The sequence below is a fragment of the Alexandromys fortis genome, unplaced genomic scaffold, assembly GCF_014885135.2.
Source record: "Alexandromys fortis isolate MF-2015 unplaced genomic scaffold, M_Fortis_MF-2015_v1.1 scaffold_67, whole genome shotgun sequence".
In the NCBI taxonomy this organism is placed as follows: domain Eukaryota; kingdom Metazoa; phylum Chordata; class Mammalia; order Rodentia; family Cricetidae; genus Alexandromys; species Alexandromys fortis.
In genome coordinates, this window is record NW_026067945.1 from 1 (window position 1) to 54,517 (window position 54,517).

A 54,517-nucleotide genomic window follows, 5' to 3' on the forward strand; every position below is an offset into this window, starting at 1 on the left:
CTGCTGGCATCGGAGCGGCTGTAGTCGCTGAGCGAGCCCGTCCGCGAGCCCCCACCGCGCCGCTGCAGCATGCCCGGGTGGAAGTTGGCATGGCGACGCGCGTGTTTCGTCAGGTGATCGCTCCGCATGAAGCGCTTCTCGCAGATGGGGCAGCTGAACTTCTTCTCGCCCGTGTGCGTGCGGTAGTGCCGCGCCAGCTCGTCCGAGCGTGCGAACTTCTTGTTGCACTCCTGCCAGCTGCAGGCGAAGGGCCTCTCACCTGTGGGAGACAGGGGCAGAGGTTTTAAGTCTCGGCCACGCCCCACCATCTAGTCAAGCCACTGCCTCTCACCACCCTCGAGGCCCGTTTTCTCATCCCGTGGACAAGCTCTCAGCCCACACCTGAGATGCAAGCAGATGACAGGGCTGAGGAAGACACACAACATGGCCGACTCGGCAGTGGAGCTCAGACACAAGGGAAAGCCTTCCATCAACACTCCCCAGGCAGGACCAGAGTAGGAAGGGGGATGCATCTTGTCTAGCAAGAGGGGGTCGGAGAGACCATTACCCAGAGTCTGCCAGCCCACTGTACCTGCCCTGACAGGGGTCCTAATGCGGGCCTGGCGTGCAGCAGACTTCAAAAGGCTCCTGCTGACTCAGGCAGGATGACACACAAAGGTAATGGCTGGGGGGGGGGGGGGGGGGGGGGGGGGGGGGGGGGGGGGGGGGGGGGGAGACGCGGAGGCACCGAGCTAGGCAAGTGTGGAGAAGGCAGAGCACAGTGCAACTCAGGGGGTAGTGTGGACTCAACTCACTCTGGACCCCAATCTACTCTCTGCTCAGATCAAGGGACACGCTAGCATTTACCCAAACTCTACAGATGAGAGAGAAAGGGTGGGGGGGGAAGACCAGCTACTCTGAGAGAAGCATTTGGTGGCACCCCAGAATGAACCCTGTCTGTATTGGGGAAGCCACAGGGCTGCCTTTCCTGCTTCCTTGTCCTACAGAGCCTCTAAGGAAGAGTTTCAGCCTTTCAAGTCTAGCAAAGGAAATCCACAGGGCCCAACCATCCACCTTAAATATAAACAGATACTTGGGGCCACCTGACAGCCAATGAAAATCACCAGCATGAACAGGAGACAGCAACAAAGCTACCAGCTCCAGAGGAAAAGGAGAGAAGACAGGAAACAAAAGAACAGTAACCTAATTTTTTTTTTTTTTTGGTTTTTCGAGACAGGGTTTCTCTGTGGCTTTGGAGCCTGTCCTGAAACTAGCTCTGTAGACCAGGCTGGTCTCGAACTCACAGAGATCCGCCTGCCTCTGCTTCCTGGGTTTAAAGGCGTGTGCCAACATCACCCGGCTAACCTAAAATTTTTGATTAGTATTCAATACAATCTGAGATACAATGGGATGCCCAGAGCAAACAATATCATAGGAAGCAAGTTCAGAAAACAAAACAAAAAAAAAAAACACTGAGAAATTAAGAAATACTCTTGATTAAATAATAATTCCAAAAAGCTAAAAATATACTCAAGGAACTATCCTGAAAAACAAAAACAAAACCCCAATTCTAGAGAATTCGTGAACGTGGCAGTGTTCCATCCCCTGGCACTTTGGAGACAAGGCTTTTTCCTCAGCCATTTTCACAGCGTGGGGAAAGACACTGAGAGGTGATGCAAAACCAAGCAGCCTGGGGCATGGCCACGACGGCCGCCCTTACGTTCTGGTTCGGTTTTCCAGAACTGTTCTGTGAGCAGACTGCTAGGTTTGCATACAATTCTTGTTTCTGACAGACAGTGGAGGACAAGAAGTTGGAAGCTCCAGCAATCAGTACAGGGGCTTTTATCTAAGAAGAGGTACAGACAGTGGAAGGAAGGACAGTGTGCAGCCAGGGTGTGTGGTAGGGGTAGGGGGCAGGGAGAACGACAGGAGAGCATGCTGGGAAGATCAGGCGGAGGTGTGAGGGAAGTGCTAGGAGAATTTCTGCATAATTACAACAGTGAGTAGAAAACCTGAGATCTCAATACTTAGTAAGTGGTATGCGAGAAACAGGCATCAGACTTCCACGCCAGAGCAAGGCACTACATGTCGGGCATACTGGACACACTGGAGGGCAGGGGATGGAGAGTTTACATCTCATATACTCCATCCAAGAAACCAGGAGTCAAGGGCAAGGGGGAGGCTTGGGGAGACAGGGCCCCAAGGCCTTCAGGGGATAATCCTAGAAGAAAGCAATTCTTTGCAGAGAGCATGGCCAAGATATTAGATAAAAATAAGGGCACGGACAAGGCACATTTCTTTCTTTTCTTTTTTTAAAATGACGATGAACTCCAGGAAATACAGGAGCAATCTGGACACACGACAACAACGACCATATTCCAAACACACTAAAATACCAGATGATCTTGTGCGACCAGTGAAGAGCTCAAAGGCCCTAGCTGCTTTTCGTAGGTAATGACTTATCTTTCCCAATGACCCCATGGGAAGGCAGAAATAAATATAACTCCAGCACAGGCCTCAGTGGGTCAGAATCACAGTACAGGCACATAGAGCACAGGGCAGAGACAGGCGTCACAAACAAAACGTGGCTTTCGAGGAAAGGTAGAGAGATACACAGTGGGATTTAAACAATATATATAATTTTATCAGTTCAGGAGGAGGTGGGTAAAAGGGTAGGAGTGAGGTGAATTCTTAAAATAGCATGAAAACAGATTAATTTGAGAAATAAAGAAACAAATATATATTATATAACACAGACATACATGATATTTATTATTATTATTATTATTATTATTATTAACAGTACCCATCGGGACAATTAAAATCAGATCAGGGAACAGTGCTGAACTGAACACAGTCCAATAAGCCCTTCTGTGTTGCAGGCTGCCAGAGATGACTCTAAAGGTGAAGGTGTTTGCTTGATCAAACATAATGAATAGCCTATGTTCTATCCCCAGGACCCAGACACTGCAGGGAGAGAACCAGTTCCCAAAAGTTATCTTCTGCTCTTTACACATGCCATGCCATTCACATGTGCCACCACACCCCAAATTTAAAAAAATGTCTAAGTACAATTTTAACAACAGCTAACCCAACCACAGTCAAAGAGATGGCAATGCTGAATATGCCAACTGGTTCCGGGAAGAGGGGCTTGTCAACAAGAAAGTGGGAAGTGGGTCACATGCTATTTCTATTCCTGGATATTCACAGGGCCTATTAACCAGCAGCACCTTGGGAAAGTCTAGAGTCACCTGTATCAAGTCAAACTGCTTGCAGTGGGAGGAACTCTAGAGTCACCTGTATCAAGTCAAACTGCTTGCAGTGGGAGGAGCAATGAAAAGATACAGCCAGCCACTAATCCCCAGAATCTGAGAAGCAGCCTAATTTGGAAGGGGGAAAAGGGGTCTTTGTAGATATAATTAGGCTAAGAATCTTTTTTTTTTTTTTTTTTTTTTTTTTTTTGATTTTCGAGACAGGGTTTCTCTGTAGTTTTTGGTGCCTGTCCTGGAACTAGCTCTTGTAGACCAGGCTGGCCTCGAACTCACAAAGATCCTCCTGCCTCTGCCTCCCGAGTGCTGGGATAGGGTAAGAATCTTGAGATGAAGCCACAAGTTCCAAGAGGGAAGTAAAGGAGGAAATGGTGGTAAGGGACCAGGACCATCCCTCTACAAACTCCCAGTTGCCAGTTCCAGCACTGGAAGAGAGGAGAGAGGCAAGAAAGAAGATGCTGTCTTGGAGCCTCCAGGAAGAGCCACCCCTGCCAGCATCTTGCTCTGAGATGCCTGGTTTCGTTTAGAAACTGAGAAGTAAATTTCAGCTGCTTTTAGCTATCCACTCGATGGATACAGGAAGCAAACATGCTGTCCTGTTCTCAGAGTCGGGCCCACACGGTGATGCTATAGGCTATGTGCCACCAGCTCTGGTACCAGGCCTGGCGTGTTCCAGTGTCTGTTCTTATTTGCTATCCCCACCCACGGGGTCTTCTTAGACTGGAGCAGAGGTGGGAGCTGGGTTCAGGGTGGAGACAGAATCCACTGAACTCAGCTTCACTTGGTTTCCTAAGAGGCCCCGATCTTTGTCTTTTTCGGGATCTTTCTGCTTGCGTTCCTGGAAGCATACAAGATGGGTACTATTACGGATGGGCCAGGCAATGGCGGGGCTGCAGAGAAGGGCAGCGAGTGTCTCACTGGGGAGGAAAGTGGGAAGGGTTTCCACACTTTCACTGGTACATGCTCAAAGCAGGACCTGAATTCAGGATGTAATCCTCACCCCAAGGGACGCCAGCCTCCCACCTGCTCTCTATGCCTCCATCAGCCTATTTAAAAAAAAAAAAAAAAGTCTATGGGGCAGAAGCTCACGCTACATGCCCACCTCCAGTGGTGATATCCAAGGCTGCCAAAGATACATGCGGGTACTAGAATGTATAATGGAGGATGAGTGAATGGAGGTGGGGGTCACATGACACTCCACACTGCAGGACACATCCCTTGCACTATCCCTGTGAGCTCTCTGAAGAGCTTCTACGTGTGTGTGTGTGTGTGTGTGCCCCTGATACTCATTGCATTAGGAAAAACACAACACAAACAAGACCCAAGCACACGTTCCAGCAGCTGTCCGGAGAAGGATGCCATCAATTATCACACAGCCTCTGGAATTTTCCACGGCACTCTAGGAAGAGCAAAGGTGGGTAATGTCACTGCAGTCACACAGTTTTAGCTCACGGTGCCATGAGAGGGTCTCAGGTGCCTACAGGTGCCCTTCGGCATCGCTCTGAAAGCGCCGCTCTGGACACTGGACTCAGGGTAGAGTGGCTGGCCTAAAATATCACAGGACACACCATACAGACAATCCCAGCACACAGCTGGAGACCCCACCTCCCATCACAGCAGAGGGAGTGGGGGATGGGCTAAAACAGCCCCAACATCCCCACTGTCCTGCATCTGCTCTCCTGTGTACAACCAGTCCCCAAGGATAAGGTGTAGTCTAACTCAGAAAAGTACTGGCCCTCTCAAGAAGGTAGCCGGAATAGAGGAAGCTGGTCCCTATAGAAAGACAGTCTTTTTGAGGAATCCCAAAGCTGAGGGGACCCCATTCTCAGAAGCTAAAAGGGACCAGGGGACCAGATGTTGTTGGATGACCAATAAAGGTGCATGGGGAGGTGACTGGAGCCACAGGGCAAGACGAGGGATCAGGCTTTGTGAAGGAAAAGCCGGTGGGAGGAAGGGGGCTGGCTGCTGAATCTGAGGCGCTGTGACTGGGTGGGCAGGGAAGTAAGGGACAGAAAAGTGAAAGAAAACCACCCATTGAAGGGGACTGGGTCAGGGCTAGGCTGTGTTGGTGTCACAGGGTTGGGGAAATGCCTGGGGAGGCACAGGAGCCAGAAGCTATAGGCCAAGTGAAAGTCCTAGGGGGGCTATGGAATAGGAATCCCGCATAGAGGGTGCGGGGGCTTAAGCCTTATGGGGGGACTTCAGAACAAAGCTGAGGCTGTGGGGGTGCAGTGTGTCTTGGGGATTTAGCCGGAGGTGAGACTGGCCAGGGGTACTTGGCTCGTCAGGATCACAGTTACATAAATGTTCCCTGGCGCCGCCGCGAGGCCGCTACTAGCAGCAAGCAGCACAGGGCACAGGCTGAGCGTGATTGCCTCATCTTATCAGGGAACACAACGTCCCACACGCTCTTGCCCAAGCCGCAGGCCTGGGCGGGAACAGCGTGTTCTCTCTCTGTGAGGCTGGCCGGAGGAGGGGGAAGCGAAGACAGCCCAGCCGAGGCTCTCCTCCCGCCAAAGCCCTTACTGGGTTTGGGCGCGCGCTGTCCCGCAGCAGAGGCGCACAAGTGCTACTGGTTTCTCAAAATGCTCCAGCTCCGAGCCTGAGCGCAGCTGTGCTGGATCCTCCGGTCCAACGGGCATGCTCCAACCAAGCACCAATCAGAGAGCTAAGTCTCACTGCCACTCACTCCTCCCCACCAGCTGAGGGGACGACTCCAGGTTCCAGCAGCACCTGCACAAACCACAATGCCTTTCTGCTTTGTGTGGACCTCTCAGGAGTAGCAGCATGCATTTTTAGAGACTTTTCTGTTGCCCTCCCTAGCCCCATCCTACATGTGCTGAGGACGGGCAGAACAACCTACTGCTTGATCTTGGTTTAGGGTTACTGCCCAAGCCAGCATCCAACTCTTATTGCAGAGGGAGAAGGGAGGGCCTGGGAGTGATGCCCCTCTGACCAGGAGACCCTGCAAAAGCAGATCATCAATATTACGCAGTATCCTGGATTACATGAAGAGCCCTCTGCAGGCTTAAGGAATCTATGTGGGGGTTAGGGAGGCGGGGCAGAACAATCAGAAGCCTTTAAAGAGATCAGACACCTACACCTCGCAGCATCTCACAGTCTTGGCTACTCCATACCAGAGTGGGCTGTCATTCAGCAGTAGACAACTTTGATCTGTGGTCACAGGCGTGGGGCCACTTCTAGCTTTCAACCTCAAAAATGCCTTGAGATAGTCTTCGCTCCAAGAAGGCCTGCTTGTTCTCCTAGCAAAGCTCAACACACAGCTAAATATTTGGGATGAACAACTGGAGACCTCAAAGAAAAATTCTGGTACACAGCCTCACTGGGTATGAAGGATTGACTCTGCCTGGTGGGAGGACTTCCCTAATCCCTTAAGGGTACCATGTGGTTGCTAGACAGCTAATCTGCAAATGATTTGCCTCCTTCACCCACAGAACAGGTGAGATATATATATACCCGCGGGAGGAGAGCTGGCTAGTGGCAGAGCCAGTCACAGCCAGGACCCAGGACTCAGTCTGCATCAGGAGAGATGCACGAAGCAAGGAAACTGTCTTCCTTGCCCACATACAGACTGCCACTGATGCCCTGAGTTGCCATCTTACCTCTTTCTCAGTCACTGTGTGGGGTAGAGAAAGACTGGAGGACCCACGCCTGCTTGTAAGAGATATGTTTTTGTCGCCTGTGGACTTGTATGCCTGGGCAAATGGGTGGCATGCAACAGAGAGAGGAACCACTGGCTATGGATGCTGCTCTTGCCCCTGACCCTACTTCAGAGCACTCTGGCCTGCCGCTACTGTTGTGGGAACCAATGCCACGGATCACATCATCTCCCTACACCTGATCTTAGCCGAGAGGCTGAAAAGCAGTAAGTGCAGGAACGCACGCCATCCGGATGCTGAAGGGGGGCTGCTACTCAACCTCAGACTCCACTATGGGCCAATATGTGTCTTGACTGACCGTTTCTGCAGTGGATGCAGGGATATTTCTTAAAGTTGGTGTTTTAGTTGTTGCAATTTGGCGTGGGATAATTTGTGTATAAATAAATAAAATGTATACAGAAAACAAAGTCAGAAAAGCTCTGCAAAGGAACTGCCATGTCTGAAGATGTAGCTGCTGGAGTGGGGCAGGAGGGCAGAGCCAGACTCAAACGAAGTGGCAACTCCACCAGACATATCAAGTGAGAGGGGGAGTGTCACAAGAAGGATTAAAACAATCAGTGTCTGTAAGGGTTAGCCCCCATCCTTCATCCATTATGCTACAATCACAATACATCACACAGCCCTCCATAAATACATTCAACATTTATATACTAGTTCAAATGTCGAAAGTTAAAAGAAAGCCTAAAGTTAAAAGACTTGTCAAAGATTTGACTGTGAAAGATGAAACCATGAATGTTCTATGAGCAAACTATTTTATAATACTTGGGCCGAAGTTCTTTATATAAGTCAAGGTCCAGAAGCCATGAAAGTAAGGACCGCTAACTGGACTACACAGAACTTGGCGGACGATGTCATTCTAGACAAGAGTGAAAGGGAAGAGACAAGCAGGAAAGGATACACATGAAGCTCGCCATCTTCAATACTGAGTTCATGAAAACTGGAAGGAAAAAAAAATGGAAAACCACGCAGAAGCAGTTCATGGGGAGATTACAGTGGGTCTCTCAAACAACCCCAAACATCCCTCCATCAGGACTTCAAGGCAGAAAGAGTCCACTGAAATATACCTTTTATTCACCAGATGCTCAGGCTACAGGGACACAGCCACACTGTCCCTCTGCTTACAGAAGGACAATTGCAAAAAGCGCTTCTTGGGGTGACTTGGGAGACTCGGCAACGTTAGTGAGAGTACAATTGTGGTGGCTGAGACTGCAGCTCCGTATCAACCGTCATGCTCAAGGGGCTGGGCCAGCCCCTGCTGTCACATTTTAAAACACTCCAGATCCTCCAGTCCCCTAAACCCAAGGTGCCTAGGCTACACAAGGCCTGCACACTCAGAAAATGGCATTCACACCTGACTGATCAGCATAGCTGCAGCCCAGAAATAAATAGGGTTCTTCAACAGATGTTTAAGCAAACTGTGGAACACACGTACTGAAGAATGACACGAATAAGCCGGTGTTCTTTGCGGACCGTAAGAGTCAGGCTACCAAGTATTACAGCCTCGCGAGGAAAACAAGGCCCAGAACAAAAGCATGAAGCATTTGGACAAACACTATGAAGGTGCACATGCACCTGCCTGTCGTCTGTGCAGAAGTGAGAACAGGTTCTCCTGTGCCGACAGAGGACAGGGAAGGCTGCAACACTACTTAAGCCAAGCCAAGCCCCCCCCCCCCAATTCCATATAGTCAACTAGAAAATGATGCTAGTCATGGGGCCGGCAAGATCGTACAGCGGGTTTAAAAAGCACCTGCCATGCCAGCCTGACAACACGAGTTAGATTCTTGGAGCACACAGTGGAAGGAGACCAGGCTTGTGGTGTTTTCAAAGAAAATGGCCCCAAAGGGAACAGCAGTATAGGTGGCATTGTTGGAGTAAGTGTAGTCTTCTTGGAGGAAGTGTGTGGAGGCGGGCTTTGAGGTCTCATCTAGCATCAAGATACTGCTCAGTATTTTAGTTCACTTCCTGTTGCCTTCTGATTAAGATGTAGCTAGTACCATGTCTGCCTGCAGGACACCATGCTCCCACCATGACGATAATGGACTAAACTTCAAAAACTATAAGCTGCCACCTCGGTTAAATGTTCTCCTTTGTAAGAGTTGCCGTGGTCATGGTGTCTCTTCACAGCAACAGGCACCCTAAGACAAGGCTCCCAAAAGCTGTCCTCTAACTTCCACAAGTGACTAGTGGCGTGCACACACCAGCACGCATCTACACTACACAATAATAAATAAAAACTTAAAAACGGAAAATGCTGCTCATGGTTGCTGTCTATTTAAAAACTAGACAGGAGTGCTAGGCGCACAGCTCAGCGGTGGAACACTTGCCTAGCATACACGGGGCCCTGAGTTGCATTTTTCTTTTCTTTTTTTAAAAGATTTTATTTATTTATTATGTATACAACATTCTGCCTCCATGTATGCCCGCAGGCCAGAAGAGGGCACCAGATCTCATTAAAGATGGTTGTGAGCCACCATGTGGTTGCTGGGAATTGAACTCAGGACCTCTGGAAGAGCAGCCGTGCTCTTAACCACTGAGCCATCTCTCCAGCCCCCCCCCCCGATTTGCATTTCTAACACAACAAAAAAAAATCAGAATCAAAATTACACTTTAAATATCTTTCAGTTGGACACAGTACCTCACGTCTGTAATTCCAGCGCTCTGGAGATGGAGGCTGAGATTGCCCTGAGTTGGAGGCCAGACTAGGCTCCCTGAATACCTACCTGCCTGTAAGGGCAGGTGCTAGCATCCTGGAGGCCAAGTCCTACCTGCAGCCGTAACACACACCCCAATGCCAAGGCAGGAGAGTGGGTCTCTCGGTAGGGGTTAGAGTGGTGGGCATCAGGGATACAGCAGACTTCTGGGAAAGAGTTTACTCTCAGACCACGATGGAAAGGGTAAAGACAGAGAGCAACAGGCACAATGCAGAGAAGCCCAGGCACTTCCCCTGGTAGAGTAGGCCATGCTTTATGTTTTAGGGCAGCTCCAGCAATCAGCAGCCTGTGTAGACTCCCAGATAATCACTGCTGCTCAATACTGACAAGCCCTCTGTCCACCTGGGGGTGGGGCTAGGGGACACACCCCCTCTGCAAAAGAAACTCTGCAGTGGCACCAAGGCCCCAGAGGGTGGCATGACCTTGTGAGCAGCTGAGAAGGCTACCTCTCTGCCCTTCCATAATTACCGTGCCCCCTTCCTCTGTCCTCTTCCTGTGCACCCTCACCCCCAGCCTGGGTGCCTCCTAGATGTACCTAACCAGGGCATGCACCTTGCTCTGCAGATATTACGTTCTACTGGGAGGAGCCAGCCATGGTGGGTCAGCTTCACCCTCACACTATGCCAGCTTACCTGCCTCTACCAACCTTGAGACCCCAAGTGTGGAACCCATCTCAGATGAAGAGTCAGTGCTCCATCAGAGCTGGGCCTCAAAGCCTAGATTTTTGCCTAGAAAGAAATTTGCATGTCCGTCCCCACCACAACAGTGCTGGCGGGAACTGCTATGGCCTGCTGCCTGCACACGCATATCGCAGGTGAAAGGAGAGAAACATAAGAAATCAGTGCCCCCGCCGGGCGGTGGTGGCACACGCCTTTAATCCCAGCACTCAGGAGGCAGAGGCAGGTGGATCTCTGTGAGTTCGAGACCAGCCTGGTCTACAAGAGCTAGTTCCAGGACAGGTTCCAAAGCTACAGAGAAACCCTGTCTTGAAAAACAAAACAAAAAACAAAAACAAAAAAGGAATCAGTGCCCCATCTGACCCACAAACGGGCTGAACACAGGTCACACTGTGAGGCACCTAGCCCTTAGACCCACCAGATCCCATCCTCAGCACCCTGGCACTTCAGGCTCTGCAGAGGAAGGCTAGCCACTACCTCAGAATCAGGCTGTAGCAGTTGTCCAGTTCCTGGTCAGCCAGTCTACAAACTAGGGCAGCACCCCTGTAGGACGATCGCAAGAGACGGCTGGCACTCACTAATGCTCTTGCTGCAGCAGACAACACCTAGCCTGCAGAAGGGGTCAGTTTTCCCAGCCCCAAGGCCGTATCTGTGAGAGGAGAGCTGAATGCTGCCAATCGGTTGCCCATTCCAAGCAGAAGAGTGTCTGGGGGAGCCTGAGAGTGACTACCTCGAGGTCCTGAACCTCCTACCTGGCCTGCCCCCAGTGACACAGAAGGTTCTAACTAATTGGGGGATTGTTCCATGAAAATGCAAGCAGGACATAATGAAACCGTTTCTCCAGAGCTGACTTCATGGAGCAGACACAGCAGAATTGTCATTTTCACTGTGGGTCTCAGCTATTTAGTTTTTTTTATTTAAAAAAGGAAAAGTGGGGAAAGTGACAAGTCTTTCTTAACGACAGCTGCAAAGTGGCCAGAATTCCTGTTCCACACCCTCAAGGCCCACCAGAAAATCTCCTCTACGGGATCCCCAGCCCACTGACCACACGCCTCCAGTTACTGGCAACTTACACCCAGCATGTTCTGGGAAATCCATTGTGTTTCTAGTTTGAGATTGGGCTTTCCTGCAAAATTCCCTTAGCCATAGATATAACCCCTCAGTTCTGCCTGCAGCAGCTCACAAGTTTGGGAACTCTGCTCAGGAAGCCATCTAGGAGACAAAGCCAGCCCATTCCCGTCCCAGCCCTGCCCACGGCTTCCACAGAGCCCCTTCCTCCTTAGACCCTATTTCCTATGACCTCTGATATCCTGGCCTGGAGCAGGACCCCAAGGGAGATGATCCAAGAGGCCCCAACCCAGAAGGAAGGCAAGTGCTACATTCTGTTACACCCGGGATTAGAAAGATCTTTCCCACTGTCACTTTAAAAGGGATTCCACGATCCAGATCCACCTGGGTCTGTTGGTGCCAAGGCAGGTTTGATGACGGCAGGACAATTCCCAGAGTAGGAACCCTGCCCTGAGTCCAGACCCCTCTCCAGCAAGACTCTGGCTGTGGGGGAAGCTCAGTGGCATCCACATTCATCTGGAGGAGGGTGAGATGAGGGTGTGGGGGTGGTATCACATGAAACCATCCAATGTTCTCACAAGCCACAGGCAGGGAGGTTTTACCAATGGCAGACTACATGTTTGGATGCAGGCAAACAGCAAACTCTCCAGAGCCATGGGCACAGGAAAGAAACATGGTATATGACTGTCCTTTCTGAATTTCTTATATTTTCAAATGAACTGGTGGTTCAGGCAATCATAAAGAATACAACAACATTCTACACAAAGCCGTGTGCATATACCTACGCATACACACACAGCTCCAGGACTGCCTGCTTCCACTAAACCAGCATCCCCAACCTCACAAGGAAGCAGCACTAATTTACACACACTTGTATACTTGCCTGGAGAGGTCAAAAGGACCACATGCCAGACATTTCATGATGGTGTTTTCTCTCCTTTTACTAAGGGTTACAAAACACATTTGAAAATTTCCGTTTCTAGGGTCTCCTATAAAACAGCAACCACCACAGACAGGCTCTCCCCTACACAGGCACCCTTCCCTTGTTACTGCTGGAGGTACAAACAAGGAGGTAAATTTTCACTCTAGACACTTTCAGATATGGAAATGCTACATCAACGGTCTCCTGCAGGTGATGGAGGTCAGGAGGGAGGGAGCTGAACCCACAGAACAGACATTTCTATGTCTTTCCTCTAAATTCTCAGATCTCAGTACTCAGACAGCCTAGGAAGGATGTGCTTCCCATTTCTGAGTTTCTGAGCTATCAAACAAAGATGGGACCTAAGTTTAATTATCTGATGAAAATATTCTTTATTTGAGGATGAGCTAAAGAAAAGGGATCTTGGCAATTTAGCAACTTAGTCGGGCGTGGTGGACCACGCCTTTAATCCAGTACTCAGAAGGCAAAGGCAGGAGGAGCTCTGTGAGTTTGAAGCCAGCCTGGTCTACAAATTGTGTTCCAGGACAGCCAGGACTGTTACACAGAGCAACCCTGTGGGGGGGGGGGGGTTGTAGCCATCCAGCATATATAAAGAACTCTGAAATTTCAACAATAAGTACCCAACTTCAACACTGAATGAAGAATCTGAGCATTACAGCGAAGAGGAAGATGGACAGCTAGGAGGGACTCGGCTCTTCCCACCTTATGGAATCCAGAGAACAAGGAGAGCACAGCACTGCAATTCACTCACTCCCTGCGAGGGAGGGAGGGAGAAAGGGCGGGCCACTGTGGAAAGTCACTCACAGATTCTTTCAAATTTACAAAGTCTTATAAGTAACACCCTAATCCCACTCGCAGATCTGAAGCAAGGTGAACCGAAGAGATTCCACAGTAAGACCTGTACATACAATAGCTTACAACAACAGTTACTGACCGCCATCAAAGCTGGAAACAATGACCTTCTACAGACAGAGAAACAAATTTTGGTACATCCACAGTGGAGTATTATTCGATGGTTAACAAAGAAGCTACTGACTTGCAACAAAACGAATACATTATGAATGCATTTTGCTAAGCTGAAGAAGGTAGGCTGCACTTCACATGGCTCTATTTCTATTTCATTCCGCAAAACATAATCTATAGGTAGAAAACCCACAAGGGATGGGAGGGGGCTCGGGGACTGGTTAACTACCACAAAGGAACACACAAGGTGTGTAATACAGTGGTACTAGGATAGTAGAGACTACATCTGTCTGTTCTCATAGAACTTGGGGGAGGGGGAAGGGGACCTGGGTGGAGTCTGGATTTCCACCCAGCACTGTAGCAAAAAAAAAAAAAAAAAAAACCCACAGAACAACAACAACAACAACAAAAACCCCAGCACTTGGAACTGTACTCACAAACAAGGACCTTCAGTCTACACAAATAAACACTGACCAGGAAGTTGGGGAATCCCAGGCTGGAACTCACACTGAGTCACATGCCCTAGTGGAGGGTGGGGAGGACAGCAGCTGACCTGAGTTACTGGGAACACAGTGCTGCCTGGAAAGGCTGAAGAGTAGGCAAAAGGACCTTCACTGTGGTGGGCAAACCACCTCAACTAAGCGCTGTCCAACAATCACAGGTGCACTGTGGAGGGGGCAGAGGGTCAGCAAGGGGGCAGTCCACAGCGAGGTCAGTCCATGAGCTGGCCCCAAGTAAGACCTGGATGTGGACTCCTGCTAGGTCACTGTGCAAATGCAGGGAGAGGATAGATGGTATATTTCACTGATGTCTAAAAGGCAAACTCTCTCCCCTCCCCTCCCCCAGCTCTACCCACTGAGTGGCATTGCAGCAGCCACACCCCAGTCACAAGGAACACATCCAGATTCTGGATTCTGATACCATTTTTGCAAGGAGGGGAAACAGGGTCCTTTGGATTTGATCTGAGAGCTGGGACAGGAAAAGTACATGAGCCTGGGCATCATAAAAATGCCACAAAGTCAGGAAACACAAAATCTCCAAACCAAGGGCTCTGTCGAAAGGACACAGGAACTGAAAGAGTCCCTTGGCCGGGGCTGGGACATCCGAGTATCAACATAAATAGCACTAAATTCACATGAACTGCATCCCCCATGGGCATGAAGCAGAGGGGAAAGCTCTTTCCTTTCTGTTGCATTTACCTCCAAAAGCCCCACACCCAATCCAGAGGTCAGACGGCTACAGGCTGGGAGCAGCCTACAGGACACTTAGCCGCCGTAGTTTCACTATCTTTGTTTCTGTGTCAAAGTACCTGAGCAAAGCAACGTGACGAAGTGTTTATTTTAGGCTCACAGTTCGACGGGATGACGCCCATCATGGCCGCTGCCGCACGAGGCAGCTGGTCACACTGCCTTCTCAGGCAACAGAGAGAGATGAATGAAGGAGCTTGTCTGCTTTTTATACATCTGGGAACCCAGACCATCAGACTGTATCATCTATACTCGGGGTGGGGTTCCCCTCCTCACAACCAGAATGTGTCTCCTGGGCCATTCAAAAATCTAGTTGGGTTGATAACGAAAACTGAACACCTCAGCCAGTATCCTTCACCGTCCGTCTACTGTGAAAATCTGTCCGTCCGACCTGACACGGTTGCTGCACTCATGAACTAACAGTGGCTAAGGTTACCGGCACACGATCAAGCAGTCAGCATCCCAACATGGACTGGGGAGGAGCTCCTGAGGTCCTATCCCTTGCTGACAAGCTACTGGCACATGATGGCTTCTCATGGGGAGGGGCGGTCATTTTTCTTAGGGCTGTGGCCACTAGTGAGTTGTCCATGCTCTGGTGGGTGAAAGGCTCCATACGCACATGCAAGAGGGCAGCACTAACTGGACTCATTGAGTTCTTTTTTTTTTTTTTTAAAGGAACGTTAAGAGTGGGAGAGAAATATGGGGAAGTAAGAGAAATGAGCTGGGGCAGATAATCAAGATACATATACACACATGAAATTGCCAAAGAATAAATAAAAGTATTTATTTTCTTCAAATGCCAAAACTGGGCGTGACGGTGGTGCACACCTTTAATCCCAGCATCTGGGAGGCAGAGGGAGGTGGAGCTTTGTGAGTTCAAGGCCAGTCTACGTAGCAAGTTCCAGACAGCTGGGGCTACATAGAGAGTCCATGTCTCCCAACAAACAATCAAAAACCAAAACCATGAAAAACAAGTAAAAATCTTAGGTGCCAGAAGTGACCAAGGGAAATATGACAACCATCGTCCAGTTACCGATCTTCAGGTGATGCCCCTTGTCATTTGTGATCAGGACAACAAAAGCTGTGTGGATTTATCAGTGCTAACAGTGCTGAGACGGTACAAATGGCCAAATCAGATTCAACAGACGAGAAACTAAGTTCCCATGCTCCTCAACTATGTTGGAAGCAATCTACCGTGGTCACTCTGTCAAGCTGACACGTCCCTTGTCATTTCCCACCTGGAAAGTAAGTGCATGGGATCCACCAGGCAACAGGTACCTACTGGCCCAGCGACTGCCTTGGAAGGGTGGACCAGTTTAAGAGGCAATACCCGAGGAAGCCTGTTCCTTTCAGGCTCCCTTAGACCTAATGGCTCTGCAACCTGCTTCTGACCAACCAACTCGGTACATTTCCTCGAGAAGACGAGGAGCATCTTCCCTCTCTTCACTCCTGGGTTATGTTCCAACGCTACTAATATCATAGGAGCGGTGTCAATCATTTGCCATGGAGTGGCGGTGGCCCAATCTGAACGCTAAAATTTACTCCAGAGGAAAGAGGGAATGAGCCAGGCCCTCTGGTAACCTCCTGTGACTGCTATGTCAAGCCCGGCTTGTCGCAGGATCTGGAACCAAGGGAGACCTGGGACCTCAGGCCTGATAGAAGAGAACAATTCATGCAAGTCCTCTGACTACCAAACAACACTAGTTTTTCCTCATTTCTTTTCTAGTTCTCACCTCTCCCTACACCTCCCATGCCAGCGCTAAGTCCAAGCAGGAACTCAGGGTAAAGCTAGAATTAACTGCAGGCATCAACCACCTTCTGATTTCCACTGACATATAATAAGTTAAGAGACAAAACAAAATATAAAAGGCAAGGGTAACACTTAGAAGCTGGACTCCAGACCACAGAGGCAGAGAAAGGGGGTTCTCCTTACTCTGCACAATGTACCCCACCTAGGGGCTCAGGAGCCTCGGGCAGGTACGGGAGGAAGAACATTATTAGAGGCAGGGCAAACACAGGGTGGCCTCCAATACCTGCTAGGGCAGAGACTATGTGATGGAAGGCTCTGGACAGGTACCCTTCTGGCTCAGAGTGGGGCAGCTTCCTCAATAGCAGCTCACAGGCTAGATAAGGCCACCCTAGTGGACCAATCCCAACTGGTTCTGAATCCCCAGGCAGGGCAGAGGTCTGCTCCCTGAGAAGCCCTGAAGGAAATGACCTAACAGACCACCACTTTCAGAGCAGCAGCAACTGATACCAGAGGTGGCTGAAAAGGCAGCCCCTGGCCCTGTAGGCCAAAGGTCAGCTGATAGCAGGAAGAGACACGTCAGAAGAGAGAGGTCAGGAGCAAGAAGCACACTTCCCAAGTTTACATTATAATCCTCTGAGACAAGGACACTGCAGGGACAGACAAGGATGTGCACCAAAGCAAGAGACCCCAGGTAGAAAACTATGATATAAGAAGAAAATGGGTCACAAATGAAGACCCCAGCAATAGGATTAGAAGGCAATGCTGAAGACACTAGAGAAACCAGCAAAGGGGACAAGGGGGTAAAGATTTCAGTCCCTGACAATGGAACCCCCCCCACACACACACACCAGCCTGGTCAGATGCCACATGGGAAGCAAAGCAGAGAAGCCTACAGCAGACGTGCTCACAAATCTATACCTCTGAGCCCTAAGATAAATGTAGCCCATGGGAAGTTCCATAGAGAGCTGGAGAGAAGGCTCAGCGGTTAAGAGCATATACACCACCCTCATAGAGGACCAGAGTTCAGCTGCCAGCACCCACTCTGGGCAGCTCATTTGCCTGTAACCCCAGCTCTAGGGTATGTCACCCCTGGCCTCTGCAGACACCTGCACCCACGTGTACACACAAGACACATTAGTTTACATAATTAAAAATATGGAAAGAGAGTGGAAAGATGATGCAAAGATGGTACTCATATGTGAAATTCTCAAAACATCAATTGAAAGATAATAAAATCTTTTTTGAAAAGGCATTTGGGCTGGAGAGACGGCTCAGGGTTAAGAGCCTTTTCAGAGGACCTGGATTCAGTTCCCAGCACTCACATCTGGCTCAGTTCCAGGAGATCAAACACCTTCTTCCGGCCTCCACAGGCACCAGGCAATATGTGGTGTACAAGTACACATATGCAGGCAAACATCCATAGATACAAAATAAAAATAAATAAATCTTTCTTAGGGAGGGAGGGACGGAGGGACTTAGGAAGAGAGGAAGGGAAGGAGGGAGGGAGGGAGGGAGGGAGGGAGGGAGGGAGGGAAACGTTCCGGAGTGGAGCGGAGCATGACAGACATTTGAAAATGGTCAGCAAAACGGCTCCAGCCTTAGCAATGTGGGTTTTCATAGATAATCCCTTGAGAAAACTCTCAGTTTTGATCTGAACTGTGAAGATAGAGGCATTTCCCATCATCTGTGTCTAGTCCATGCCCTCTTCTGGAAACAGTGGGGGCATGTATCACTAAGATGCAGAGCAAGCAAGCACCACCTTCCAGGAGCCACACTGTGCAGGCATACCCAGCAGGAACACAGGCCCAGGATGGCATCTGGAAAACCAATGCCTAGAGAAAGCCACGCCAAAGAATCATTCTAAGGGAGGAGAAAAGGGGCATGTGAGGCACGGGTCCCTGTCGCTTGCCTTCAGTCACCTACCAAAGGAAAGTTGCCATGGGTGGGCGGCAGGGGGAACAACATGTCTGCCATCACTGTAAGAAATAAAGCTTCCAAGTCAGACTCCTCTTGGGAGGCAAACTCTGAAAGAAATGGCCATGAAACCGGCAGTGCTGCCTTGAGGGAAGGAACAGTGAGGAGGAGCAAAGAGAGACCCCACTTTTTTAATAATAAAATGTGCATACATGTCGATTTAAAAAAAAATAGTTTATTTCTCATTGCAAAATGGGATGGGTGTGACATTCTCGGCAACCCAGCTGTTCCTTTGAGAACGATCTTTTCAGAAAGCCCTGGGAGAGGCGAGGGACCGTGCTGAAGCAGCGGGCCTCTCCCTGATGCACGTGATTGCTTCCCAGTACCCGTGGTTTCAGAAATACCTGAGCAGCGCAGCACTAGTGCCCTTTCTTACTAGCAGCTGGTCAGAACATGAACCTGAGAGTCAGGACATTTTTAAAAATGCCTTCTTTTCCAGTGTCAGGGCCCCATGTACGCAAACAAAGCACACATTCAAGCACAGGCTGCACCCCAACTTTACAGTTTTCTAGGGGGCTCCGACTTTGAGGTTAGGGGAGCAGGTTTTGGGTATCTTTCGGCGCCACATAGTACTATCCTGCATCAATATTAGACATACTGAACTTGCATGTAAAAATAGCTTGCATTTAAACACTTAGGGTAAAGTAATGGGATGTCCCAGATTTCTTTCACAACAACTGGGAGGGCGGTGCCTGTGGGGTGTTTTTCAACGTGAAAGTTTAGCAATCCCAAGGAGCAGGCCCAACATACCGGCCACACTTCCTTCCTGCCTGGATGTTTCTCTCCCCCAAGGCCTACTCCAGAGCTTTGGGTTGGGTCAGTTGCCCTACTGACCACCCCCTGGGTAGGTGCCATCCTGTAGCCTGAGACCTTGGACCATCTCTATCACTGTCCCTCCACTACAGTCTAGTGTGCTTTCCACGGCCCGGAAGGCAGAGCTGTACAGGGTCTAATGCTGCACTTGGTAAACACAGGACATGCTTGGGTCCTTTAGTCTGAGCCATCTTTTGGGACTGGCTGCAGTCAAGCATAACATCTGACCCCAGACTATAACCTGGGTGCTGCAGACAGCAATTCTCTGGGGGTAAGGCAGGGTTGGGGTGGGGTACTGTTTTCCTGGCTTCAGCCTGGTTTTGATTTAAAAGGAGAGCAGAATGGAGACAGGCACCCCCTCATACTCAAGGCCTGGGAGCACCTTGGTTTTACAGGGCCTGGGGCTCAGTGCAAGGCCTAGTGGGAAGGACTGGTACTCTGAGCTTCTGCCTCCAGACAACCCCTTCTCAAAAGCCAGGCTGCAGGAGCTGCCTCCCACAGGCTGATAGCTCACTGTGGGAACTGGCCACAACCCCTGCAGCCCCCCTTCCCAGCAGCTATTCTTGGTCTGTGTCTCCCTTTGGGGGGAGGATAAGGGTGGAAATGATCAGAAGCTAAAGTTAGCAAACTGCAAACAATCGAGGGCAGGAATCCGAGGTCAGATGAGGACAACAGTTTGTTCTCTGCGGCCCTGAGGTGGTTTAGCAATAAAGGGAATTGAAAATGAAAACAGATCTGGAAGCAGCCCAAACCCTGCTGGGACCAGGCATGCTGAGGTCGGCCCCAGGTGGGCCAGGCCAGATGGCAAGCAAAGGTCCCAGGCAAAGGCCCCACCCATGGTACCCCACTTTGCAGGGAAATCTTCTATATCCTGGCAGACACACTCAAGGGTGCCTAAAATGCTGGCTACAGCACCCTCCCGGCCCTGAGCTAGCGAGGACTTTCTTGTTGGGTGGCCAGCACCATAGCTGTAAAGCCCACAGTAACTGCACCTTACAACCAGGGCAGCGAGTTCCCGTTCTGACCTGTTGGCCATTTTCTTTTTAATACGACCCACTGAAACTGCCTGAGTGACAAAGAAACCAAGCCAAAGGGGAAGCTGAGGGGGTGCCAGGAGACTCACCACTAGCAAATGGTGGGGCAGCTTTGAGCCCAGTTCCCTGGCAGGAAACTGCCTCTCTGTCACCACCCTCTGCAGCGCCCCCTCTTGAAGGCCCACCCAGTGTCTGAGCAGGCCACAGGCTCAGAGGAGGTGCCCACAGCCCAGACCAGCTGTGTCGTGGCTGCAGACGGGCGGGAAGGACAGTCTGGTTTTATCCTGCGTGCTGGAAAGCGTCCCTTCCCAACAACAGCTCCTAGTGACTCCCCAGGAGGACCGACTGTTCGGTGTTTTAGGTTTGAATCTGGTGATACCTACCACTAGTGACTGAGAAATGATGTCCTCCCTGTTCTTCAGGAAATTTAGCTTGGCCGTGTGATACAAGAGTTTGAATACATTTTATTAAGTTTCTTTCAGTCTGTTTACAAATATTGAAAGAAATCACCCAGAAAGCGTTAAGAACCGTGGTCCGCCGGAGCTGTGGTCCACCCCCAGAAGCCTCTAAAGCTTAAGTAGAGATTACAGCCCCAGGACAATGCCCCAGTTTGGGACGGAAGATGCCACAGGCCCTCCCTGGTATGAGGAAGGCCCACAGGTGCACTCTTTTCCTAGAAACAGCCTCATTTCCATTTAAAAGAAGAAACAAACTCAAGAGGGGTTCTTCCCTGCAAGAAATAGTGTCATGGGGGTACATAATGGGGGACAGGGTGATTCCACCTGCAGTGCCCTGGCCCAGAGTCAGACCCACAACACCAAGTGATGCTGCCTACAGGCGCTAATCTCAGTAGTTACTAAGGTCAGGTGGGGCAATACTTTCTTACTGTGGCTACTATTTCCGCACAAGGAGCAGAAGCCAGAATGTTAACAGCCTGTAGAGTACCCTGGCAGAACCCATTCCAAGGTATTTTATCAGTCCCTGGAGCTAATGGAGGCCCCTCCTGCAAACAGATAAGAAGAGGGATGGAAAGCTACGTGTGGCCCACTGTGGGCTAGCCCAGGTCAGGCCTCTGCTGGGAAACACCCTCCCTGAACTGCAAGATCTGAGCATCCAGTCTTTCAAGGCTGGATTGCAAAGCTTTCAGGGTGGGAGGCGGGGCCACAGGGCACACTGTTTTCCTGGAAACAGCCTCACTTCCCTTTAAAAGGAGAGAGACTACAGTTCCTCGGTGAAGAGGGTGAGCCTGGGCCCCTCTTGACACAGCCTACTTAAACAGCGACGACTTCGGTTCACTGGAAAACCCTCTCAGTATCTAACAAAAACATACTTCTCTCTTTGCCGAGGGTATGGACCACAGGGGTCCTCATGCCTTCCTAAAAAAAAAACGCTATGGACCACAGGGGTCCTCATGTCTTCCTAAAAAAAAAAAAAACGCTACTGACCCCTGGCTGAGAGGCACATTCCTTGGCCGGCTCCTAGGAATTCACACTGGAATTACTGAGGATAGCTGCCCCAGGAGAACACATCACTACAGCTGCCAGGCCTATCTGCCCCAGGGCTTGAGTGAGGAGGCAGAGGGATGGACACAAGAGCAGGCACTAAAGGCCAGCCTGGGGGTGCGTGATGTAAACAAGATCCAGGTCAGGCTGAAAGAAGTCACTTGGTACCTTATGAATGCTACCAGAATCAAAGAGTGGCAGAGCGCTCGCTCAGTAGGCGAAGGCTCTGGGTTCAGCTCCTACCATCAAAGACCACAGCAACATTAGCAGTGATGACCATGGAAAAAGGATTCGTGCTCCATTCCTCCTCTAGTCTTTCCCTGACAGCTTCCGGTTTCCCAAATAATTTTTAATGAAAATGTCCAACTTTTGCCATCAGAAATATCAGTGGATACAAAGCAGTCAAGTCAGTGTTTTATTTATTTATTTATTTATTTATTTATTTATTTATTTATTTATTTATTTATTTATTTATTATATACAGTGTTCTGTCTGTATGTATGCCTGCTAGCCAGAAGAGGGCACCAGACATCATTAGAGATGGTTGTGAGCCACCATGTGGTTGCTGGGAATTGAACTCAGGACCTTTGGAAGAGCAGGCAATGCTCTTAACCACTGAGCCATCTCTCCAGCCCAAGTCAGTGTTTCAACAAGGCAATTTGTGTGCTGCAGCAGCACACCTTGACCTGCCCAGGAGCCCCAACCATGAGCCTCAACTGTCAACTCAGGCTTTCCAGGCCTTGAAGTAACTTGGAATCCTTCACCAGGTCCCGGGACGGTGGATTGTGGTGTTCTTGCAAAGTGAGTTGTTCTGGAGACATCAGACTTTTCCAGTTGGGTACCCAGGGCCTACCTTCTAGTGTCTTAAACTGTCAGCACCATGTTCTCACAGGAGGGCCCTGAAAACTACTGGATCCCACAAGGACCCGGAGCAGTGGATGCTAGACCTGGGCTTTTCGCTAAAGCTGTGGGGGGGAATCTAAGGGTTCAGTGGGCATGCTTCACTTGAGGCCCTTCTAGAGCGCAGACCCTAGACCTGAGCTGCCTGGTACCCCTTGAGGTCTACAGGCTGGACAGAGCCCACGCAGGTCACAAGCTCTACCTAGACCTGGTCCAGAAAGCTGAACCCTAGACCTAGACCACATTATGTGTCACACAATTTTGTCTAAACGCTAGGGGAGTGGACCCCTGGTTCAGGTCTTTACCGTGAACCATGGTAAAGGCCACTGTGGGGAAACACGTAGTTTCTCCTAAAAGCACCTGAGGGAGATAGGACCTCAGAAAAGCATCCTCAGGGAGAGACAGATGCCCCTCCTCCTCTGAGGTCCACAATGAGATCTACTCACAGAAGTCCACCTGCCTGGCAATAGACAGCTGTTCTCATTCTGCTCGAGCACAGAATATGGTGGACCTGCTATATCTTGAGTGGGCATCTAGGGGTCCTGTAATTAAGGGGCCTGTTCTATTATTCTCCTACTTTCTCTAGCCTCAAAGGCCTCAGGGATCTGTCCAGGATCCCAGGGTCACAGGTGCTTGATGCCCTCAGACCTCATTCCCTTCCCAGACGATCATGTTTCTATCATAAGTAGCTTTAAAGCAGACGCTGCATGTCTTAGGATGGCTGGAGGTCAGAGCACCTGTCCCCAGGGCACCCCAGGGTAAAGAGTGTATCCAGCAGCTTCGAGAATGCAATTTATTCAGTGATACATGGGCACCGCCCACATTCTACCATCTAACTTCATGTAGAAGTCCAGGGAATATCAACTTAACCTGCTTTTTATGAATTCGTACTAAAGTCCACATTGGCAGGGGAGGCGCTGGTAGCTGTGACCTGCCCCTCCTCCCAATAGGCCATATATGCCCAGGAGAAACAGGCTTCAAGCAGCCCTAAGGACCTGGGTCACAGGCATAAAGGTACAGGCCTGGCCACACCACCTGCAGAGCCCCAGAGGCCCTTCCTCCTACAGCTATTAGCATGTTTCCTCTCTAGTGCTGTGGGGTCCAGAGAGACACAACCCACACACTTAAGTAGCAGATACTCTAGGACTGTGAGGGGTGATAGAGCAGAGGCCAGAACCTGGCTGAGGCCCAGGGCCAGCAGAGCATGAGACACTCTCCAGTTTCCCAGTGCCCATTGCTGACCTACAGGACATAGACTTCCACGTGGGTGGAGGTGACTGTGGGTCCATCTGGAGTTCCAGGAGAAAAAAAAAATCACAGACCAGGCAGGCAATATATTACAAATCCAGTTTCAGCTTCCTCTCCCTAAATGCGTGGCAGGCAGCAGCATTTCCCAAGGGGTCTGGTATCCCCCAAGATGAAGATATCTGTGGTCCTGTAGAGACAGGGTGCAGAATGAAATCCCACAAAGAGGAGCAACAGACCTGCAGAAGACCAGGAATCTAACTGCACCCCATCATATGTGCTATCTGAGTCCACAAACTGCACACACTGAGGTCTAAACATCTAGCTCTGAAACTCTTGTTGGAATCTTCACATGGAATCGTAAGACATCTCTGGCATCAGACAGATGATTAGGGCACGAATTAGTATTTATGGATGGGTTAGGGAGCCCAGACAGAAGAGTGTGCCTCAGGAAACCCTCTGATCCTGACCTTAGCCTTCTAGTCTCTAGAACTACGACAAATTCCTTCTGTTTTCAAGAGTTCCCGTTCGTGGTATATGACAAATGATGAAGACATCAGCCCTTCGGAGACAGTACTTGCTAAAACTAACCCTGGCACAGCTGAGGCTCCTGGATGTAAAGCTGAAGGTCAGAGATGCTGACTGTAGTGGTTTGAATCAGGATGGTTCCCAGAGCTCATGTATCTGTATGCTGACACATCAGGAAGAAGCACAATTTGAAAAGGATTAGGAGGTGTGGCCTTTCAGAAGGAAGTGTGTCACTGGGGGTGGGCTCTGAGGTTTTAGAAGGCCATGTCAGGCCCAGAGTCTGTCTCTGTTTACGGATCAGGATGTAGACTATGTCTACAGGCTTGCGGGCATGCTCCTCACCAAGAGATCATGAACTAACCTCTGAAACTCTAAGTAAGACTCCAGTTAAATGCCTCCCTTAAAAAGAGCTGCCTTGGTCGTGGTGTCTCTTCACAGCAATAGCACAGTGACCAAGACAAAGTCTGAGTCCCAGACCCCTAAAGCATGCAGTTCTCTGTGGCCAGAGCAGGCAGCAAAGGCTCCCTGGGCCATTTATGTCTAAGTCTTCAGTGAGAACAAAGTCAAGCAGCTACCTCTCTAGAGAGCATCTTCAGGTGTTGCTGAGTATCTTCTTTGAGCATTTCTGTATGAGCAAAGTGGTCTGCAGCAACGCATCACTTTCTGTAGGAGCATGTGTACTCACGGGTACCCACACGTGTGTTCGCCATGCGTGCTGCTACTCCTGTCCAGCACGGCCAGTGTACAATCAGGTAAAGAAGGTGTCGCAAGGCACCTGCTGCCGCCATGTGCTTCTGCTGTGAACTTTTTTCCCCTTAACTTTAACCTTTCCAGGTTATTCTGGCAAAAGATGTGTCCATTCCAGCTTCAGACTGACTTGAAGGGAGAAGCAGGGATCGCCCTTCCCTGACCCCTTCTCCACCAGTGAGAAAGCTCTGAGCTGAGTCTTGTTCCCAGCTTTCAGACACGCAGCAGCAGGTGAGGGGGGCCAAGTCCAGGCTGGAGTACCCAGGGCACTATTGAGAAGCATGCTTTTGCCGCCTGCGTTGGGTTCTGCTGCTCTCCTTGGGGGCTGGTAGCCAGAAGCATACACATTCCTACTAAAGCTGTATTGTAACATGGAGGGAAGCCCATTCCACAGCACCCATGCTGTACAGGGTCTCAGACGCCAGGAGGGAGCACAGAGAGACTGGGTCCTTCATGATACCCCAGGGCTCAATGATCACAATCGCCTGAGCCACTGCTTCCCTTGGCCTCCCTGGTCATCTGCCTGAACCACCTCGGCCTTTCACGCTGGTGGGAGTCTCCTGAGGAGCTCTTTCCTTTCTCAGAGGGATCATTTAACCCACACACCAGTGTGTACAGTCGGTCTCCTGAGGGGCCCTGCAGACTGACCACCCTCTCCACACTGTCACCCCCAACTCAAAACGCCAAGGCAGCTCCTTTGACCCTGAACCCTTAGGCTACCTCTGGGGCTGAACCTTGCTTCTAACTCTAGCAAGACTGTCTTCCCTCATTCCCTACCAGAAGATGATGATGACAGCAATTCCCATAGGGCACTGGTCAGGGTCTCACAAAAGAAGTAGGTGGGCCTGGTATACCCAGGTAGTTCCCAGCGTGCATAGAGAAGCCTTTTTCTCATAAGGCTAGTTCTGCTGACAGAGCTCTCTGAGGATACTTGCTGATCCCTAGAGTGTCCAAATATCACATGACCCTCGAGGCTTTCTATCCTCCCACCTGCTGAGCTTGCTGTCTAAGGCCCAGGGATAGGGACCTGGTGGCCCAGCCTGTCCCTGCTGCAGCCTCCCCACTCCCTGTGGCCTACATGGTTCTGCATGCACCTCCCCAGACACTTTCTAAGCTGCTGGCGCACAGAGATGGAATGAAAGTGACCACCAGGATGCCCACTGAGATGTACTGGCCATACAACACAGAACCCTATATCTGGCCCCAGAGTACCCAGGACCGTCTATGTCAAGGTCGGATAGCATATTCATTTCTCCATCCTCAAGAAGGTGATGGAGAAGGCCTTGAAAGGGCCTGTGCCATAGCAAGTTTGCACCAAGAGTGCCCTGAACCTAGCACAGAGGCCAGAATCACAGGTAGGCGGCAGGAGGCATTGAAAGGTGAGAGCAGCAGAGATGGACAGGAGAGAACGGACTTCCCACTGCACGGGAAGCCAGGGTCTAAGCAGAATCCTTAGGAATGGGAAAGGAGCCAAGCTGAGTAAAGTCCAGGATGGGCAAGAATAAGGTGTCCACTATAGAGAGTAACCTTCTGGACTTGTTCCCCGCTTGGTTTTTGGAGACAGGGTTTTTCTGTAGCTTTGGAGCCTGTCCAAACTAGCTCTTGTAGACCGGGCTGACCTTGAACTCACAGAGATCCACCTGCCTCTGCCTCCAGAGTGCTGGGATTAAAGGTGTGCGCCACCACCATCCAACTACCTTCTGGACTCTTGGAGACAGGACTGAACAGGAAGGCCTGTTTATTTCAGAGTGAGCTTTGCTGATCAGCACGGAGGTACATCCCAGTGTCTGTAGAACCATCCTGGGGTCTGGCTAGTATTGGGCACGCAGGCCCACAGGAGGTGCTCTGCTGAACCCCCACTCTCTTCCGTTACAGTAAGAACAGGGCGGACATATCCAACCAGCAGATGCTCAGTATACCCACAAAGCACCTGCTGGTGGGCAGGAGTACGACTGGAGTCCTCTCTTAGGCATTATCCTTTGCTTTTTGTGTAGCCTGGGGAAAATATGACGTCATGTGACTGAGAGTGTATGGCGCTCACACGCCACGGCAGATGCACATGGAGCAAAGGCTACACTGCAGTGCAGGCAGTCCCATGACAGAGTGAGCGCAGTAGGCACAGCTGCCCTGGGCTATACCTCACTCTCAGGCATAGAGCACAGCACTACCAGATGAAGCCTACCCATTTGGGGACATCAGAACCCAGAGGAAAGGAAAGGACCTCACTGTGGGGCCAGGAGGCCCCAGAGCAGCTCATACCCTTGGATTTTCTCCACTATGTCCACACCACATCTTACTGAAAAACTTTCAGTCTCAGGATATGATCTGGTGACACACTTCCCTTGCCCGCCCCCCGACCTGCTGCTTGCCTCCAAGCACAGCACAGTCATTTGGGCCTAGACCTGCCCCACCCCAACACTCCAGGAGGAGGGAGGCCCTAGGAGGCTGGCCAAGAAGGCTGGGGCAGAAACACAAGCTTCCCAAAACTATAAGATCTCAGGGACTCCAGTCCTCAAGAGACAGGGGAACCAGACAAGCCAGGACTCTCACAACATTTGGGGAATAAGGAGAGGAACCCCATGTCACCTGCCCAGCACATCCCACAACACATGTACAAAGTGAGGTTCAACACCCCTTCACCATGGACCCTGCCCCATCACCTCTCTCCCCAAACCCAGGGCTTCTTCCAGGCTGCAGGCAGCCCAAACTCAGAAGGAACAGGAGCTGGTAAGCTCCTGCCTCATGCCTCCACAGCTCATATCAAGCTGAGCCTAGCCCAATGATCACCCTGAACTACCCAGAAGCATCATGGGCAGAACACCTGGGAATGCTGAGCGGTTCCTGACCGGGGTCTCAGCCTCTACTGTTATCAAGAGCTTCTCGTCTCCACTCCACCTAGCTAGCTGCCTTTCCCGATCCTGCATCATCAGCCTTACACAGTCACTAGGCCATGGACTGTGCTTAGTGTGTAAGGAGAGAACCAGACAGGACAACACATGCATACATACATCAGAGCAAAACAAAAACAGGACCAAAAACGAATAATCTATGGAGTCGATTCTGTGTTAGTCAACTACTCCTGAGTATGGGGCCTGCCCTGAAGTGTGGCCGATATATCCACTGGAGAGAACTCATCACTTCCTTTGCCAGTGGGTATCAATTGCAATAGTTTCATCATTAGTGGGTGGGGTTTTGTGTCTACTTCCCCATCTCCGTGCTGGGGTAGCCTCTGATTTGAACCTGTGAAAGCTAATAGTCTCTGTGAGTTCATTGTTTTGATTCTTTCTTGAGACAGAAAGACAGAAGGAGAGAGAGAGAGAGAGAGAGAGAGAGAGAGAGAGAGAGAGAGAGAGAGAGAGAGAGAGAGAGAGAGAGAACGAACAAGAAGTTGGGTGGGCAGAGAGGTGGGGAGGATCTGGGAGAAGTTGGGAAGGAGAAAGACCATCAAAATATATAATAAAAAATTAAATTAAAAACTGATTAACATAAATAATTAGAAAGAGCCAGGCCGAGAACTAAGCCTCGGACCCTAAGTGAATGAGGCCTCATGCCCATGGGCAATAGGGCAAAGGCAAGGCGACTATTTGGAAAACATAAAAACTAACGCTCACGGGAACCAAGTGCTCACGAGGAGCTGGAAAGTGTTATTAGGTGTGTCTCAAGGCTGAAGGCTGACTTCCCAGGTCAAAGGCATCCCTGAAAGCTGGACCTTTTGTACAAAAGCAACACTGGCCAGTCATGGTGGCACATGGCTCACAGGCCTCTGTGGGCAGTGATGATACACCTCACAGAGGAGATGGGAACCAGGCTGAATTGCTGGACAAGAGACCACTCCCAAGCTGGACACTGCTCAGAGTGCTAGCCTCAAGATGCCGAAGTCTTAGCACCTCCTACTCCCCATGGTCTTCGAGACGTCTAAAAGTAGTCAATAAATGGCCTTGCCACCAAAATAAATAAATAAATAAATAAATAAATAAATAAATGGCCTTGTCATTGCTTTGCCCAGGGTGGTGCTGAGCAGACAGACATCTAAGCAGCAGGCCCTGTGCAGGGTACAGGACAGCACCTAAAGAGGCACAGAGCAAGAGGGAAGAGACCATCCCAAAGACCACAGGGACAGGATATGAAGTCTCAAGGCATCATCACCCACTGTCCGAGCAAAGGGTCCTGGACAGTGTAGAGGGCCACGGTCACCCCATGTCCCAGGAAGGGTCCCATCCCCCTCCTCTACCCAGCCAACAGGCTCCACACAGTGGCACATTCTCAGGCATCCTCTGGAGCAATCTGATGGAGGGAGAAAGGCAGGCCATGCTCTTATTTATAGTCATTCAACACGTTTACCTCAGACCACACAGGAAGCGTTTTCATGCCAAATACACTAACACGAAGGTGCCGAGGAGACAGGAAAGAGGTAAGAAAGGGCGGTTCACAGTCCAAGAGCCAACCTCAAAAACACTTCAGGGCTTCCCTTTAGGAAACAATTCTTGCATTTGCAAACAGAGTTACTGCCCCCACAATAACACACACACACACACACACACACACTATACACACACACACACACACATACTGGGGCTGGGGGTGTGGCTAAAGCTCTCCAAAGCAATCTCTCTGGGAAAACGAGAAGAATGTCTGCTGAAACCAGAGCAGCCCAGGAAGGCCCCAGACACAGCTCATGTCCACACACTGCTGCCGAGGCGAGCCTGCTCAAGGGTTCTACAGAAATACTGGGTATGTTTCTACAAACGGAATTTCTGGGTTCTTCAGACTGTGAAGGACTCTCAGGGACAAAACTTGATATGGTACCTGGAGAGTGTTAGTTGCCCTGAAGAACAGACTAATATCCTTGCCCAAGACTCTGCAAAGTCTAGCCCACAGTTCTCCTGGACTTGGGACTGTTTCTCTTTTTTGGGTGGAGTCACTTAGCAAGGCTGACATTGCTGCCTACTGCTGTGAAAATGTCCAAAACTATAGACATGGGGGGGGGGCACTACTAGCCCTCAGACCACAGTGCCTTATCTGAGTCTTTCTCCTTAAGGTTTCCAGCTTACCTGCTTCTGAATACCAATTGAATACAATCTGCTGGGACCTGGGAGGTCTTGGTTACCTAGTAACAAAGGAGACTCACCTGAGAAGGGGCTGTCACTCTCTAGGAGCACAGCTCAGCACCCAGCAACAAGGTCTCCATGGCAATACAAAAATAGATGCTCATGGAAGCTTGCAGTTCTCACCAACGTCGCTAAGTCCTTCAGAGAAGGCCATGAGTATCCAAGGGCACAACAAGAAGCAAAAAGATCTATCTAGGTACCCAAGGGCAAAACTGTGGGGCTAGAGAGATGGCGCAGTGGTTAAGAGCACTTGCTGCTCTTACAGAGGACCAGGTTCAGTTCCCAACACTCACATGGTGGCTCACAACTGTTCAGAACTTCAGTACTATGGGAGCCGAAGCCCTCTTTTGGCCTTTGCAGGTACTGCGTTCACGTGGTAAACAAACTTACAGGCAAACTACTACTTACTTACACATTTAAAACTGCAGGACAGAAATGGGAGGCTGGGAGGAGGCGGAAACTTTTATTTCTTTTCCTTTTCTCAATAAAAAAAAAAAATTAAAAAAAAAAAGAAGTTAAAAAAAATGCAGGACATGAAATTCCGTTTTTCCAGGCTAAACTAACTCTCTCTGTCTCTGTTTCTGTCTCTGTCTCTCTCCTGGGTACAAACCCTTCTTGGATGCCTGGGTCATGTTCTCTTCTGCTCTTAGGAGGTCCTCATGACCAGACTGATGGGAATTAAGGATGAAAACTCAGGATGGTGTTCAGCTCACTCATACCTCGAGGTCAAACCTCCTTATTAATAAGACATATCTTTGTTTACCCAATGGGGCACCACTGCATTCCTCAAAGCAAAGGAGCACAGCGGGTAAGGGCAAGTGTTGCCAAGCCTGAAGATCCGAGTTTGGTTTCAGGAACCCACATAATTGGGGGGGAGGGGAGAAAGAGAAGGAAAGGGAGAGAGAGAGAGAAGCCATTCCCCCAGGCTGCCTCTGACCTTCATGTTTATGCCATGGAATGTATGTGTGTGTGCATGCACATACATGAACAAAATATACAAATGTAAGAGATGAAACACTAAGGCACGCCACCTATGAAGCCTAAGCGCACACAGCTGGTCAGGGATGGAGAGAGCAACACCACCGAGCCTTACACACAGCACATGGAAAGTCTCAAATGTTCCATGCTTTGGGTTCCCTTAACACCCCTCACCACAATGCTAACTACTCTACTGTTTTCTAACAGTATGAAGTAAATCTTAAAATAAAATAAAAACTAACAAAGAACAATTCTGCAAACATGCTTGAAAGGATCCTATTAGGAGGGCCATGCCTAACTTACAAAGAGTTGGGGAAGGGAAAAGCATTCTCAATGGAGGGGACGCCATGCAGCCCAGGAGCTGGGCTGGTTCCCTTGCTGGGGGGCCAGCTGCTGCTCCCTAGTGAAAGCAGGCAGAACTGAGCCGTTTGGACTGTGGAAAGCAATGCCAGCCTTGATTCTGAAATGGGCACAGCAAGTCTGGACAGTCCTTTGGTGCTGGGTTGGGGCCCTGCCATACACGGCAATTCTTAAGAGGCTTCTGCGGAAGTGCTTTCCCGACAGGTTCACACTCAGGGTGGGCCCTTGAGGACAGGGGATAAAGGGTCCATAAAACAGCCCAGCCCCCTTGGAACAGGACCTGTGGCACTCTGCCATGACCATGCTGACCAAAGCCTCATTGAAAAAACTATCCATCAGGTAACCTAGAGCAGCCATTACGGCCAGAAAATGAATGAATCCGCTTCCCTGCACACTCACCTGGCTCCTTGTTGGGCAGGGAACTCTGTATAAGGTGGCTGACAGTGAGACAGAGCAAAGACCCTGGCAAAACAGGAGGCCTGAGAACCTGCTGCTGAATCCACTCCCGGGCTGGCCATTCCCACAGGGACGTTCCCACCAACAGCATGTGGGCAGGACAGCCTGGCCAGGTGCAGATGGCCCAGGCTGCCAAGCTGCCTACAAGAGCAGTTAGAGTTTAACAGTGAACATAATCTTTACTGGCATGGCAAAGGTGTAAAATGAGTTCACACCCTAGCCTCCTCCAGGAGGATTGGCCCTGAACTGGGAAGGTAGGTGGCCCCTGGGCTCTGGAAGCTCCACTTATGGGCATTTGAACACTCCGGGAGAAGAGAACCAGCTCCCCAAAATTTTCCATGGAACTTAATCAGCCTCAAAGCCAATAAATCCTGGTGTGGTGTTTACGTAAGCGCTCCCAGTCTCTGGCCCTCAGCCAGGACTCCGAAGCCTACGCTGTGCCAGCTGTCAACAGTGGGGTGCCCTCTGTGCTGCCCCCACCCTGCCGTACCAACCTAAAAGAAAAAGTCAATGAATCACAGAAATGTTCCTCCTATAAAAAGAATATAAATGTTTATTAAGAAATTACAGGAACCAGGTCAGGCATTTTGCAATCTTAGTCATACTAGCTAATTAAAAAAAAAAAATCAAAATAGAAACCCATCTTAGAAACTTGAGACAATGAAAGCTTCTCAAGCCAGGAGCACTTGGAGCCCAGACTCAGCTTGGTTGTCAAGGCAACTCAGTATTTACCTCCAGTTCTGCTGTGTAGGAGGACCCTGACTGGGACAAGGAACAGCCAACCAAGCCACCTCCTCCCCAACAACACACAGGATGGGTGCCTGGGTGTCCCCAGAGGGCGGAAAGAGGAAGCCACAGCTTCCCCAATGGATACACAGATCTCCCCAGCAGAGACACCTTATAGCACAAAGAAGAGGTGCCTACGTTCTTCCTGTTATGCCCTGTGTCCCTGTTCCTTGGTGATTGGAAACCACTGAAGTCAGGTTAGAACCAGCTCAGGTCTAAAGTACAAGGAGGAAATTAAGGGTTGATGTGCCCAGACTATGCCCTCAGCTGGACAGCTCATGCCCACGCTCAGATCCTATCCAGGCCCCTAGTCTGTGCGGAAGCCCAGAGGAATGAAGAGTAAGTTCCCTCCTGTTCAACTACAGGTCCCTCTCCATACATGGAGGCCAGCTCTATCTGCACAGCCACTGCCAGGCACACTGCTCCCTCTGCCCTGCGCTTGCCGGGCATCAAGCTTGAAGGGCTTCATTCCTGCTACAGCCTGCACAACCGCCAGACATCTTATGCAGGCTTTTATCCAAGGGAGCAACTGTCCTGTGTGCTGGCTGAATGGCTCACACTTGTGTACACATACACACAAAGGCACAAAGGCACGCACGGACATATAGGCACACATCCATACACACCCACGTAAACTCTTTCTTCCAAGCTGAGCTCCACTGGTAACTAAACAAATGAGTTCAAAACATCAGATCCTAACTCAGGCCAAAGTCAGATGTGGGAGTGAAGACCTGTAATTTTAGCTCCTTAGAGGCTTAGGCAGAAGAACCCCAAGTTCAAGTACAGCCTAGGTAGCTTCACGAGATCACTGAGGGAAGAAAGAGACTGGAGCTCAGCAGACAAGGTACTTGCCTAGCATATACAAAAACTGGGGGACAATCTCCAGAAGTGGAAGCCTGGGGTGAGGAAAATAAAGGCTGGTGTTTTTCAAAAGCTAGAATGTGAACTTAGAGCAATACAATTATCCAAAGCAAAATGCCTGTCACCAGGACAGGCCACATCGGAACCTGATCACACAGGCCTGGGAGTTCAGGAAACCCAGCTTTCTGAGTGCTAACACGGCAGAACCACGCCAGCACAGGGAACACTGACTGTTCTCTTTGAGAAAGCCACACCCCTCCACAAAGCCTGCCAGGCACAGCCTTGACATACGGGCATTCTGCACAACCCAGGACTCACACCGAAGATATAGCATATCTCATATAGCCAAGTAGCAAAAGAGAACGCCCTGGAAAAGATGAAGGCCCAAAGCCTCTGTGTGTCCCCGGTGCCGCCACGGGCACTTCTGCCCCACTGCAACCCCACTTGGGCTGGTAGTCAAAAAACAGATCAGAGAAAACTACCGGAGAGTGACACCTCTATGATCTGAGAGACCCAAAGGCCACCTATCTCTTGCAGATGTGAGAGGACCATGGGAGAAACATGTAGGTACCATCACCAATAAGCAAACCAAGGCTGTGGGGGTAGTGTGCTGAGTACAAGGAGAGAGATGCAGACTGGAGAAGCACTGAGCAAGAAGGGCCTGGCTGCAGTCAACTTTACATATCTTCGTGTGACTGGCCACCATGTAATTAATTCACGCTCACCATTCTTGCTCAAACAACATGTCTGGGTACTCACCTTTCCCACAACTCCTGGCCAGTCTTGTGAACAAACTTCTGTGCCCTGCCGACAACACCCAGGAGTTTGGTCTATAGGGGCACAAGTCACCTCTGTCCCCTTCTTCCCAGTGTTTCTTTGCACAACCCTCTTTAGCCAAGCTCTTTAGGTTCTTTCTCTTCCCCATCCCTCATGTGTTTGCATGAGCAGGTGTGTGTATGTGTAGCAGGTACTGGTTAGTGTGAACGTGCATGCGTGGGTGGGGTGCAGGTGGACACGGGCACCTGTCAAGACCCAAGATTAACTTCGGTCTTTTCACTTTTATTTTTTGAGACAGAATCTCTCACTGAACCTAGAGCTCATTAATTAAGTTAGGCTGGCCAGCCAATGAGGTTGAGGGAATCCTCCAGAATTCACTCCCACCCCCCCCACCCCCGACAGGAAGTGTTGGGGTTACACACCCTGGTACCTCCGCAGCTTTTCACACAGGTTCTGGGGATCTGAACTCAGGACCTTTTGCTTACTTGAAAGGCGCTTTATCAAGCGATCCATTTTCCCAGTCCTATTATCTTTAGAGTTAAGAACAAGTAGGGCTCAGAGAAGTTATTTACAGGAGTAGGACATGCTTCTTTTTATGAAAGGCCTTACACATGCTCAGGTGCGGCTGAAAAACTACTCTAAAACTACCTGCACACCGGAAGAACTTCCCAGAAGACTTTTCTTTGCCAAGGCTGAACCCTCTCCCAGCTGGGAACCCAGTCCCCAAGAAGAAAGGCTCATCTGCCCTGGGATCCCACATAGGAAACCCGAAGGGCCGCTCAGTTCCATATACCTGGGGGCTGGGTCTCCTTGCTGTAGGAGCCAGGCCAAGGAAGCACCATGTTCCCACCAAGTTTAACTGCTGCCTCTCCAAAAAGCAAAAAGGAGGTGATGCCTTGGGCCCCAGTTGATCTGTGCTAGCCACTTGGCTGGGGGCAAGGTGAGCCTGTGCTAAATCTTTGGCTGCTTCCAAATTCCATCTACAGGTGACCAACCAGTGCCAAAGCTAACCCTTAAAAGTCCCCTCAAGAAAGGAGCCCAGTGAAGGCACTGAGCCACTGACTCTTTGCCAAGTGGCTTTTTCACTTGGGGATCCAACAGAGCCTCGCTCAAGCCATACAAGTATTCTACACTGAGCCACACCCCGAGCCCTGGTGCGTATCTGTTAGTTTGGGTACCCACATCTTGTAGAGCTCTTCCACAATGTACCCTGGGTCTGCCTCCAAGAAGATAAACATGCCCTGTCCCCCACACCCCAGTGGCAGCAGTACAAGGACATTTAATCTAGGGCTTCAAGCTTCAGGGCTTTTCTAAACAGGTCACCTTGGGACAGACTGGCCAATGGCCACGGAGTGTGGCCAAGTTCCTGGTTAGCAAGTGTTTTTGTGTGATGAAGTTCAAAAAATGAGAACAATAAACAAATGCCCACCCCCACCCACAAGGGAAAAAATTCTCTGGAAGTATGCTCTTGGTTTGGTTTGTTTAAAACAATGCTGGAAAGGAGGGGCTTGCCAAAGATGCATTTCTGGCCTGTGCGTGGTACCATGCTGTGTTCCACCAAATGTGTAAGTGCATCACACACATGCACACGCAGTGACTACAGACAGTAGTAATGAGAACATTGGAATAAACACGCACACACACACAGTGACTATAGACAGTAGTAATGAGAACATTAGAATAAACACACGCGCACACACAGTGACTACAGACAGTAGTAATGAGAACATTAGAATAAACACACGCGCACACACAGTGACTACAGACAGTAGTAATGAGAACATTAGAATAAACACACGCGCACACACAGTGACTACAGACAGTAGTAATGAGAACATTAGAATAAACACACGCGCACACACAGTGACTACAGACAGTAGTAATGAGAACATTGGAATAAACACGCACACACACACACAGTGACTATAGACAGTAGTAATGAGAACATTAGAATAAACACACGCGCACACACAGTGACTACAGACAGTAGTAATGAGAACATTAGAATAAACACACGCGCACACACAGTGACTACAGACAGTAGTAATGAGAACATTAGAATAAACACACGCGCACACACAGTGACTACAGACAGTAGTAATGAGAACATTAGAATAAACACGCACACACACACACAGTGACTATAGACAGTAGTAATGAGAACATTAGAATAAACACACGCGCACACACAGTGACTACAGACAGTAGTAATGAGAACATTAGAATAAACACACGCGCACACACAGTGACTACAGACAGTAGTAATGAGAACATTGGAATAAACACGCACACACACACACAGTGACTATAGACAGTAGTAATGAGAACATTAGAATAAACACACGCACACGTACACATGCATCACTCAGGAGAAGCTTGAGTTCAAGACAAGCCTGGGCTAAATAGCAAGGCTCTATCTCCCAAAAAAAAAAAAAAAAGGTGGGGAGGGGAACTGACTGGTCAGATGAACACTTCTTTACCACAGCCCTACTTCCAAATAAGGGAACCCTGTACCTCCCCCAGGAGGAAGACTCCATAAAAAGCTCATCCACAGTTGTTGGGGGAGTGATGGGCCCTAAATTATAGTGGAAAAGAAGAAAGCACAGTGTCTGTATAGCCACCATAGTCCAGCCCTCGATGTCTGGCTCAGACACAACATTTGCATGTCTTGGGCTTTCTACTGCTGTGATAAAATGCAAAACCAAGGCAACTTTCGGAAGAATGAATTTATCCTGGGTTTACAGTTCCAGAGGACCAGGTTCCGCAATAGTGGGAACCGAAGATGGCAGACACGGTGGCTGAATCTGGAAGTTGAGAGCCAAATCTCAAGCAGAGAGCTAAAAGAGCAGACTCAAAATGGTGCTGGTTTTTAAACTCTCAAGGCCTACCCCTAGTAACAAGCTTCCCTAGAAAGGCCACACCCGCTAAGACTCCCCAAACAACACTAACTGGGAACCAAGTATTCAAATGCTAGAGAATATGGAGGACATGTATGAGTCAAACCTTCACAACACGTGTATATGTATGTATGTTTACAAGCACACACACACACAAACATTCAAGAGATAAAGGCAGGGCTTTTGCTGGAGTGATCATTATTCTGGCTTCCACAAGAACCTCATATTCAATCCATTCCTGCCACTGAGAGTCAACAGCTGGGCGTCAGGCCCCCATTACACTGGCCTATGACAATGGCTGGAGTACACTCTGCACAGAGAGACTGGGTGGCAGCTGCTTTATTGCCCCAGTCCTACTTATAGGGCACAGCTAACTTCTGAACTGCCAAGGTGGAGCCATTTTTATTCCCATTAGATGGGAAACCGATTTCTTGAGAAATCCCCATTTAGAGCTGTAAAATTAAAACAAGCTAACAATCCTACAGACTCAGGTATGTGAGCACAAGAGGCTTCTGTTTTCTTGAAAGCAGGTAGTCTTCACCAGGACCTTACAGGGGCGGGTGACAGCAACCATCTAGACACAGAGCAAGCCAAGTGAGGACACAGGAGGTCTGGCCAAGACTGATACCAGCTCCCCTCTGAGCTGGCTATAAACATACCAGGAAGGACCTTCATCATGACGAATGATCTGCTGCATTTATCTGGGGAGGGTACACCCTAACATTCCCTCAGGATTCCCTTTGACTTGACTTTTACTCATATTTATTCATTTTGTTTGTTTGTTTCTGAGACAGGGTTTCTCTGTGTAGTCCTGGCCATCTTGGAACTCATTCTGTTGGACCAGCCAGGCCTCAAACTCAGAGATCCACCTGCCTCTGCCACCGAAGTGCTAGGATTAAAGGCATGCGCCACCACTGCCTGCTACCCTTTGACTTTAAAAGCCATCAAAAGCAGTGCCCCTAAACCCCTGACACTTGTTCAGTCAAGGATATTAGAATACGAGATAAAGAAACCAACCAGGGGTACACCAGGGGATGAGTACACAGCAGGTGGCCAGTATCGGAGCATCCGCTCACAGGTTGACTAGTATAAAGAGAAACCTGTCCCTGTACACAGTGAGGCTTCAACAAGCACCATCTTAACCATGTGACCCAACGAGCGAACTAGCTAACATACTTTTTCCTGCCCATTCTGGTGACAAAAATACCCAACTTCACTGGTTACATATTGATCAATTTTTTTTTTCTTCGAAACATGGCTTCTCTGTGTAGTCCTAGAATTCACTCCAAACTCAGAGATCCACCTGCCTCTGATTCCTGAGTGCTGGTATCACAGGTGTGATCAACCACAAGGCTTGATCAAACTTCTTAAAGCTATGCTTGTAAGTGTGAGGTATCAATTAAGTCCAGGCTATGAAATACTCTCCAGGACAAATGGGCTCCATTCTTAAAATGTCAGTGTCTTATGTTAAAGAAATGGCTCAGAGGTTAAGAGCACTTGTTGCTCTTGTAGAAGACCTGGGTTCAGTTCCCAAAACATACATGATGACTCACAACCTGTAAGATCTGATGCCCTCTTCTGACCTCCTTGGGCACCAGGAATGCACATGGGACTCAACATACATGCACACAAAATACTCATATACTTAAATAGATCTAAAAAAAATCTTTTAAATGTCAGTTTCTCAAACGGCCAAGAGATACACTGTTCTAGACTCCAGGCAGACAGGACAAAAGTCTGCACGGAAACTTTGGGAACCCTTACAGAACCAGAATACAGACAGTACACATAACAGTTAAAGAGTCTAGGAAAGACAGAGGGAATAAGGGAGCAGAGCATGACATTGTATCAACCGCTCTGTCTGGGGAGATCCCACAGTGCCCACTACCCCACTGCCTAAGCACTTGAGCATACAAATGAGGGTGGGGTGACCACAGCTCTGCAGTACTAGGGTGCCTTGCTTCCCTGTGTCATTCAGAACGGCCGTCCGAGAAGAGTGGCCAAGGGGCACAGGGGAGATATGTCCAAACTCAGAAGCACACAGTCTTGATACACCTGCTTACCTGCTGTGCGGGCATTTCTTAACCCATCTGAATCTTAATTTTCTTACTGAAATGAGTCCTACATGTGGTTGCACATGTCTCAACTCCCAGCTAAGCCCAGGAGGTTTATCAAAAGTTCAATGTCATCATTAGCTACCTGGGAAGATCCTGCTTTGACATAAAGTAAAAAAAATTACTAGGGAAGCAGTTCAGTGATGATAAAAATGCTTGCCTAGTACTCGACATTTGACCCCCAGTACCACAAACAAAAACAAACCATAGGGTCCTACTGAAGAAGTACAAAGAAGCCTTACATCTAACATGTAGTTTGGGAGTCTTTGTCTTAAGAGATGCGGTTGAGAGCTGACCATGTCACTGTAGATCCATGGTTCTCAACCTGTGGGTGACGATATTTACATTACTATTCATAGCAGATACTTGTGTTATTTACCAGATATTTACATTACTATTCATAAGAGTAGCAAAATTACAGTTATAAAGTAGCGGTGAAAATAACTTTATGGTTTTAAGGTTGAGAACCATTAGCTCTAGATGCTCTCAAGGACCATTTAAACTGCCTTATTAAAGTAGAAACTGGATACACTTTAACACACTGGTATCTGAAAAATCTATGAGAACATTGGTTTGTGCAGGTCCCAGGGGTGCTGGCAGCAGGGATGGTGTACCCCCCCTTCGACAGCACCACAGACACACCCCAGCACTGCACTCCTTGGGTTTCTTCAGGTATGTATTTAAATGCACACACATCCACAAGCGTGTACGTGAGAACTTTCTTTTTGCTTCCTCTCTCACCTTTAGCAGCTTTGGGATACAATTTACCTTGTCCCTTTGCTTTGCCACATCTAAGAAGCAAGAAACCACAGGATATAGGTAGCAGGAGCAAGCAGTACCTGGGGGCAGAAAGGCTATCACAAGTTCATTTTGACGACTGCACAGCAGAGGCCCTCTCTGGAGGACTCAAGGACTGTATCCAGCACCGCGTATCCCAGATCCAAGGCCTCTTCTGCAGTGAGCTCTAGCCTATGACTTCCTTTTGCTGGTCAGCACACTCCAGCCCTCTGCCAGGCAAGCAGCCTCTGTGCACGGAGGCTCACGTCACTGCCATAGGAAAGGAACACTGGTGAGCACTTCCAAAGGACTGGAAAAGCCAGAGCCGAGGAAGCCGGGAGAGCAGGCTCAGAGCGTGTGGGAGGGAGCCTGGTCTCAAGAGTTTATTTAATGTGGGTCTGGACTCTAAAGCTCTACCTGAGAAAAGAAGAACTAGAAATAAAAACTCTTCTCAAAGATGGTGGAGGCACAGCCAGTCTCTTCTCCCTCTGCCCAGGGGAGACCAAAGTGCAACAAAGACCTTCTCTTTCAGGCTAGCAGGCCCCACGTGTGCTATAATCAGCTCCGTAGACACTGTGAGTAATGTCACCAGGTCTCTACAGAACCCCCCCTCTCCTCCGCATCAGATCTGTCAGCTACTCTAGAAGACAGCAGAACCAAATCCTGTGCTCTCGATGGGTAACAGGCCCCAAAAGTCATGGCCTGGCCATACCATTGAACACTCACACCATAAAGGACAACACTGTCTCCTGAAGTAGTAGACACGTGGAACAAAACCCTGCCCAGCATCCCATTCATGCCCTTCTTAAATGTTACTGTGGCGTGCACACATGCAAATCCACAGAGGACGACTGGAGAGGCGCACAGTGCAGGATGCCATACACAGCTGGGAGATGGTTCTCTGTGCTACTTGTAAAGGTTCCTAAGAAGCCACTGGCAGTCTGGGGACTAGGGAAGGACCATTGGTATAGGCATGTTCCTGAACAAAGGGCTGCCCACCAAGAGGCTTGGCTCTACCCTGGGTAGAAGAAGTCCTGCCCAAGCCATCCTCTGCTCAGACAAATTGTCTGGGCAGTTATGTCAGGGAGTACCAGTGGGAAGAGGGGCCAGCAACATCTTGGAAAGGAGGCTCTGAGGTCAGAGTGCACTTTGCAGGGAGGAGGCTGAAATACACTGTCCAAGAACTCCATGCAAGATCAAATCCCCACTTCAGTGGGGAAGGATAATTTTGCAGGCTAACCCCTACCAGTGAATTAATTCAGGAAACAGGTGAGATGGATCTTATTCTACTTTTCCATCCCCACTCCAACCACAAACCTTACTCCTGCCTCCAGGGAAGGTCTATGCCCAACACTGTGCTTACCTTCCTCTGGGTGCCCTGGGGGCCGCTAAATAGCCCTGCCAGCTCAGGGAGCATACAAAGACTCTATGTGCTACAAGGATAAAAACATGAAACAATTCTTAATGGGAACAAAGAAGCAGTAGGGATCTATTCGGGGTAGGAGTCTCCAGATGCAGGAGGCTTGCTGCTCAATGGAGTAGATTTTCTGACGTCCTCCATTTCCACCTCAAATTCCTTGGCCTCCAAAACCACCTGCTCCTGGCCTTGCTGCTCCTCCCAAAGTAAGATTAGCAAACCTCCCAAGTAAGGGCTGAGCGGTTCCAATTACATAAACAAGTGGCTTGGATTGTGGCATTTGCCAGAACATCAACTCCTGAGTTGGGAGAAGCAGGGGTCCACAGGACTTAGGGAGCTAAGCAAGAGGGGCAGGCAGCTCTTTGCAAACAACTGTACAGGCGTCCACATCAAAGGAAAGCCCTGGCTAGGGACCCTTGCCCTTCCCAAAGGCACTAAACATACAGCCCCCACACCACCTTTCCGGGTGGTCATGGCACGTGTCACCAAACCACGGCGAGGTTTGGGAACAGCTACATACCACAGAGCGGCTGGCTACCTGTTACCTAAGGTAGCTATAATAATCACTCCTGCCAAAAACTATTATTGGGTATTGGGGCGGAGTTAATGTGGCATGGCCTCAGTCAGCCGCTGCCCGCTGTGACCCAAACCAAACCACAACCACCCCAGAACCAAAGCCTACGTGGAAGGCCCTGGGACCACCTTGCTGGATCCTCCCTTCTGTACCCAACACACTCTGCATTTAAGCACAGTAAGGTAGGCAATGGCTTCCCAGAGGTTGAACCAGACTCCACCCAGAGGCAAGCATTTGAGAGATGCAACTATCCTCATGGACTCACCTGGGTACCAAATAAAACGCAGCCTAGACTTCCAAACCCCCGCTCTCTAGAGGGTCTAGAACCCTACGGTCACCGAAGGTGCGCCTCCCCCTAATCTCAGCACCCAAGGAGAGCGGCCCCGGCTGCCTACCCTTGGTCTATAGCACACTATTGACACTCAAAAGAAGGCCGGCTCTAGCCTCTTCTACCTGCTCTGAGCTTCCTGGCGCTCCGGAGAGAATGGTTCCCTCCCACTAAGGAAGGCGCGGTCCTCAGCGCCCCCAAACGTTTTCTAAACGCCAACTGAGACAGAAAGGATAAGCGAGGCAACCAGGAAAACATCTTGGACCCAACCCGCCCACGACAGCCAGCCCCTCCCTTCAGAAAAGCCCTCTGCATTTCACCAGATCTGCAAGTGGGAAGTCACGGTGAAATATTCTGCACCAAGATTTCTCAATCCGATAGTTGGTGGCCGAACACCCCAAACCCCACCCAGCACTCTTGGTTCATCAGGTTCTGAACCCCGCTCTGCTCCTCCCCCACGGCCACACCCACCCCGGCGGCCGCTTTTCCTAGCACTACTGGGAGCCCTACACAAACCCCACCCACCTCCTGGGCTCGCACACCAGTAATTTTGACTCTGAATGCCTGGAAATGGCCCGGCCTTCATTCAATCCCGTCACCTGCCATGCGGTTTGAGCGGTCAAAGCCTAGAGCTGGGACCAACCATCCCACCCCCGCCTCTGCGGTAAAAGTTCGCCTGGGAACCCCTAGCTTAGAAGTAGGCAGAGCTCGGGCACGCCCCGTTACGGGTGTGTGGCCAAAAAGGCCTTGCGCTCCAGCCCCCACAGCTTCAGTGTTTTCCCGTGCTTTTTGGTCAGCCGCTCAACTGTTTTGACAACAAAAAAAAGTACAGCCCCTGGTAACAAAGCAACGGAACTAAGTGTTTTTGCAGTGAACTTGCCTCAAGGCTGTAAAAATAAAAGCTGTAAAAAAAAGAGTTAAGTGTTACAGAAGAGTTTCCGTGAGCTTAAAGGAAATGCAGTTAAAGGTTTGCACCGCTGTGTTAAAGCCAAACACAAGGGGAAGGGCTTCCATATATATGAATCAACTACCAAGAGTCGGGCCCCAGCGCGGCGAAGCGATGCCCGGGAACCACAGAACCGAGTGACCCTACGCCACCCCAGGTTACAGGCTCTGACCGGCCGCCCTGGTACAGGTGCCACCGTCAGTCCAGGAGCAGGTGAAAGTTGGACCAGAAAGGGCAGTGAAGAGATCGCGTCTTCGTAGAGAAAGCACAGCCCCCCTGCGACCAGGCGCGCCCCCGCCGGCCGGATGGGCTGGGGCGCCTACAAAGAGCCGCGGGTGGGGAGCGAGGACTGGGACCGCCCCCCGCGGCGGCCAGGGCCGCCGCTGGGTCGGGTTGCGACAAATTAAACCTTAGAGCGCTGGAAAAATTACAGGAAGAAGAGAGCGAAGAATGTGCCGAGTGGCTGAAGGGATCCCTGTCCCCGGGTGAACTTCGCCCGCGCGGGCCGGCCCCTCCCTAGCCAGAGAGTACCCGGAGGCTTGGGGAGAGGATGGCGAGGCTCCAGCCCCGGGAGCACCCACGCCCCAATCGTGGCGCGCCGCCCCCCAATCCCCCCACCCCCCGCAACCTCGAGCGCACCTGCCCGCGCCGCCCGCAGCCCGGGATGACGACATACACCCCGCGGCCCCGCCCCAAGAACCCGGGAGGGGGCGTGCCCGATGGGGGCGCGGTCGCCGAGAGGGCGCCGGCTCCGAGCGCCCCAGCCGGCCAGCGTCACGCGAGGCCAGAGCACCAGGGCAGGGGCGCGGCCGCGATCGCCCTCAGCTCACGGCTCCCCGCCCCCGGCCCCTCTCGCGCTGGGCCGAGAGCTCTGGGGGCGTGGCTGTCCCCGAGCAGTCCCTAGTCCGCTCGTTCGCGGCGTTCGTGCTGCCCCACTGACCTGTGTGAGTTCTCAGGTGCGCCTTGAGGTGCGAAGATTTCCCGTAAACTTTCTCGCAGCCCGCGTAGTGGCACTTGTGCTTCCTCTGCGGGGACTCGAGGTCCGCGCGACTCCGGCCCCGCCGACCCCTTTGTCTGAGGCCGGGCTCGCCGCTCCCCGCGGGGCCGGGCTCCGGCTCCAGAGCCGCCTCGGGCTCGCTCCACGCGGGGCTGGGGGGCGCGGCCGGCGCGCCTGCTTGTCCGGGGGAGGCGGGCTCTGGGGCGGGCGGTGGCGCAGGGGGCGCGGGCGGCAGGCGGCAGGGGGTCCTCGCCTTGCGCGCAGCGGCCCCTTCTCGGCGTTCCGCGGGGGCGGGCGCCGGTGCCTGCTGGTTGAGGTCCGCTAGGATCCGCGCCACCACGAAAAGCGAGGCGCTGTCCTTGCCGTCGCAGCGCTCGTCAACGCGGGGCAGTGTGGGGGCGGCGGCGGCCGCGCCCTCGGGCCGGGGCTCAGGCCCTTCCCGCGGCTCGTGCACGACTGCGCGGCTGGACATAGACACGAGGCACTCGGCGGCAAAGTGATCCACATAGGCGGCGGCTGCCATGCTGTGGGCTCGGGCGCGCGGTGCTCTCGCAGGAGTCGTCAGCGGCGCATCCGCACCCACGGCCTCCGGAGAGCGGCGGGGGGCGGGGGCGCGGCGCGCCCTCTTCTCCGGCTGGGCTGGGCTAGGCTGGGCGCGCAGCCGCTTCTGCCGTCACCCGCGCGGCTCCGCGTCCGCCTGGTCGGGTACTGGAGGGTAAGCGCATGGGGGGCTCCGACGAAGAGGGTCCGCGTGCGGCGTCAGGGCCGGCTTGTCTCATGGATGTCGAGCGGCGATGTTAAGCGCGACCCCTGCAAGTTGCGGTTGTAGTTCCACCGTGCATTGTGGCAGGCGGGACAGCCTCCGTGCGCGCCGCGGCTCGGTGTGGGCGGACCGGCCCCGGGGGTGGGCGGGGCCGGGGCCACATCTGGACCCGACGTCAGCCCCCAGCCACATCCTGGCGGCGCAGGTTACAGGCGGCAGCGGCCGCAGGGAGCAGCGCGCACGAAGGGGGCGGGGAGCCTGGAGCGCGCACCAGAGGGACGGTGCGGTCGCGCGCCCGCGCCTTGGGAGGGGCGTGGCCGGCGGCATACGCGATCACCATTGGCTGTTGAGTACTCTATCTCGCCAATCCGGGCCTCCAGAGGGCCCTACTGGCCGCGGACCTGCGCGCGCCAGTGGGCGTGCCCCTGAACCGGCAGGAGGAGGGGCGGAAATCGGAGCCCAGCGCGGGGCACGGTGACGCACGACGTTCGAGGGTGGCGGGCCACGGTGTAGCGGCGCAGGGCTGGGGCGCGTGCCTCCCGCAGCGGGAACCCCGCCGGGCCTTTCCATGCCAGAGTTTTTTGTGCGCAGGCAGCCGTGGGTGGCGCGAGGATGGCAAGGCTGCGGAGGGCACCCTGTGGTCGCTCCGCCCGCTAGGAGCGCGAGGGAGGTGGTGTGCCGGTCTCGCCGGGACCCAGGCGGCCGGCCTCGCCTATGGGCGGGACACTGCCCCTCCTCACCCCACCGCAGCGTTCTCGGGTGGCTGGGCTTGTGTTGCAGCCTCCGGCCACCTCCACACTCTGCCCCTATCGAGCTCCAGACCTCGGCGCAACCCAGGCGGGATCCAAGTCACCACCCGGGCCGCCCCGCCCCCGCGCGGCCGCGCTGCCCTTGAGCCTATGTTAACCTGGCTGGTGCAGGGCCCACTACTGCCAGTGCTGAGAGAGTGAGCTACGTGCTGGGGCTGCGGTCGCGGCTGTTCAAGGAACGCGGGGCCCCTTCCTCCCCCTTCCTGCCCCAGGCCTGCTGCCAACTCCTCCAGGCCGCCCCTCTCCCACCGCGGTCGTGGAGGCTTCAAACACCACCAGCTGCGAGGACCCCGCCCAGGGCGCCCCACCCATCCACTGTCTGGGCCTCTAAAGGAAATGCTCAGCTGCGCCCCGCCGGGTCCTTCCAACCAGGCCACCTTGCTCTAAAGTTAGACACACACATTCATATTCTTTCTCTCGGAATACGCTAGGCCGTCATCGAGAGAGACGATAGCTTCCTACTGCCTTTGAACCGATCTTAATGCACTTTTCGGGAGCTGGTCACAGCTGGTCTCTGACCTGTGAAAACAGGGTCAGCAGCCTCTGCTTTTTCATTGTGGGTGGTGCCAAACACGTAATTCACCAGCAAGTCTGGGAGGCCGTCCGATGGTCCACCCTAGTGGACTAAAGCAGAGACAGTCACCTCACTGGCAAAATGAAGAACCATGGTTCTGACTTCAAGTTCTTTTACTTATGTTAATCACGGGAAACTGAGCAATTAGGGATTTTCAGTTGTGAAACTAATATTAACCTCTGAGCACCCCCCGAGTGCTACCACATCACATACCCTCAATTTCCTCACCATTGGGCTGCTGTCTCGTGGAGAAGCTGGATCAAGGCTCTGTAGGAGGGTCTCGACTTGGCAGAAAGTCGTCATCTTTGTTCCAGGCAGATTGTGTTGATGACATTTAAGAGACTGTGTCCTGACCAAGTGATGACTCAGAATGTTCCTCTGTTCCCACCACATGCCACAGGCAGTCATTTCATTGGGAAAGAGCTGGCCCCTACACCGCCTTTCCGACCATGTGTTCTTTCCTGACCCTCTGCAACCAGGGGAATTCTGCAGTTTAGTGCTGTCCTTGTGGCTTCTACCTGCACTGGTGAACCTTCCTAGGAATGCACTATTATGGGCGTTGGAGTCCTAGGCATAGGCTTCTTTGGTAGCTTGAGTCAATGGACCGTTGCTCTGATGCTCCCCATCCAAGCTTCCTTTTGATAGTGGCCTCCCAAAGGGTTTCCCCTTGTGCACGCGGGGCATTTTAGGGACAACAGTCAGCATCCCTAATGATTTTTGAAAAGTTCACTCACCGAGAACATAATGATTGGAGTCTCAAGCCTGGCGTTTCTTGTCCCAGGCACAGATGGAAATATCCTAGGGGTACAGTTCTGCTCTCCAGTGAACAGCTCATAACTATGGGCCCATGTTTCCTTACTAGCAAGATTTTGACAACAATGGCATCCATAGGTAAGTGAGAGTAAGAGTAGTTCTTTTTAGCTGGAAATGAGGGGGGAAATACAACAGGTTGGACCGAGTGAGAGAGTCATGAAAATACTAAAGATGGGTGAGGTTATGGGGTGGAGGTGGTAGTTGCATCGATTTGAACTGCCATTCGGAGCCTCTGAAACAATCCCAACTAGAAGACAAAAATCTCTACTATGAGACAAAGATGAACAAGGACAGAAACAGGAGAGGGAGCAGCAGCAGGCAGTAAAGCTAAAACGTCCCCGCAGACTCACGAAAATGAAAGCCTGAAATAGGAAGGCAAGTTTCCTCAGAAGGTTTGCAAATGGTGGCGCTAGGCACCTCTGGATGTGGAAGGGAAGGGGCTTTGAAATAAGAATGGCTGCCCAAGAGTCTTTTCCCAGAGATGCTCAGATGCCCTGTGCTGTCTTACAGCAGCCCCCTTCCTCTAAGGAGAAGCTGTGTCTATCTAAAGACAAGTCCTCGAACACAGTGGCGGAGGCAGTGGCACAATACTGGGGCCAGGATTAAGTGCGCATGTGTCTACTGACATCTACAAGCCCCTTTCAGGGATTCAGTGGCACAGGGAGCCAGGAGCCTAGGAGAGGTTTTTGGGCTGAACAAGCCAGGCCAATGGGAACCCTCAGCACATTTTCAAATCCATAGCTGCTCAAATGTCCAATTAACATACTACGGAGAAGGCCACACTGAAAGATGCCACTTGGCACAGAACTTCTTCTGATCGATCTCAGACCTTCCCAGACAAATAGGAGAGGGCAGATAAGCTGACCAGACCTGTCAAGAAAGCCTGCATCAGGGAATGCAAGCCTCAGTACGTTTTTGTTTTGCTTTTTGTTTGTTTTTAAGGTAAGTTATAGGAAACAACCATGGAGAGAGAGAGGTAAACATCAACAAAACTACCAATAATATCAATAGAGAAGTGTAAAAGGATATCACAATCTACAAAAGGGAAGTAAGTGTGAGGACATAGTAGTGAGTAAAAGAAAGCGTTCTTGGAGCTTTAAAAGAAAGTAGCAAACATATAAATGGCCAAGTCTTCAGACTGGGAGAGAGCATTAACCAGAAAGAATTCACAGAAACATAAAGTGGACAGAAGAGAAGGGAAAAGGTCTCTAAAACTGTGAGCCAAAATAACTGTTTTCTGGGTGGGGCAGTAGTGGCACAGGTCAGAGACAGAGGCAGACAGATCTCTGTGAGTTCAAGGCCAGCCTGGTCTACAGAGTGAGTTCCAGGGCGATCAGAGCTACACAGAGAGTTCCTGTCTTGAAAAAACAAACCAAAGCCAAAACTATTTCCTGTTTTGCAATTCATCCCAGATATTGTTATGGCAACAAAGCTAACACACTATTTTACATCAGTCTTTAAGTAGGAATATACACTGATTAGAGTAACAGATACAAGTTGTTTCTGTGCTATGCCTTTGCTTTTTGTACCAACACCCCAGGTAAGTAATTCATTACTCTGTGATCATTGCCACAGTTGGCACGTTGGAAGTGGTAGGACTCTGTTAGGGAGTCCTTCAGGGATCATGGTGGTGTATGTTGTCTCTAACAGACAGAAACGCCATTACACAGCCTGACTGCATTTTTAGGTGCAAGTGGTTTCAAAAAGTTTCCTTCCCCTTTACGGGGAAATGGATCCTTTCTCATGAAAGGAGCTACCTGAGGTCATGAGTCACCAAAATGAGAAGGACGAGAAAAGGGCATATGATCTGGGAAGCAAGGCATTAGACAGAGGGTAGAGAGGAGAGGAAGCTCCAGCCCAGGAGCTGCCCTGATGCTTGCTCGAAAGCTTGGAGTGGCAGCATCCTCCACCAGTCAGAAGGGCCCGGCTGTGCTGCAGATCTCTGTTTCTGGCATATTGCACATCCATCAGGAGGTGCCTGTGATCAGCAGGTGGATGGAACAGCCTCTGTCTGCAGTGTGCTGGTTGCCATGGCAGAGGGAAGGGAGGAATGTTAACCTTGCTGTGTCACTTACCTCCTCTCCCTACATAAACTACAGCTCCTCTCTGGGTGGCCTCACCCAATCTGAAGTGCCTTTTTAATCTGGAATGGAAGGAATTCACTGAGACACATTGTACGGCCTGCAGTTTAAAGCCCAGCACCGCTGTAGGATGATCTGATTTCTTCATATAGCCCATGTGGTTCCTCGTGGTCAAGAGGCCTATAATTTAAAAGAATGTTGTCAGTACCCCACCCCTCACTATCTTATAGGTGGTATTAAGAAATGACAGAACTGCCGGGCGTTGGTGGCACACGCCTTTAATCCCAGCACTTGGGTGGCAGAGGCAGGCGGATCTCTGTGAGTTCAAGGCCAGCCTGGTCTACAGAGCTAGTTCCACGACAGGCTCCAAAGCTACAGAGAAACCCTGTCTTGAAAAACAAACAAAAACAAAACAAAAAGGCAGAGCCTTTAATAGGTGGGACCTAAGTGTGGGTAGGTAGGTCCATGAGAGCACCAACCTCAGAACGGGTGAATGCTGTTTTCTGGGAATGTATGAGTGCCCACAAAAATGAGTTGTTGTGGGGCTATATGTGGCCCTTTCTTTTTTCCTTTTTTTTTCAAGACAAGATTTCTCTGTGTAACAGCCCTGGCTGTCCTGGTACTCACTCTGTAGACCAGGCTGGTCTCGAACTCAAAGAGATCCACCTGTGTCTGTTTCCCGAGTGCTGGGATTAAAGGCGTGTGCCACCTGGCTCACTTGTGGCTCTTGCAGAAGACTCAGTTTCCCTTCCTAGCACCCACATGGTTGCTCAGAACCACCCATGATTCCAGTTCCATGGGATCTGACCCCTTCTTTTGACTTCCAAGGGCACTAGGCCTGCACTTAGAACACAAACATACATACAGGGGAAACACATAAAAGAAATCTCTCTAAAAAGACTTGTTAAAAGAAGAGTGAACCTAAATTTCAAATGGCTCCAACTTCTTGTCTTCTCCACACACTGAGACATAGCCATGAGTATCCTTACCAATGGCCAACCTCATGGGGTCACACAATCTTGGACTTCCAAAACTGTAAACAATCCTCTTTTTTTTTTTCATGAAGTAGCAGTCACATGACTGCTACGACAAAACAAAAGAACTCACACACTTCCTCCGAATATAACTGTCACTGTGCAGCAGAACATAGGGACAGAGTAACACCACAATACAGCCCAATTCAGGGGGGCATGGAGCAGACAGAATCCATAACAACCCTGCAGTCTTGCTGGGCAGAGAGTGCCTCCGCCATGAAGAAAAACAAAATCTTCCTTCAGTAACTCTCAGGCCCCTTGCCCTAGTCCTAGGGTTTCTCCTTTTCCACTATCTCATGAAGTAGACATTGGTGATTATGTCCCTCTGAGGGGCTGAGCAGTCCCCTCAAGCCACTCCTTTTGTGCAGAAGATTACAGCAAGGGTTATTTGAGTCCCAGCTGTGTGCCAACTTACAGATAGATGCCTGGGCACTACTGTTTTCTCAAAGTAGAGTTAAGGTCTTATCTGTGTTAGAAATCAGATTTGGGTCATGAAGCATACACATACACACACACACCGCTCCAATCAGAGTATCAGCAAGGTAAAAATTTACTACAGATCTAGAGGGTGTGCCCAGAGGAGCACGCACACTGAGACAGGTGCACTTGGTGGCTTTAGTGACTGTGTCCTCCCTCCCACTCCATTGGCTGGGGTCTGACCTTAGCCTTTTCAGACTGTCTAGTTTTAAAAGAATTGGTGCTAGCCTGGCAATGGTGGCTCTCACTTGGGAGTCACAGGGAGTCAGATCTCTGTGGGTTCAAGGCTAACTGGGTCTACAGAGCAAGTTCCAACACAGCCAGGATTATCCTGGGAATTACTGTCAGAGAGAGAGACAGAGAGAGAGAGGGAGGGGGGAGGGAGGGAAGGAGAGAGAGAGACAGAGAGAGAGAGGTTCTAGAGCTGAGCATGGTGGCACATGTCATCTATAATCCCAGCCTTTGGAAGGCTAAGACAGCAGTGAGTTTATAGCCAACCTGGGCTACAGAGCAAAGTCATGCATGTCTCAACCAACAACCAAGAGATTCCAGAGGAACCCACACGTATACCATGTGTGCCCAGTAGTCAGATTCCTTCCTGACATGGAACCTTCCAGTACCCTGATCCTGGACTTCCCATACTACAAAGCTGTGAAAAATGGACTTCTGGGGGCTGGAGAGATGGCTCAGCAGTTAAGAGCATTGCCTGCTCTTCCAAAGGTCCTGAGTTCAATTCCCAGCAACCACATGGTGGCTCACAGCCATCTGTAATGAGGTCTGGTGCCCTCTTCTGGCCTGCAAGCATACACACAAACAGAACATTGTATACATAATAAATAAATAAATTTTTTTTTCTACTGTCTGTACCCTCCACAGGCTATGCATATATATGATTTATTTATTTTATATGTATCAATATGCCTGGTGCCTGAGCAGACTAGAAGAGGGCATCTGATGCCCTGGAATTGGAGTTACAATTGATTGTGAGCCCCGTGTTGGTGCTGGGAACCGAACCCTGGTCCTCTGCGAGAGCAGCAAAGGCTCTTAATCTACAAACCATCTCTCCAGCCCAGGCTATTGTGTTTTATAACCCCAATCTGGATAGACTGAGATGTCATCCTCCTACAGGAAAAGGCCACTGTGGAATCATCCAGAGCAGTAAAGCACCTGTGGTTTCCAGGGCCACAGACCTAACTGCAAGCACTGACGGAAAACGTGGAGTTGAAATAATTAGAAAACGAAATGGACAGAAAACTTTGCTTCAGCAGAAATATCTTCACTGTGGTGAAGTAATAATGAGCAAAGGGATCATAATCTAATCAGTTTTGCAAAGGGCGCTGAGGTGTGGGCCTGGAACAGGCAGAAGGGCAAAGAGCCACACCCACATGTGCCTAAGGAGAAAGCCACAGACAACACCCTAAACTGAAAACCCCAAGTAGCGATGCTGCAGCAGGCGGGATTCTAGCAGCCAACACCCCACCGCCCCTAATCCAGTGTTGTCTAGGGCTTTTGAGATGCAACTGATGCCCCTAATCAGTTGGTGTTAGGTTAAGGAGATAATAGGAAAGTATGCAAGCCAGTCAGTCAACCTGAGCCTGTTCAATCTAGGTCCTGAGGTCAAAGGTCAGAGATGGAGTGTGTGTGTGTGTGTGTGTGTGTGTGTGTGTGAGAGAGAGAGAGAGAGAGAGAGAGAGAGAGAGAGAGAGAGAGAGAGAGAGAGAATCCACCAATCCAAGGAGGCTAGAAATGGAGGCCTGGGAGACTGAAGATTACAGGTTAGGGGTCAGAAACTGAAAGCCAGAATTGAGTTCAGCCACAGGTTAGAGACTGGCGGTCAGAGAGATCACAGACTGGGCGATGGAAAGACTAGAAGCCGGACAGGAATGAGAGTGAGGACGTTTCTGGCCTGTGGCTGAGAAATTGAGTGTCTCCCCATGGGAAACAAGGGTGGCCTCTGGTTGCTAAAAGCGGCCCCTGGCTCACAGCTGACCAGAAAGGGATCCTTGGCCCACAGCTCCAAAGAACAGATTTCTAAAGGGCCACCTGGGTGTAGACCAGGACCCCATTCCAGAAGGAAACTGGCCAGGCAGTTTGATCTTCATCCCTGTTGACCCTGAGCACAAAACAGCGGCCCCCAGTGAGAGGACAGAGGGTTTGACTAAATACATACCGCATGCTGTGTGAGCCATGAGGACATTCTGGTAGAAGCAAACCCAGTCTGCCCTAGTTGCCATTGCCTCACTTGCATTGCCAGCTGCCAACCGAAAACAACTGTCTAAAATGACATTAGTCCAGAACGTGTCTCTGCCTTCCTTGTCATTATTCCCTAAACAATAAGGCGTACCGGCTCATTACTCAGCATTCCCTTAAATGCTAAAAGTCACCTCGAAGCAACTTAAAGGCCACAGCATTGCATCTTCCCAGGAAACTTGCAATGCCTCGGACTTGGACTTTTTATCCACAAAGTGTCCCGATGGAGACAGAGGGACGATTTATAACTTGACGCAGGAAAAAAGTTAAAATCAGAAACCCCTTTCCACAGTTGCCATGACCACACGGCTCTCCTGCCTTTGCAATGAGTTGTGACCTGGGCCACTGAGTTCTGGAAATTTGCATATGAGGAGAGCCACCCTACCTCTTCGCTGGGGCTTGGGGGGGATTACATCTTTGTGTTAATTGACTTTGTTGGCCCACAGCACGGAGGAATAGGCTTTCTTTTGGATCACAATTTGGTCTCTTGGCTGCGGCTTTGGGCCTGTGGCAAGCAGTGCTTCGGGGCAGGAGCAGGTGGTGAGGCAAACTCTGAAATTCATGGTTTGGCTCTGTAAATCTCCCCAGTGACTTTAACAACTCCCTTCAAGTCCCACCTCTTAAAGGTCCCCCCCCCTTTCCTGTTACCATCATGCTAGGGATGGAACCTTACACAAACACCCAATGACTTTGGGGTGTATTCAATATGCAAACTACAGCCCCCTCTATGCTTCATCTTCCTGCCTACCACTGAGAAGCTGTAATCATTACAGCAAAGCTCCGGGGCTTGAAGGGAACCAAATAGGAGGAAATGGGGCCGACCAACCTTTTCACGAGCATCCTCCTGGTCCTCTTGGACAGTCACTGTGTTTGATCTATAATTTGGGGTCTATCTTTAATTAGACTACCATGAACATAAGGTAGAAGGTGGGAGTGTGGAAGAAAAACAACAAAAGTGTGAAATTAGGGGTTGGTGCCAGGAGTAAGGGTTGCGCTTCATACCATAGAGTTGTCTTTGGTCGGGATGCAGGATGCCAGCGCTTAGCATCATCCTCCCTCCGTTGCAGAGTACCCAAGGATTATCCTCGGTCGGTCACGTGTAACTGCTTGGGCTCAGAAATCCTGGACAAATGGCTCAGGTGCGTAGCACCTCTTTTCACTTTTGATTAATATATCAAAGCGGACACTGGCCCCTTCTCCCAGCATCACTCAGTACCTGTGGCTCCTCCCAGCACTTCTCACCCTGCCCCCTACCCTAAACCACTCCCTCCTAGAGGCTGGGCTTTCCTTTCCCTTCCTCGCCCCCCCCCCCC

General features: G+C 50.6%; 1 protein-coding gene across 1 annotated transcript; it reads right to left on the reverse strand.

Moving 5' to 3' along the window:
* Positions 1-4: 4 nt before the first annotated feature.
* Positions 5-45,421, reverse strand: Klf13 (KLF transcription factor 13; the record flags this gene model as incomplete). Its single annotated transcript, XM_050149151.1, has 2 exons — positions 44,347-45,421; positions 5-259 (listed from the first exon to the last, which is right to left on the reverse strand). Coding segments are annotated over exons 1-2 (835 nt in total), but the record flags the coding sequence as incomplete, so codon positions are not given.
* Positions 45,422-54,517: the final 9,096 nt, after the last annotated feature.